The sequence below is a fragment of the Astatotilapia calliptera genome, chromosome 16 (assembly GCF_900246225.1).
Source record: "Astatotilapia calliptera chromosome 16, fAstCal1.2, whole genome shotgun sequence".
NCBI lineage: Eukaryota > Metazoa > Chordata > Actinopteri > Cichliformes > Cichlidae > Astatotilapia > Astatotilapia calliptera.
Window position 1 is genome coordinate 19385516 of NC_039317.1, and position 71254 is coordinate 19456769.

Below are 71254 nucleotides of genomic sequence, written 5' to 3' on the forward strand. Positions count from 1 at the left end.
AACTATGTCTATATAAAGCCTGGAGAAATATTCTTCTTAAAAATTACAAGAAAGCCTGACTCCTTGGAAGTGAAATATAGAAAAATGAATGGTGGCTCAAAACCTTTGTGCAATACCGTACGTGACACTATGATCATTGACATTTTTTATTACACAGCCTTCGCCTGTTTAATCTCAGATCTGTTTGGTCCACACTACCAACTTATTTTATTGCTTTTATATTAATCTTTAATCCGAAGCCCAGATACACCTAACGGTATCATAACTTTGTTACAGCTTGAGGAGTGCTCCTGCTGTGGTATGTTGGCCAAACTGAACTTAATGTGTGACATATTATAACAGCAAAAAGTCAGAGATCCCATTCTACTGGAAAGGTTGTAAGGAAATGCCTTTTTCATTGGGGCCTATCTAAAGAAAAATAATAGTATTGTTGACATGCTCTACATGTTCTGCAACGAGTACTGTTAAAGGTTTCCATTTTATCCGCCCGAAGGTTTAGGTGAGCTCTCTGACTTTTAGGGTGAGCTTCCCACGCCTTTCCCTCCACTCCTCCTCGTGTCTGTGGAGAAATAGAGTGGAGGGTGGAGCGAGGAAAGCGGTGGGTTACAGTCCTGGAATGTGCGCGCGCTCCCGATCACTCCGTCTGTCCCAGCGGCGCGCCCGTGCAGACAGACAGAAGACTCGTGTGCGCGCGCAGCTCCGCGGCAGGTCTGGAAGTGCAAAGAGGAGGCAGGGGGAAAAAGCCGCTGGAGCGGGGGAATGATGGCGGTGAGCAAGGAGAAGGGACAACTTTGGTAGTGTAAAACTGAAACGCTTGACGAGTTTTAGAGGGCTAGCACGATGGAACAACAAAGAGGTGAGAGGCTGAGAAAGTTGTTCACCTTGGTGTGGTGTTTTATGTTGAAATATTGTCAACAACTCGTGCTGGAATTGCCACAATGAGTTGTCGAGAGCGAGATACCAACGTTCGCTCCTATTGAACTGTTGGCCGACTAAGCTGAAGTTGGTCGCGCTTTTTTTTAAAATCAATGTTTGGCGGTGCCGACGTTTTGAGTAATGTTTAACCGGTTTAATTTGTTCAAAAAGAAGTTCGTAGTTCATTAAAGTGGCTTTAGAGCCTCATAATGTTGCTGTACCTTAGCGCTAATACACACAATCGGCTGTTCACGCTAACCTTTCCAAGTTGCTAGCCAAATGAAGTGCAACACAAGTTGCAGGCTTACCTGAAGCTACATTTCAGGCTATTTTGATTTGAAAGTTGAACGACCTGTTTGCGTGCAGTTTCTAAAATAGCTAACGTTGTCGTTGGCTGTGGTGAGACCGCATTGTTTCGTCCATGCACTGATAGACTTTGCTCTGCTTTTCTCTCTGTAGGAGACTTTACTGCTTGTGCTTAGTTGATACAACCGTGCTCCAGAAATTCTCCGCCGGACCCATGACATCAGTTGTGTAAAGTTGTCGAGGGACAATTGCTCACCGTCAAACACTGTAACTCTCTCCAGAGCTGGATTTTAAGAGTTGTGTGCAGCGTAAACAAACAGAATGATCAAAGCGGAGAGCAAAGCAGGCGAGAGGAGCCTGAGGAGCGCGTCCCCTCACAGAAATGCATACAAGTCTGACTTCCACGCCATTAAGTGCTCCTTTGATGGGACAAAGTCCGAAAATGCGTCTAATACCTTTGCAAATGGATCCAGTGACAACCGGGAGGACTCAAGGGGGAGGCCTTTTGGGACCAGAGTGAACAAGATAAAGAATATATTCCTACAGATGGATGGTCAGCAACAGGAGAGCCAAGATGGGAAAGTGAATTTAAAGTCTGATGTAACCCAGGTGTCTCCACCAAAGGTGCAGTTTCCGGTCAGCACTCACAGACTTAACTTGAACAGTGCAGCAAGCCCAGAATCGCACATTTTGGATAAAACGCCCAAGGGAGAAGATGCTGAGATTGACAAAGTGGCCTTGGCAGAGAAGTTTTCTGTGACCAGAAAACTCTTTGAAAGGGGCATTAAAGAGCAGCCTGCCGTGGAAAAACAATCTCCAAACAGAGTAGTAAATCGTTTGTCACTTGGAAGTGCCTCTGATGAAGGGAAAAGCACAAGGAGAGTATCAGGATCAGAGACCACTAACAAATCAGAGCAAACTCCTTCACCTGCAGTTAAAAATCGGCCAGATGAGAAGGCTGATATTGAGAAACTGCCTCGGGTGTCACTAAATGCGGGGCCCTTGTCAAAGAGGTTGGAGAATTATATAGTTGAGAATGACTCAGAAGACAGTAGCACAACATCTGCTAAACAACACAGTACCACTGCACACATAGTGCCTACCTCTCCAACAGGGGACACCTTACATAAACCTACATCTCCTGTTAAAGACGCCGTAGACTCTTTCTCTGATGCCACTAACAAAAAGAGAGACAACAAACCAGCACCTTTAGGGACAAATATTGGGCCAAAACCAACATTTCCAGCTACCAGTTCAGCATCCAAATCAGTTTCTTTTACAACCGATGCCACCCACAAACCTCTCTCACCAGAGCAAACAAGCCCAGTTAGCCATGGTCACAAGTGCTTGACATCATCTGGTGATGGATTTAGTAGGACATCTGTTGACTCAGAGAGGGGCAAACCACAAAGTCCACCCCCAAGGGATGTGAAACAGCCTCTTCCATCAGCTGGTGGCTTACAGAATGACAACGGGGGCAAATACCCTGAAAAAGCCAAGAGTAATGACCGTGTAGCACGCAGTCCTGTTGGGGACAAGATTCCCAGTCAAAACTCCTCTCCAGAATCCAAAGGGGTGGGCATGGTACGTGCTGAACTGGTAGTGGTTCAGCATGAGTCCTCGGAAAGTGAGGAGAATGAAGATGAGAATAATGACGATGTGTTTCAGGCTCAGAAGGTTCAGCAACCCAAAGATCAGCAGTTAGACCTGAAAAGAACCCATGCTCCAGAAAAACTGAACTGTACCCCTGCCCACCAGGTCTTATTAAGAGATGACACAAAAGAGGCACAATGGACTGCAGAGGATGTAGGCGAAGGTACACTCTTAGAGGATAATGGGGAATTTGGGCTGAAAGAGAGAATGGAAGACAATGTAGTTGTGAGTCGGGATAGTGAAGACACACGTGACGTAGATGATGAAGCAGCAGCAGAAGAAGAGGGTGAGCTGGAGGAGCAGGTGGGCCAGGGCATACAGGATAGAGCTTCTCCAGTAGTGTATGGTATAGAAAATGCAGCGTTTGTGGATGACAGGGAAGTGGACCAGGTCCTCAGGGAAGAGGAGGAGGAAGATGAGGAGGATCAGATGTATGGGGAATACGATGACTGTTATGAGGTCCTTGGTTTGTCAGATGAGGAAGAGCCTCCCTTAAAAAGGAAAATCAAGTTCTCTACGGATCCCATTCTGGTAAGTATTTTGTGTTGTTTGCATCTGAAGCATTCTTGCTCATCTGAGACAAAAACAAAAAAACCTAAAACAAATTGCACAGCACCTTCATTATAAACCACCGTCGCACTGACTCAGCAGTGGTGTCTGACTGGGGGTGTTTCCCAGAAGACACAAGACAAATGAGTGTATGCTCAGAATGAATGCTTTTGTTGGACTTGTTGACGTCACAGCTGCTGCACTGTATCATCAGATGAGTTTTGCCACAGCTGAGAAAATCTAAACGATGCTTCATTTAATCATAGGGTCAAGGAAAACAGGTAGTTTGACAACCTTGTCTCCCTAATCCCCATGACTAATAGGGGAGCTGTTTGGGGATAAGGGGGGTAGTGGTTTTGTTTGGTCATATTTTTTATAATAATGTTGACTTTGCTTAAAAGCGTCCAAGAGTAGGTGTTGCTGAACAAGACTGCAAGGAGGTAGACTCATAGAAACTGCACTGTACAAATTTTTTTTTTTTTTTTAACTCATTTAGACAGGTTATCCTTTTGATCATGAATTATTTGTTTCTGTCATAAGGAATTTTTCATGTCTGTCCAACATGGATGTGCGTATTTATCCAGTTTGTCCAACAGTTCTTTTTGGTTGACCCTGGCTAACAGTAACACTTGTTATTTTTTATTTACATTATAGTCCACCTGAGTCTCTAGTTTTGTTGGTGTTGGTGAACATTGAGAGGACAATTGTAATTAACATATTTTTGACTTCTTTCTTATGACTCATCTCATTTTACCCAGAGATGGGGGTTTTCCAGGCTTAGTCACCACCTAAAGCATAGGTGTCAAACTCTGGCCCGCGGGCCAAATTTGGCCCGCAGCCTAATGTCATTTGGCCCGCGAAGCCATACCAAATTACTATTGGAGCAGGCCTACTGGTATTATACAGCTAATATATATATTGTTTAGTATTAAGCTTTGCTTGTTCCATATTCAGTTTTTCAGCAAAACTTGTTTGAGTCCATAAGAAAAGATTCATTCTTATATCTAGAGGAAGATTTTTTTTTTTTTCTCAATAAATATTAATGTTAGCCCGCGACTTTGTTCCAGTTTTGAATTTTGGCCCACTGTGTATTTGAGTTTGACACCCCTGACCTAAAGGAACCTTCTAAACATTAATTCATGGACATTAAAGAGTCTGTGTCACCTTATTAAACTATTCAATTTTCCTGTTATTACCCACCACTGCATAAACACAAATATCAGTTATACTTGAGCAAAGGCATTGTCAATTAACAAGGCCAATTAAAAAATTTAAATGCTAGTTTGTTTCTTTTTTTTGTTTTGTTTTGTATTTGTTTGTTTTGGGTTTTGTTGGGGGGGTAGCAAATTCCTCTGCACAAATTCCTCTGGGATGTTTCTCTTTCAGTCCCTGTTTTAAAAACATAATTCCCCAAATAAGCAGTGGTGAATTTCATCTTCCTAGAGTAGGCACATAAGTGGGAATATACAGACTTCTAGACTAAGGGGATAATGCATCACATTGAATTTAGATGTAGCAAAGACAACCCTGTACTATCATTTGTTTTATATATTGTAGACGTTTGCACTCTTGTTTTTCAGCTGATGTAATCTCTTTTGGTATTGACACAGATCACGAGCGCAAACATCACCACCTAGTTATTAGGGGGTGTGAAGCAGAAGTGATTTATTTATTTTTTTCCTGCTACTGATACTTAACTGTCATCATATCTCATCAACTTTTTGCTAAAACAGGGGAAACGAATCACACCAGCAGATTTCACACAGCATTTGAACAGCCCAGTGTTTATCCAGGCCTTGAAATGTGCTGTTATCTGAGGGTGTGGGGTCCTCCTCCCTATCCCAGTCATCCTGGTAGGGGGTCCTGAGAGAGGGGACCAGAAGCTGACCTGGCCTGAAGGGGACACAAACTGTGTGCCTTAGCCCCCCCAAAATCTAGCTATGACAGGAATAAACACAGCTTTATAGACACATGTCACAGCAAAACACTAAGCTGTCTTCTCTGTAGCAATTCACTGTCTGTAAAAGAGAACTCCTTGATATCAGGTTAAATTAGTTCATATGTAAGTTTGTATCAGTGGGCATCTGCAGGGCTTGTTCCAAATTTTCACATACTAAACTGCTGGCATGACACTTAAGTATGTGAACAATATGAAAATTATAGTCCTTTTAATATACTGTTTTCTTCTTCTTTCGGCTGCTCCCTTTAGGGGTCACCACAGTGGCTCATTTGTGTCAATCCCACCCTAGCATCTTCCTCTATTACACCAATGCTCTGCATGTCCTTTTTCACTGCATCCATGAATCTTTGTGGTCTTCCTTTTTTCTTCCTGCCTGGCAGCTTCATATTCAACATCCGTTGGCCAGTATATCCACTATCCCTCTTAGCCTTGGACATCTCGTTTTCAGAAAACTGATTTATATATAATGAATTATATATAAATCAGTTTTCTCAACTAACGAATGAGTTACTTTGTTCATAACAAAAAAACAAGTGTGTCATAGTTTGCTAGGTCAAAATGTTTGCTTCACTGATGGTGCATCAGGTGGTGCATACATAGTCAATTCTGAAAAAGAACCACAATTTTGATCAATATGTGGCACATCTAACCAGAGCACTGATTGCTGTGTGGACAGTATGTGGATGCACATTATGGATATTGTCATCCATGATGTGGGCAAGTCGGCAGTGTAGTAAGTACACCTAGTTATTAATCTTACTTGGTTGACTCGCAACTTCTCACCCTTTGTCAGTGGCATAGGCTCCAGCCCCTCCTCAGGTAAATAAGTGGTTAGGTTGGATGGATTTTGATCAATGATGTTAAAATGAATTTCCCTGTTGATTTACATGTATGGACTAATGTTAGTTAGTATGAGTGCTGTCCACAATACGAGCTTGTTTTTGCTTCAGATATTTGAGACGTTACTTGACAAGTAACTAAAGATATAAGTTGAAGATGATGCCTGTGATTTTTAGCTACATTTACAAGTATCACTCTGAGAAAAAGACAGAAGAAACCAAGTTTCTTACGTTTTTCCTCAGGCTATGTAAAGACTTTTTTTGGGTGACACCTTTGTGTGTACAGTTTAGCTAGCTCAGACTGAGCAGCATTCTCGTGGTGGAGAAGACTTGAGATTGGCAGCATTACTGTCCATAGATTTTTAGGTTGGTGATTTATTTATTTAGTTTGGGAAAGAGTTGCTAAAAGACTGAGAAAAGTGGTGGAATCTTTCACTGATGTCGCCAAGATGTCGATAATGACGTGACATGACATGATGATCATTGTCTGGAGTGAAAAGTATGTTGAGGCTTCAGGGCTGTGTGGTTAAATAGTTTCCCATTTGAAAACAAAAGATAATGAACGCCCAAATATAGAAACTGAAAACCAGATACCTTATGCAACAGACAAATATGTGATCAGGTGGATATTCTATGTGGCTCTACTTAGACTGTGATTCTTTTTGAAAAGTAGGGCTGATTGATGCACACACTGCATCATAGGGCAGGAGTTTGTTAAAACGATGATATCTGCCCGGATTTGGACCACAACAGCGTGGGCTGGTTGTACTCTCATGATTGTCCCACAGCGAACATTCCTACCTGGAAAACTAAAGCCTTTTGCTAGCACAGCATCATTCTCCACTGTCTATTAGTCAGAGTTGGCACTGGGACTGAGTGCACTTGAGTTGTAGCTGACTAGGAGAGAGGAAGTTCTTTGTACTCTGCCTCAGAACAGTATTAACTCTCTAAGTAACCTGAGTATTATTGACGGAGGAGGTGTGCTGTGTGAAACAAAGGTCCTCTTTATGAAGGAAAGACACTGGACATGTCTTTCCTCTTTATGGAGGAAAGACAGACATGTCCAGTGTCAAAACGAATCACGCTGGATGAAGAGCTCTTCTAAGGCAGTCCAGCAACATGTAAAATACCAAATGATTGACTACCAAATGCATTTCACGAATATGATACTCATGATGTTCTATATAAGATGAATAAAGGTGTTGAAAATAAAGCAGGTAGGATAGTTACACTTTAGTAGGACAAGGAAATGTTGCTGTGCTGTTAGCCTGTGAGGCCTTCTAGCTGAATCAGCAGGATAAAATGTTGCACTACTGCATTACAGGTCCCATATCATTAAAATACATTTCTGCTGAGAATTTTCTAAATGAAAGTACGAGTTGTGAATATGTAAAGTCTCTTATTCCCAGCAGTCTTTCAGCCCCTTTGTAACAAGAACGTTTGCATGCCAGTTTCCCCCTCTTTCTACTTAGAAAATGGGTAACTAATAGGCTGGAATTGAGCTAGAATTTACTGATAACGGAGTATCAAAGCATGCTGCTAACCTGCACTACTGTGCATGGACAGGAGCAAAATGTATTTTAGCAGACTTAAAGATCATTAGGAGTTTAACTGTAGGCTGTATTTAAAGTTGTTTTTTTAGGTAGAAGCTGTTGTCAGACCACTCTTTATAAAAAGGAACTGAAGCTGTTGTCTTGGTTAAAACCATCAGTCTCTGCTGATAACAAAAACAGTAATTTTACCTTGCAGAATGCATAACTAGTTAATGTGTTGGTATGACTAATGTACAAACATCTTAATTCTGACTCGAACAACAGTAACCTGGTGTTCTGAGGTAATAGGAGTTTTTTGCTTTTCCCCCTTGAGTCTGATAGTTTCAGTAAAAGAAACCAAACATTGCCTGGTGCATCTAATGTGGTCAACATAATGATTAGCTTTAATCACTGTACACAGATCAGATCTCCAGGAAAATAAAATGCTGGCCATGAACTGTGGAAACTTGACCAATTTATAACCAATAGAGAAGAGTCGTGTGTTACTTGGACTTAATTTTGCTTTGTCTTTTTCATTGCAGCTAAACACAGCTGGCTTTCTGTTCAGTTTACATCTGTTTTGTTTTCTTCTCTCTTCTCTGCACTCATTTATATCATATTTCGATACAGCTGAATTCACAATCAGTCTCTTCTTACGGGCATATTTTTCTGCTCCTGTTGTTAGACAACAGAATAACAATGAATTGTTGACATTAACGTGGCCCATTTACACAAGGAAAAACTGCCAAAACACTGGAGTCATTTACCAAGGCACTGCACTGTTGAAGTCTAGTTTTTGTTACTGTGACACTGTCTGATGAAGTCTACATGCTCTTATATATCATATCGTACATACTCGGATTTAAAAGCAAAATGGTCACTCAGAGAGCCGACTGTCTGTTTTTAATCGTCACCAAACAAATTCTGAACAAGGACATGCCTATAAACTAGAGCTGGGCGATAGAACGATAACGATATGTATCGCGATATAACTTTTACTCGATAGAGAAATTAAGCTATCGCGATAGACCTCGCCGCTCTTGTCCTCTTAAAAAAAAAAAAAGATCAGCCAATCCAAATTAAGTAGCGCAGAGCCGAACCAATCACAGCCGCAGCGTCACGTCGCATGACTTGTAACGTACAGCACAAGTGCCAAGCCACATGTGTGTTTGTTTGGGAAGCAGCCAGCGGGTAATGGAGGAAATGAGTGTGCCGACTAGAAAAATCAACCGAGCGTGACCGAAGAGAAAACAGATAATGGTTCCAACGCCGGAGAGATTGTCGAACGGAAGAGCCATAGAAGTTCCGTAGTGTGAAGGTATTTCGGCTATTTCAAGTCTGACAAAAAACAGAGTAGCGTGCACTGTAAATTGTGCCGAAAGCAAGTCTGGAAATACAATGAACTGGTGCATGCGTCACACTGTGCGCCACGTTATTGTTTCGGTGAAATGAATTTCTACAATACTGTTAATTCTACTCTCTGCAGTGTTTAAATGCTTACATATACACACAGTTACTGTCCCTCCACACATACGACTCGGTTCTGCTTCTATGCCCCAGCTTTGTTTACTTTTTCCCACCGAGGCTTCTAGACTTCTGATTGGCCAACATTTCTGCACGGTTAGGAATCTAGCGCCACCTGCTGCTTTGGCATGTTCATAGCAGCGTTTTCCTTCATTTCTGCCTTTATGTGTGGACGGGATTATTTTTTAAAACGGAAACGGAAAATCTCCGTTTTCAAAAATACCCGTGTACGTGTGGACGTAGCCTCAGTCTCTGACTGGAAGCGCTAATTCGTCATTCGGCTCTTGTCAGACTAAAGTAACCGTTAAAACTGTTTGAAAAGCTAAGCTTTACAACAAGGAGAGATTGAGAATTTCCTTTTAGTTCTCAGTTTATTTGATATTGACAAAAGTTAGTCAGTTTTGTCTGTTCTTCTGTAACACAAACTAAGATTTATTTTTAGAATTAATATTTTGTTTCTAAGTGGAATTGACAATTTAGTAGTCTGTTTCGTTTGTTCTATTTTGAAACTTAAACGCTTTAGCGGCTGCCTTTTGTGTAGTTTGCAATATTTGCCTTTATTTATCTGAAAAAGTCTCATGTTCCTTAAGTACATCTACCCTGTTGAACTTATTATGGGAAATAAATAATATAATAAATAAATAAAAACAAGCTGCTGATTATTTCACATTTTACTTGTGAGCAACGGCACATTTAAATCTTACAAATATAGTTATTTGGCTTATATCGTGATAGATATCGTTATCGCCTGAAATGAAAAAAACATATCGTGATATGAAAAAATCTCATATCGCCCAGCTCTACTATAAACCATTAAACAAATCTTCGTGTAGCACAGTATGTTTGTATAACCTGGATTTCTCATTCTTCCTGAACACTGTAATAGAGCAAAACATCAAGCATGATCAAATGAACTCTTTAAAATAAACAATCTCTCCTGTAGGTGTGTTAGCTGTTTGGGGTCAAAGTCTGCAAAATCACTGTCGGGCCACATATTTTCTACATCTGTCCAAATTGTCACGGTTTTGTGTGTTGTGTTGCACACAAAGAAATTTGAACATTATACATAAGTGGTTCATAACACACAAAAAAAGGATCTGCACCTGCTGCTTTGCTGCACTTACAGAGTCACAGGAAGTGTTACTAGCAGTTGCTGGTCAAGTGACTGTATTGTCCTTTCTCAAACACACAGGGTGTGGTTTAGGATTGTACAGTTCATAGCACATCTTTCTTTGTTTGCACTGTTGGTGATTACACTGTACACATGGGTTGCCGCCCAAGCACGCACCTTCTTTTATTGGTTGGTGTCCCATATGCCCGCAGTAAAGCTTTTGTTTGGGATCTTTAGACATTTCAACTGTCATGAAGATCACAGTTTAATGACTTTAAAATGAGGTGAAAAACCGGGAGAGCCAGGAGTGTGTCTCCCCCCCCCCCCCCCCCATTTTTGCCAAGCTAAACTTAATTGAAGCAAGGCAGAAGGCTTGTCCTTCTAGTTGTATTTTACATAGAAAGTTTAAAAAAAAAAAAAGGGGGGGGGGGGTTGACATTTGGATGCTACCCTCTGCAGCCAATCCACCCCTTAGCGTTATGCTTTCCATTTCCTAACTAAAATGGGTCTTGTGTTGGGGAATTTGTCTGACTTGGTCCCACCCTGATCCAACAAATGGAGGGGATTCGATTTTGCTTCAGCCACCTGGACTGGTGAGTGACTCTGACGAAACAGGGCAGAATACTAATGCCGTCAGCTCAATGCTGTTCATTAAACAGCTTGGCATGGGATGAGTCTTGATTGTGATGGCCTTAAACGGTTTCATTATCCCTTTACCAGCGAGCACATTTAACAGATGCTGTGTATATTTCACTCAAAGATAACTGTAGTTTTCAGAAGCTCTTGCTGTACAAAAGTGGCTTTTGTGCTATTTATAAACAAACCTGTTCAACCTGTTTATGTTTGCGCTCCTTTTGGAAATTTGACTCTGTTATGGCACTGTGTGCTTCTCAGACTCCACCTCTTCCTGCTGCAGTTCTTTACACTTTGAAGTCTAAAAAAGGCAAACTCAAACTTGACTTACAGTCAGTCATGGTGAACTCTACAAACTCATTTTAGGAGAATGCATGCAGGAAGTAGTAGATGCATATTTTTCTGTTTGCTGGTGCATTTACCCAGGATCACAGCACTGGGTCCCTTTGCTTTTTTTTTTTCCCATTTACTCTCTGATCTGTGCCAGACCACCACCCCTGCCCCATCTAGCTCCCACAGCATGTTTTGATTTGTTGTCTTTTTGTAGGTCTGCTTACATTATGAGCTTTCCAAATCAGTGGTCAGCCCTTGTTTTTTTTGTTTTTTTTGCATTGGCAAAATATTTCTCTGGGTTGACTTTTCCTCACAGCTGCTGACTCATTTCCCACACTGGTATTCTGTTGTGGGGAGGGAAAGATGGAAAGGATTTCAGTTTGGGTGTGGGCATGTATCCATCTGTGCATGTGAGCCCACATGGAGAGAACAGACAACCATTACAGTTGTGGGAGTTGTTAAGATATCATATGTTGCAGACAGCTAGTGTATTGAAAGACATGGAAACGTATAGATGGCATACTTAAAGTACGTCTTATTTTATTAATTTACTAAAGAACCAAAGAACCAGAAATCAAAGAAAGGGGTCAATTAAGGGTAGAAGTAACAAAACACATGATCAGCATTACAGTTTTGTATTTTCTAAAGGTAGTAAATAAGTATTCTTTCAGTTTATGGTCATTTTTATTTCAAGTCCAGTTTTCTATTAAAATAAGAAAGCGTGATAGTTGAGCCTTTAGTTGTGTATAATAACCTTGCATGTGATGCACTACTAAATGATGGCAAAATGTAAGAAAACTACAGTGTGAGGAGAGGCTGATCATTATCTTAAACCCACCCATATTACACAAACAGCTGTGATTGGCCCAGCACGAGCAAGTCTGTGTGGAAATTTGTTTGATCGGGAGGGGAACCAGAGCAAATGAAACACGAGCTCTTGGATTTGTCTGGTTCCCATGCGCACTAAATACCTTGTTCTGTATAAACTTAAAGGAATTTTTTTAGTTCTTCCATTCTTTGGTTTCTCATACTTGTTGGAGTCAGTTGTCTGATCGACATTTGCGTGTTTACATTTCAAGTGGTTACTGTGCTGGGCACGTTCTGCACATAAAATGAAAATGAATTTATCTGTCTGATCTGGAAACAGCAAGCTGTGTTTAAGGGTGTTTTTGTAAAGGGAGACGCTAATAAAGACAGATTTTTCTCTTTCTTGCAAAGAAGACAGCGGTTGAGTGATTAGGTTTCTGGACAGAACAGGACATTGTTTGAAAAAGGCCCAGGAGTCCATGGCAACAGGGAAGTCAGACGTGAGAGATCAGGGAAAGGTATGGGGTAGAAGCCAAGCTGCTCCTCAGCTAATGCCACAGACCAGGATTCAGTGGTGCTTGTTGCATTCCATTAACCTACATTTTCATCCCTCAACTACTAACTATTTAAAGTATAAACCAAACAGTAGATTTTATCCTTAGTGAAGACTTTTGCTGAGTTCTGATAAATCCATGTAAACTGCATAAATTAATAGCTGCCACTTCTATTTATAAAGACAGTCACAGACTTGCAGTATTAGTAACCCTCATGTGTTTGAGTGGCTTGTTGTTAAATAGAAATATGTAAGCTTCACACTATGTATAGACACCTTGCTTTAGTTTGATGTAGATTTAAAAAAAAAAAAAAGACATGTGGGAAGGGAGCACAGGAATATTAATTCTACACCTGGAATAACATTATTTCAGTACCGTAAATGTCGGGCTATAAGCCGCTACTTTTTGCACAAGCTTTGAACCCTGCGGCTTTTAGTCAGGTGCGGCTTTTCTATGGATTGTCCGTGATTTTTGTCATATCGTAAGACGATTTGTTTTGTGTGTTCCGCTGTTGTACGGCACTACGTTGCCTGGCGGAAGGATCGGGGTTCAAGAGTGGTATGTTAGTCACATGTCCGTCCGCCAGGCAACGTAGTGCCGTACGAAGTAGCGCGAAAAACAAACTTCAAAGTAGCGGTACGCGTTCAGCGGAAGTCGTGGATGATGAGCGGCGATAAACTTGCAAGTTATGCCCAACTCCACCGGTGGATTCTGACAGCGTGGAAAAGTGTGAAAACATCCACGATCACCAACGGATTTTGAAGGGCTGGACTGCTGCATGATGGAGAGGAGGACACCGCCACGGCCCTTCTGAGGGTGTTCGACTCTGACACTGACAATGAGGATTTCTTTGGTTTTGAAAGTGACAACGAAGGAGAGAAGAAGAGTGGATGACGAAGCCATCCTGAGCCTGTTTGTATCCGACACTGGAGAAGAGGACTTTGGTGGTTTTAGTGCGCAGGAAGAAGAGAAAGATGGTGGTGAATGACTGACTTTTCTTCTTGTTAAAGCTGTGTCACTGCACCTGAGCCTAAGAGGTAGTCAAAATCTATTTTTCTGGTGTGCTGTAGGCTACTGTTATGTACTACATGTGCAAATATGTACCCATAACTTGTTTTTCAAAATATTAATAAAAGTGATGTCTCCAAACAGCCATCTCTTTCCTGACAATTCCCTTTGTGCATATTCTCTTACATATGATAAGTCAACATTGAAACACCTGCGGCTTTTGGTCAGGTGCGGCTAATGTATGTACAAAACAGGATTTTCTCCTGATTTTAGCTTGTGCGGCTAATATTTAGGTGCGCTTTGTAGTCCGGGAAATACGGTATTTATTTATTTTTTTTTTTAAAGGGGTTTGAAATGCTATACTAGTGTAACTAGTAATAGCGTTTCTTCCTAGACTATAAATCCATCTAGACTCCTCACAGTGGTCTCACACTGCAAAAGCTATTCAGATGTGGGTCTTTTGCATAGCACTGCTTAAATAAATAAATTGCTGGAGATATGTAATATAGCATATAAAAGAACAGGTTCTAGGATCTTGGATATACCCCATGCTTTCCAAAGCAAGATAATTGCATGTGCTATTGCACAGCAGTAGTAACTTCTTGAAATACTAAAAATAAATTATCCCCGTCACTGAGACAGGATTTAACAGGAAATGACTCTGCAGCACTGTCATGGTTATGTCTGAATGAAGCCGTGAGGAACATTAAGGTATAACTGACCTGTGTCTGAATTCCCCTCTGTAAAAGACTGCTAAAGGAAGCAGTGTTATGTATTCCATGTGTCCACTTTGATGATAATCAGTGGGATGTTGTAAAACAGAAATGGTTGCAGTAATTCACTCTGACAGATTTAACATAAAGCTTAGTGAGTTATTCGGGAAACTTGCTATCAGCAGTGTATTTGGGCTTCATCCAAAGGCTACATTGTGAGGAGAAAGAAAGACTGAGGAAGGATGAGATTGTTTGTGGTTGATTCCTCAAGTCTTGACATGCTGCAGGATCTAGACCTCAGTGGAAATGTTTATTTAATTACATCATTTAATCTGAAGGTAAATGTCTCAATCAGTCTAATCCTATAGACTTTGTAGTTTCTGTTTTTTGTTTGTGTCATCTTTTGTTCTAGGATTCTTGTTTTAGTGTTTCCCAGGAATGTACACTAGAGCACAATACATCTGCTTAATAGTTACAAGATTCATGTGAAATTTTCTGTTTAAAAAAAAAAAAAAAAAAATTGTTTCATGAGAATGCTCTGTTAATGAAACAAAAAAACCTACATTTTTTAGAACCCTACATTTATATTTTGAGAAATTAATAATATTGCTTTTAATCTACAACACCAATTCTTTCTTTTCTTTTTGCAACAGTCTATAAATATCTGGGAACAGCAGTGCAGGCAGTACAGCTCAGCATACGTACTTGTCTACTGTAAAGCTGTTGTAATAGCTGCAGTATGTAGTTTAGTATTGTCTTGCTGAAATATCCGAGGCCTTTCCTGAAAAAGATGCCTTCTGGCTTAGAGCGGTTTTCTCTAAAACCTTTACATACCTGCGTGGATGTACTATTAAACACTGACACTGGCATCATTATAACTCCACCCAGATTAAGATTAACAATGAATGCCAAGCAGGGGGGTTATCTTACCAATGCATAATCAGGCATTAGCTTCTGATGGAGTCTGCTAAACTGTAATCTACTTCTTTTTCTTTTCTTCTTTTAAAAACAGTAATGTTATATCTGTAATACCAAATGTAATTTGCTGTCTTCACTTTATGGCATTTTGCTGGAAAAAAATTCTCTTGTTTTAATCAAAGTATTTTTGGTTACATATTTTAATAACTGAGTGACCACAGATGGCGATCAATGTCCATTTTTCCCAGTATTATGCTGCTCACTTTGGCTTGACCCTTGTTGTTTTTCAAAGTGGATTATGAATATAATTTCTGCTAAATGGATAAATGGAACTTGTTGTCTTGCTGTGTGTTTTAAACCATGGGGCTGTTTCCGAGCCCTGGATAATGCCTGCTAACCAAGGCTAATGTTTTTGGGGGTTTTTCTCCTGTGTCTCTTTTTCCTGTGCTGATGGCCGCACTTGTCGTCTTTGAATATTGATCATTGCTACATCCACTGCTTGGTTCCCCCAGCTGCGCCCCGCTTTCCATGCTGCTCTTGTTCTGACATACGGCTTGTGTGTGCTTTATAATTGCACACACATGCTGCCTTTGGGACACATCCAGTACTTTGTGAAGCCTGCTTGCAAAGTTCACAACTTCTTACATAGAGCATGTTTTAAAATGTCTCTTGAGCTTTAGTGTCACTGACATTTTACTTTGATTCAAGACATGAAGATCAATACTATAAATGTAAGCTACTATATATCCTAAGTTAAACCCAATGGTGACAAAAATGGTGAAAGTGTAACAGAACTTGAAAGAGCAAATGTTAGTGAAACTGGTCCAAGTCAATGGGTTCAGCTGTCGCCCAGCACGTTGTTACAGTTAAGTAGTGAGTGAACTGATGACTTATTTTCTCTAGCAAAGATCAGTGCATGAGTGAAATTCCTTCTTCCCCAAACCATATCAAGAATGTGTCCTTGTTAAGCTTGCCGAGATTTATTAAAAAGAAACAAAAAAAAGCCTGTGCCTGTGAGGATCCTGTGGATTTAACTCATAAATTTGTGTGATGCTTATCTGCCAGGTCAGGACGTAGAACGACTCTGTTGATGCTATGGACTATTTTTCTTGCCACAGGTTTTCAGTACCTTCTCTAATGAGGAATACGATCGGCGTAACGATGATGTTGACCCAGTTGCAGCATCTGCAGAGTATGAGCTGGAGAAGAGGGTGGAGAAGATGGACGTGTTTCCCGTGGAGATTGAGAAAGGTGGGTTTTCCATAACTAAATGAATAAATAACACATATTAAAGAATAAGATAAGTTTGTTCTCCAAAGCCAACCGTATGTTCACAGATCTTAACAGTTGACCATTGTAACTTTGGAATAGATTTGCATTAATAGTATTTATGACAGTCAGCAGTTTCTTTAATCAAATGATGGCGTATGGTGTGCATAGACCTAAAAACAATTTTGCAAGGATGTGCTGACATTGAAAATATAAAGAGAGGTGATAGCTTGCCAATCATTAATGTATTAAAATATTATTAAATTTAACTCTACGTGCCAAAGCTTTACATCTTCATCTTCCAAGTATACACATGGCATGAAGCTGCCAAACCCCCCCAAAAGTCAACGACACTCCTAGAGATTGTATTCAACACCAGCAGTTTCACAGGTTGACGATAGCACAGGCTACAGATGAGCTCACCCAGTCGTTTATGTTTTCACATGTGGAGGCTATCTAGAGTTAAAAGGTGGGAATTCAAGTTTGCTGTTATGCAGTTCTTTCTACCCATTCTTTAAAATGTGCTTATTTTCTCTTTATCCAGGAGACAATGGGCTTGGTATCAGCATAATAGGAATGGGAGTGGGAGCTGACCAGGGTCTGGAAAAGCTTGGGATTTTTGTGAAAACCATAACTGAGAGTGGAGCAGCTGAGAAAGATGGACGGTGAGTCACACTGCTCCAACCTTCTTCTGATTAGACTTCGAAGAAAAAAAAAATGCATAAAATGCACCGTGTACTACACCACAGTGTAATGTCACACAGCTACTGACACACCTGAAAAAACATGTTTATTTATAACTTTGCAACGAAGCTAATGGATATACTCAAGAAATTCTCCACTTTAGTAATCGTTCGGTTTCTGTTTGTTGTGATATTTAGATGTTTTATTGTCATCTAAAGAAGGGGTGTGTAATATAACTCCCCATTTGAAGTACTTTGAAATACTCCATTTTGTGATCACCTCATTTTCTGTCTTTAGCATTCAGGTCAATGACCAGATAGTGGAGGTGGATGGTATCAGTCTGGTGGGAGTCACTCAACTGTTTGCTGCCACAGTGCTAAAGAACACCAAAGGCACAGTCAGGTCAGTTCAAACTCCAAAACTTTAATTAAAAACAACTTTAGTTAAAATACCTTACTGGTAACAAGAATGTATCGCTGTTATCTTAAAATATTAAAATAAAGCTAGTAGTTGAGTCTGTGTTTTTTCCCATAAGAGGTCAGAGGTGAGGTGTGTTTGTTTTCTCTTTTGAGGAAAGGTTGCACAAAGTATGCATTATATTACTGATTTATCATAGGAAAATCAAACACCCCTGTGTGACACGGGGAGGCCTGAAATGCAACCCAAAATTTGCATTTCCCCCTAGTAGGCATAACAGATGCTCTGCAGTGTGGTATTTCAAAGCAGCATGTAAAGTATTATGATAAATAGTTTACTAACAAGGTTAACATTAACAGGTTTCTGATTGGTCGGGAGAAGCCAGGAACACAAAGCGAGGTAGCCCGCCTCATAAGTGAGACACTAGAACAGGAGAAGAACCAGCAGCAGCAGCAGGAAGACCTGGATGACCCGTATGAACATTCAACAGAAGAGGTGAGTCAGCTGCTCCTTCACCCCTCTCATATCTTTAAGGGATTAATCATTGGTCATCCTTATGCTATATTGTTGTCACGTGGGATGAAAGATAGAGATGTGAAAATTCCCATAGTGATGACATGACATCATTAAAGTACTGTGAACAGAAATTGTAAAACCATGTTGTACATCAGACCGTCCAAAGAAAAATTAAGCGTCTGCTGCTTGAAAACTGGTAATTATTATAAAGCTCACATGCCACGATAATAGCACTATCTCCTTTTGCCACGCCCTGACCTATCCCACTCAGCTCAACCAGCAAATGAGCAGCTGGCTGTGAGTAAACCATGTGTCACCATTCGGCTGTGTTGGAAAGTGTTCATTTAACTACCGTCTGTCTGCTGGAGTTGTGAAATGTTTGCTTTCTGAAGTTCAAGCTGCCACAGGCCTGAGCTTTTGCAGCAGAGAGAGCGAGAGGATATGCAGTGCAAACAGGAGGTTTTCAGGCACTTTTTTTAAAGTGATCCACATTGTTCTTAATTTTTTTTTTTTGACTCATTCTAAGATGGATTAAATTCATTCACTTAATTTTAAACACTGTACTCTTATCAAGCATAGCAACCCCACCCCCTTTTTTCCCCCCTTTTTTTTTTTTAAAGCTCCATGTTTTAAGGGTTGATTCTGAGAAAAAGGAGCACAAAATTCCAGTATTCATTTAATTATTCATTTAATTCATAGCAGTTGCTCACGCTGTAACAGTTCTAAAACTGAGCAGTACAGCTGTCCAGAATGTCACATCCGCTTCCAGTGATTTCCCATTTGGAGCTGTTAATGGCAGTTTAAGCATGCTTGAATGGTGAATTCACCTCTTTGTTTGTGATCAGTTAATGATCACGTCATTAGGCTTGGCTCAAAAATAAATAAATGCAAGTGACATTTTCTTTCCTTGAGATATTCTTTTTCTTTTGTTTAAATTAATTTCTTTGAAAGAAAAGCCAAGGTATGAACTAAAATTGTCATCATAGTATTTACATTTGTTACTGCAGATAGGTGTAGTCAACCTACAGGTGTTTGAATATGATAAAATAATTACAGTGTTTCTTCCAGACATTGGGATCAATGTTGACACATGCTAACCTTTGTCCTGTGCACAGAGGGTGTGTTGCTATTGGCAATATCAAATGTCATGTGTGATATCACATTTTAGGAGGACCGGTATGAAGACGACGATGGAATGGATGAAAGGATTCTGGGATCCAATTTCTCTCCTGGGCGAAATGTAGAGGTGTTTGAACTCCCTGATTCGGAGTCCCTGTTTATGCCGACCAACATGAACAGCTCTCAGATGGCCTTCAAGTTTAAAGAGGCATTACTATCGACATTTGATTATTTAAAGTTAATACTCAAGTGTTTAATGAACATAATGTAGGTAACAAAATATTCAATTTTCTTTTTCCCCCAGCTCCAGCTCAAACACAACATTGCCACAGCTGAAATAAACCAGTTAAAAGAAAAGGTATGGTGAAGCTCTTGATGTAACATATAACATAATACAGTAGTAATAAAAACTTAAGTTTAAATAATATGTACCATGCTATTTTTATTTTAAAAAAAAAAAGAAACCAAAATAGAAAAAGTTGAGTTTCTTTTATTGCTCACCCATGTCTGCAATAATATGTATTTATTTATTTATGTATTTATTTTTGGCCAGATTTTTAAGTTATCACCTCAGAAGTCTGAGTTAGTAAACCTTACATACCCCAAAGTTTGACTTGTGGAGGAAAAAAAACCACATTCAGAATTTGTGACGTGTGTCTTTTTAGTCAGTATTTAACAAATAAAATAACACTGCTCATCTATTAAGTTATTTTACCAACCCCAACTAAGGCTACGTTCACACTGCAGGCGAAAGCGCATCAAATCCGATTTTTATTTTTTTTTTATTTTTTTGACCCTATGCGACCCATATCCGATAATGCTATGACAGTGTGAACGGCACAAATCCGATATTTTCAAATCCGATCTGGGTCACTTTTGTATGTGGTCCTGAATCCGATACATATCCGATGTTTTAGAAAGCGACTGCTGTTTGAATGGTCAAGTCGCATTAAATCCGTCTTTTACATCACTGACACAAGACAGACGCCAATTATCAGCGCCGGAGAAGACATCGTGAACGCTTCCTGGCCATCCCGTGTAGATGTCAGTGAAACTGTTGGGAAGACAACGTTGGAGAAACGTGAACATTTTATTTGTACTGTATAATCTGCAGATTCTGACAGAAATCTGCAACTATCCTTTGAAGCACCGCTCCTCTAAAACAGCAATAAGGATCATTATTAGGTTATCTACATTATTATGTAAATAACTTAAAGCAAAAATTGGGAAACGTAAAGTCCGAAGTCTTTATATTAACGGCCATCAGTCAAACAATATTGTTTGCTCTGGGTCTAAACAGAGTGCGTTGTGTGTGACGTCTTCTTTTGCGCATGTGGGCCGCGTTTGCTGTCGCATTTTATTTGTAGTGTGAACGAGCAGACAAAAAAAATCGGATTTGATCAAAAAATCGGAATTGAGCATCAAGACCTGCAGTGTGAACGTAGCCTAACATTCACCATCTCTCTGCACAGCTAATGGCAGCAGAGGAGGATAAATTGGTGTGGGAAGCCAGGGAGTCTGAACTGGAGCTTAAGATTGAGGAGAATAATGACAAGATCCTTAAGCTGGAGAATTACTGGCTGGAAGCCCAGGCTCTGTGTAAGACTGTGAATGAACAATTAGCTGAGACTCAGACCCAGTATGAGACCCTGGACAAGAAGTACAACAAAGCCAAGAAACTGCTTAAGGATTACCAGCAAAAGTAAGTTTGTCATAAATTACAAAACACTGTTTAAAAAAAACCATCGCTGTTGAATTCAGATGTTTATAAAAGTTGGTTTAAGTTGGTCAAATCTGATTGAAGCAGTTCATGAGCAAATGTGAGAAGGATGCCTTTCTGTTGTTTCAAACTATAGAATTGTTATTACAGGATATACAGATAATACCAGTTGTGAACTGAACATTTGAAATTGCATACATTGAGCTCCCCAATTGTGATTTGATCACCCACAATGCCTGTTAGCACCAAATATGAACAGAGCTTAACACTGTAACTGGAAGCAAGTACTAGAGGGAGCCAGGGGGATTTCCAGTAACAACACAGTACTTTACAACCAAATGGACATTTATTAACAGCCATACTGTTACGTTATAACGGAGGTATTTCACTATCTTCGTTTTATACAGAGTGCACTATCAAAACACCCAGAAGGCAGTCGTTTGCGGTGCATCTTAAAATATTTTTTGGAAAACTGTTTTGGTCTAAGAGAGTCGTCTGAGAGTGTGTGACAGCAAATAATGTCTCTGTGTTGTGTGGGAGAGTGCTTATTTATTATTTGCATGGATTTACATCACTGACGTCGCTTGAGATCAACCATGTAACTCAGGGATGGTGGGAAGATCTTGGAAAAGAGTATATGTGTAAATTAAGAGTATATGTATTTGTGTCTATGCATTAAAAAACAACAGAAAAAAACAGTTGGGTCTAAACTTAGCCTCTTATTTTGTGATCCTCCGCAGAAAATATCTCTGTGGAATTGCATGGTTTAGTGATAATCACATAAAACTGAACATGTTTATAAGCTTAAATCCTGATGGGAGCCACATTTCCTTGTTTCCTCCCCAGAGAGATTGACTTTGTGAAGAGAGAGGAGGAACTGAAAAAAAGTCTAGATGAAAAAGACAAGTGGTACAAGGAGCAGCTGGAGAGCTTGCAGAACAGAGTAAGACTGCAGCTCAAAAAATAAATGCTTATATATAACCAGACTTGTAAGATACTGAAATGAACCAGAGTGTGATGCTTTGTCCACAGATAGCTGTCCTGGAGTCCAGAGGAGCTCAGTCAGCTTTGGAGAGTCAGATTGTTCAGGAATCTGCTGCAGAGGATAGACTGAGCAGCCAGCACTCGGTCACACACACACACAGTCTGTTGACTCAAATCTAGGTACCAAAACTGAAGTGTACATGTCACACTTTTATTTTGAGATCTGTAAATCATTCATAAGTACAAATAAACTCTGAACTCTTGTAAATTGCTGAAAAGGTGTGCATTCGTTTTTTTCTCTGCTATAGAAAAAGACTGGAGTGAGCTGCTTCCTGAAACGGAGCGCCTGAACACCAGTGCACACAGAGAAAAGGCCCTGTTGGCTCAGAAGTCCAGGCGTCAGCCTCCGTCTCGGAGCAAACTGAAGGAGAGTCTTGCTGTGGCTTCGTCATACTCACAGGTCTGAAAGAAAAAGCTTGTGATCCTGTCAAAGAGCATAATATCGGCATGTGATTGAACTGTAAGCCATGTGAGACCACTTCTGTCCAGAAGATGTTTAAACATACTGACAGGCTAGGGAATGTTGTTCTTTTTCTCTTTTTTTAATAAACAATATAATAGTGCGCCATTATACTGAGACAGACAACAGCCAAACATTACTTGGAGGCAGAGCTTATATAAAGCTATTATATAAATAGCTTTTATCCCCTCTTCCTTGCATTGTCCTTGTAAATTATGGTTTTGGTCCCAACAGGAAAGTGACGGCGAGGACGAGCAGGAGGAGCTACAATCTCCCTGCAGGAGGAGGTCCATCCAGGAGAGTCTGTCCCTCCCAGTGCCGGTCTTCTATCCTGGGAATGGACAGAAAGATGATCCAGGCGAGACTAGAGATGGTTCCAGGAGTAAAGGAGAGCATTCCAATAGCCCATCTCTGTCCCCATCACAGGGAGAGAGTGTTGAAAGCATTGAAAGTTCCTCTTTGTCGCCCCAAAAACACAGCTCATCACCACAGTCTCCTTCTGGTATCACACGAAATGCGAAGAAGAGGGAGTCCAAAGGCAAGATCAAAGATTCCAAAGGTATGCAAGGTCTGTTTTGAGATGTGTGGAATAGCAAGGCTTTTTCTTGCATTGCTCCCAAGACTGAAATTTATTGCTTCATTACAGAGGAGTTTAATGAGCCTTCAAGTGGAGGAAAGCCTAAAAGAAGATTTCCAGACTTTGGGTAAATATCCAAATCAAGCACTATTGTATGTGTAAGCTTTTGGCTTTTTAAACTAACTAAATGAATGTTTCCAATGATCGAAACAGGGGTCTCAGGAAGTCGGGTGGAAAAGGAAGAAAACATGAGAAAGATGCAATGAGGGCATCTTTGGACAGCAGGTATTTTATGGCTACTCACAGTTGAATCTAGTTTATAAAAAAAATGAATATATTTGAAAAAGTCTGATTTGTTTATGGGGACGTTGCTTTTGCCACATTGGAAGGTGAACAAGATTTTAATTTTGCAGTATTTATAGAAATCCTGTTTGGTTTTCTTCATTGTTGATTCCAAATCTTCCAAAGGTTTGCTTGCTCATTACTCAAATAGCTGGTGTTTATTAACAATTATTAATTTTATAGAATGTGGCGCATTTTCAGCATAAACACGTGTAAGTTTGTGTCTCTCTAATTACATTTAAACTTTTCTTTTATGACCAGGGGCTCAGCAGAGTTACTAGAGGAATCTGGAGGGAACCTGTCCCCTGCAGAATCAATGACCTCCATCCCCACCTGTATGCCTTTCTCCTGGTTTGGAGACAAAGACAGGGACCGAGACAGAGAGCCCTCTTCCTCCAGCAACAGCCTGGCATATGCTGCCAATGAAACTGGCAGCGAGCAAAGTCAAGATCGCAAGAATAAGGTATGAAGTTCCTGAAAATGTATGTAAAGAAGTAAATGTGGAATATAGAGAAAATATTTGTATCAAGCACAGCCTTAATAGATTAACACTGTTTTATGGAATTTCACTTGAACTTTAAAGAGAGTGACCAGCTCTCAGTACTGATGGCTTGACTGTAGTCTTATCATTATTATATAAAACAGTGTTAGGCTGACTTCCTGTTGTGGGCTTGTTCTTCAGATACACTGTGCTTTCCAAAGGCTCTAATAAGTAGATCCACGAGTTTGCCATTAGAGAGACACATCAGTGAGGGATTTGGTTCCCTTTTCAGTAACTTTGGAAGTAGTGACACATCAGCTGCCCCCAGTGAAAAGTCTGATTTTCATTTAAGGCTGTGTGGTTGGATTATTCCCAGAATGCTCTTTAATGAGATCATGATCGCACCAAAAGGAGATTACTGGGAAAAAAATTGCTTTTGGTTCTATTGCTGTGTGCTTTATGGCATTTTTTCCCTTTAAACAGACAAATCTCTCCTGGTCCTCTTTATTCAGTCGCTCGTTAGATTTGGTACAGTATGCACATTTTTGTTTCACCTTTGGTTTTAGATGACACAGTAGAGAAATACTAACAATCATAGCTCTGGATGCCTAAGTTCTCACCTCAGCTGCATCCCATGTATAGTGCACAGTTTTATTTTGTTTTTTGTAGTGGGTATGTGGTACTGTTTCAGGAAACTTTTGTCTAATTTTCCTTCGTTATAGCTGAGAGAGCCTTCTGGCTTTTATTAAATGAAACAGAGACGCCAAAACTAGTTTCCAGGGACTGTTGCGCTGGCTAATCAGAAATCTACTCAGAGATTTGTGTGAAAATCCAGCACTCACTGCTACCTTGTAACTAACAGTCTTAAAATTTAACTGCATATGAACTTGCTCTTAGTTGGTGCAACAACCTGGAGGCCTGGATAAAAATTCCCTCTCTCTAAATTTAACCCAGAGTTGAGTCTGCATTATATCTAAGAATGATCCAAGCATCAAATTAATTAAAACATTACCCCATACCTGAATAATTGTGTGTTTGTGTTCTAGTGTCAGCTGTGGTAGTTCAGAAGTTGTCGATGTAGTTTTGGTGGTGGATTGGTGTTAGTCTAGCAGCTTCAGTACTTCTTACATAGTTAATCCTTCCACATGTTGAAGATCACAGTCAATCAATGCCTATAATCAATGACATGGACTGCTGCCATAGTAATAAGATTAAATCTTAATTTCAGTCTTAAGCGAGACAACCTAGCTTTTAACCCTCATACTTAATGCTGTTTGTTTGCCTCTCGTAAAGAACTGCTGAGTGGTGCTGTGTTACTCTAGTAAACAAGTTCCTTGTTTCCACTTGTTCCAGAGTTTTTCAGTCATAGATGATTCTAACCCTGCCAGTCCCAGTTCAGACATCTCTGGGTTAGTTGCTGAACCCAATCTGTCTGGGCGCTCACACACTTTAATCTTCTCTTCCAGCGAGGTGAGTGCTCTCCTTGTTGCACAGTCACAAAAGCCGTGTGGGACGCCTTGATGCTGCTGAAAGGGGACATTCTCAAGCATGCTCTTTGAGCTTCGCCCTCCTTTCATAGTACAGATTAAGTCATGAATGGAGAGGGAATATAAGAGAGCTGCATGTGTGCCTGTTAAATCTTTTTGTTTTGTGTTACAGTGAGTCTTGTGGCTTAGCTTTTTCTGTTAGCTGATGTTAATAGTTTGAACTTGTGCAACCAGTGCTTCGTTTGTTGTTTTTTGTTTTTTTACAAGCTTTGGCAGCGCACAGAACCTTGTTGACTGCTCCGCTGCCTGTTGAGTGATGTTTCACTGTCTGTTTTTTCTGATGTCGTCAATTCTTTTCAGGTGTCTCAGGAAAACATAAAGACATTGACATGCATCAGAGTGTTGTTGGTACTTTGCTGTCTTTGCACGCTTTTGTTTTTCTCTCTGAGCTAGATTAGGAAATGCAAATCAACTCGTAGGATATGTCCTTTTGTTGGCTTTCTTCGGGTGTCTCGACCAGCTCATAATTCCTGGCAAAATTTTCTCACCTACACAAAGTTGCAATTTTAGCTTGCTGACATTTTTAGATTTGTTGCTCAACACCCATCACTATACTTTGCATTACACAAGGCAACACAAGCCCATGGCATTATTTAGTCGATGAACATGAACTATACATCTTTATTCTGTATAATGTATTTTCCCAGCATTTCGAGTCATAATCTTTAAAAAAAACAAAAAAACAAACAAACATGTGGCCCAAAAAAAAGGTGGTATAAGGGTGGTATAAATTCTTTGCTGCTCTAACAGAAGCAACAGTATGAGGATTTTAATATTTGTTAATATGTTTCCTCTGCAGACTTTGGATGACGAACCAGCAGCCACAGGAAAAGAGTACCAGTGGCAGAACCGGCCAGTGTCTGATTGGACCAATCAACAGGTCTGTCACTGGTTGATGGGCATGAATATGGACCAGTACACACCCGAATTCACCGCTAAGGGAGTGGACGGCCAGCAGCTCTTACACTTGGACAGCGACAAATTAAAGGTAAAACACAAAATTCAAATACAGCACTTACAAATGAGTCAGTGTTGTAGATTGATCAAACAAAGTTTGTTATAGAAAAAAATCTTCAGTCAGGTCAGCCTGTGACTGCCACCTTGTGGCCAGATTTAGGTTTCACATTTCTAACGGGTGTGGGGTTAAAGTCATGTCACGAAGCGTATTAGTCAGACTGTGGTGTTTATAAGACTAAATATTTGTCTGATTTCACTGCTACATTTGCATTTCATATAACACAAGTTTGAAACTAAAATATGTTAAAAGTATATTAAAAAAAGTTGTTTCTTTGTAAAAGGGCAGCGTTAGAGCTGATTCAGACTTCTGCAGTGAATCTTTGTGGAGCCTACGATATAACCTGTGTAAGAGGCCAACATCGTGGACAGCATTTATGGGGGTGGGTGTGTGGCATAAATGCCTTGTGGTCGTCACCTGGTGTTTTATATTCAATGGCAGCTCATAGAAAAAAATAAAACTCCAGGACTTGTTTCCCTCCTGGGTCCTCAATCTTTGATGTGGTCAGGTTTTTGTTCCTCAAGCTTTCCCACTTTACATTCCCTCACATGCATCCTGGTGGTTTCAGCAAACCTTCCTTTAAACATTTGCTGGCATATAGTCCTTACATTGAGGTAATGATTGTTATTTACTCAGTGATAAATTCAAAAACTGCTGTGAAAAAGTAGTCCCTAGTAGCACAGGAGAGGTTTGCAGTGACAACACACGGACGGCATCAATTTCTCCATACATCCACAGTTAGCGCTGTCTCTCTACTAAACATGTCAGTTTGAAGATCCCAGGGGTTTTTTTGTGATATTTTCTGACAGTTAACGTAATTAAATTGTGATGAAATAAATGGTTTGAAATGTCCTAATTTTGAAATGTTTCAGTAATGGTATGGAAAATGTGGTGGAATTATATTTACCCCAAGTCTGTGCTTGATTTATTGATTTATTTTTAATTTTCTTTTCTGTCAGGCACTTGGAGTGACGAGTCAGAGTGATCGCTCAACCATCAAGAAAAAGCTGAAGGACATGCGGAAGGCCCAAGAGAAGCTGGAGAAGCAGCGGGAGAAACGAGAGAAGGAGGTTCGACGCAGTGCAAAACTGCCCCTGTCCAGTGACTCCGTCTGCTGAGGCGGCTGCTGAGGCGTCACTTCGGCGATTATGCATTGCATAAAGTTTATCAACATCACAATCCGGAGAGAAATGTTTTGTTTGTTTGTTTTTAAAATAACGTGACATTGTCCATGCCGGCAGCCACAGAACATATCCGTGCCAGGAGCAGCCCTGTGCTGTGATTTATGTTTATACTGTTTGTTTTCTCCAAAATGCATCATCAAAATCAAATTTTAACTCAAAGATGGCAAACGTCAAAACGTTTTCCAAAAAAGAGATCCTAGCCTTTTTACCACTAAAAAGTCAGAAGTGATAATTATTAAAGTCTGTATTGAGACATAATGTAGTTCCTGCAGATCATGCACACATTTACCTATCGAAGTCAAATGTATACTGATTTTTTTTTTCTTTTTTTGTTAAAGCATTTTATATTTTTTCTAAAATGATATGCCCGTTTCAGTGTTGAACGGTTAATGTACAGCTGGATAAAAGCACTATATTTGTCTTTTAAGCTTCAAGGGGCTACAAGGTTTTAAATGTATAAATGAGTTTTATACATGTGCCTATTAACTGCATATCTTTTTTTTTTTTTTTAATTTTTACTTAAATATCATTGTTCATTTTATATTATCAAAAATTTTCTACTAAGTAGAATAGCTAGGCCATCATTTTTGCTGAATGGAAAAGCAAAAAGAAATCAAGCTGGGACAAGGTGAATGCTGCTCTGCTGTCCCCAAGTCTGTGTCGTTAGTGATGCTCCATGTAAATACAAACAGCGTGCAGGTCTGCTACACGTGCACCTCACTGGTCCATTAAACAGCTTGTGACAATGACTTGTGCGATGCGGGATTTGAGGTCTAAACAGTAAAGAGTTCACCGCGAAACCGAAGTGCTTCCTTTCCTCTCGAGCATGACTCCACGTTGCGTATCGATTGAGACATTGGACTGCAACCGCAAAATCAGAGAAATGTTTCTTGGTGTATGCAACGTCAATAAACTAATTTTCACTTTATGTGGCCTGTGTGCTTTTATGTTGCTGCTCTTTCAAAAAGCAAAGCTTGTATGCACAACAGTCTCAGGGTTAGCTTCACAGACCTGAGTCAAAACCCACCCAAGTAACGAGGTGAATATTCGACTGATTGCTTAAGATGTTGCTACAGCTTTTATATACAGCTGCAGACTATTAAAGTCTGCTTTAACCAGATGTCAGTGATGTTGCTCATCTGGCACACAATTCACAGGTGAGTGTAAAGAAAGTGATGTTATTGTCATCGTTGGTTTGCTGTAGCTGAGGCAGCTTGCAAAAGTCGTATCCAGCACTAATTTCATTTGACTAAAAATAGAGGAGTGAGTCTTGAGAAAGTAAAGCCATTTTTCTCTTGGACTCAGTTTGTGTGAAAACTTGTTATGAGATCACTGTGTGCAAGTCCAGTTACATTCTGACCAATACTGTCAGAGCAATAACAAACGCCTCATCGTGGCAGCACATCAGTCAATTTGCCGGATGAGTTAAACATGTGACATAAGCCTCGATCCAGCAGACGTGTGGTCTAAAACTAAAAACAGGCAGTAGTCAGTGTTTGTAACAGTTTATTGAAACTTTTGCCCCACGGCAATGATTTCATATCTGATGCCTTCAACAGTCAAACTGCTGGTGTTACAGTTTTAATTACATACTTGACAGAAATCAGTGATCACAAATAAACAAGTTTGTCTCACCTCGACTCTGCATGCACAAAGCTATTTTAACAAAAGTAATTATCTGGAAAATAACCTACTATACTGAACATGATCCACTCAGACAACTGCAGATAGTGTAACATGGAAAACAAGGACTTCTGTCAGTTTAGCTGAATGAGCCCAAATAATACAACCACAGCACTAAAATACTGTATTAAGTTTCCTTATAGGACACAGAAGAATCATGTGGAAAAGAGTTCAGGGTTGTATCTTCTTTTAAAGCATAACAGAAAACCACAAACACTGACCCAATAAACCACACCAGCTGCAACCCTCCCAATAAATACCCCCAACATTCTCAAGCTAGCATGTAAAACAAGTGCAATACAACAATTTACAGACAGCAAATCAAACCTTTTTTCCATCACGTTACTTTAACCAATACCCTGTTAGAAATGCCCTAATAAATAAACAAAAGAAACACGAGAAGTGCTTAGAAGACAGCAGCTTAACAAAAAGCAAAGCTTTTAATTTCACATCAGCTGTGCTTTTCTTTCAAAGTAACAGACTCCACAAAAACAGGGGAGAGAAACTCTACGCACAGATAAACTGTAACAGGAGAAACTAAAGTTCACCGTAATTAAACCAGACAAAGGAAAAACTTCAAAGCAGCAAAGCAAACTAAACTTTTGCTGATACCTGTAAGGACAACCTCACATAAGAGCTTTAATACATTGTCCTCCGACCCCGATGGCATTGAACCCTGCAGACCGCTTGTTTTGCTGAGACCTCTGCTAATACAAACAATACAACATGGCTTTTAAGTCTTATTCTTAAAGCATCACAAAAATTATACGTGTCCTGATAAACGCATCAGGTGATCATAACAAAGCCATTGTTCCATGTGGATTATATGGCACTAAAACTTTGTTCTATTATTCTTTAAGCTTTGTTTGTAAATAGCTGAAGGGTTTGATGTAATTACTGCCACACGCTCACACATTCGGTTACGTCTCTTGCGCACTTTCATTTACATTTGATCTACAAGCTACGAAATGTCGTCATGTCCTTTGGCTCTTTGCTCGGGACGCACCAGTCGTCTGCCTCGTGGATGGTGTTGTAGTGTTTCCAGGCTGACTTGTTGTACACCGGGAGCCTCTCGATGGACTCTGTGGATAGTGCCTAAAACGTGATTGAAGGGGAAAGAAAAAAAAAAAAAGATACTTTAGGAATGTGCTCTTCTCTCTAAAAGAGGCACTAATGCTGCTTCTGTGAAACTAGGTTACCCGTATGTAGATCACAGCATCGATTCCGTAACCCTCCATAGAATACAACTTGAGGTCTCCTTGAAAGTAGCGAGCGTACAGTCGTGAGATGGGCAGGCCATACCCATAACCAGCCTAAAGAGAAATGAAGCAGAGTTCATCCAGATAAAGTCTGAAACAACAGAGCAGCTCCATGACAAAGACAGCATTCACTGGAACAAAGTGACTGGCTGTGGATTTTCTCTGGAACATAGGGTAAAATTGCAGCAGTGCTTTTTGTTTTGATAGGTGGGACGTGTGAAAGCCCTGCAAAAGCCAAGTATGTGTGTCGAAAAGGAACTCTAGAACTTCAGGGCGTATACGGGATAGCTGGATACCTACCCCAGCTGTGGAGACGCTGGTACAGCTGTTTCCATTTTCAAACACTCACTGATTGATTTCTCTTTGACACTGATTCAGTCACTAGTGATGATAAATTAGGAGTATTCACCAGAGGAGCAGCACGAGATCCGTCGATGCTGGGTCTCGGAGCAGTCGAGTACGTGTAGGTGAACAGCCTGTCGATTTTACGCAGTGGCACACCACCTCCACGGTCGCTCACCTCACAAAGCAAACAGCATGAATAAACACAAGCTCCTCCGAAACGTACACAAAAACCTGAAGGAGTTTTCAATGCCAAGTTTGCTGCTTTAACCTTTACTGTACAGGAGTTTATCTGCACATTTACCTTGACTGTGAGATCTTCAGTTCCCAGAGCAACCTGTGTATGGATAGAAGGGTACTCCATGGCATCTCCGTATAACTCCATGGTGGCCCTCATGGCGTTCTGTGACAAGTGTTTATCCAAATGTTTAACATTGGAAAAGAGATATTTTGAAATATAAAATGCTGACATATATGAAGACAGGCTTTTAAAAAGCACCTTATAAAGTTCAAACACCATGTGATACAGATGAGATGGAACATAGACCATGGTGACAGGTTTCCCCTTCTCTTTGGCTATCAGGACAAACAGATGATTGGAAAACATTTGATTACGTTACAATTCATTCATTAACCAGTTCAAAGAGCGGCATCATTGAAACTGTTTGTGTTGTTTCTTCTAACTACATAAATTACCATTGAATTCCTCCAGGACCAGCTCAGGAGAGTTCATGTAATACCGATCACAAAGGTTTCTTGCATTTTCGTAGGCATCTACAAGGAAGTGGTTTGTTTTTGTTACATGGCGCTTGCAAACTGGAAGAACAGCATAGATTAACACTTTTCTCCGGCATGTTTCTATAAATATAAGAAAGTCTCACCTCTGATAACCTCGCTGACCCGACAGTGTGGATCAATACTGCCAATCTGTTTGGGGTGTGCAGGATTCACCTTCCCTCCAAAGAGCAGAGCTACAGAAAAAACACACAACATGAACATTGTGAAGTCTTAATACTTACTGATATTTGTCTCTGTAAGTTCAGGGTTTCATGTGAGACCTTTTGATTAGAGCTAAAACAAAACTGATGAGCAGTACCATCCTGAGGGGACCTGAGCCGTAACGAGTTCTTCCAGTGTCGCCATATGCAGGAAATTCTAATAAAAACTTTGGTTGAAATTCCATCCACTCATTGTTTATCTGGGTTCAGGTCACAGAGTCCACCCTAAGCAGATATGCCCAGACCTCCCTCTACCCATCCACCTCCTCCAATTTATCCAGGGGGACATTGAGGTGCTCCTAAGCCAGAAGAGAGCCATAAACTCTCCAGCGTGTGCTAGGTCTCTTCCAGGGCCTTCTGCTGGTAGGATATACCTGAAACACCTCATGCATTGATTAGGTATCCTGGTCAGATGCCTGAACCACTTGAACTGGCTCCTTTAGATGTGGAAAAGTGGAAACTCTACTCTGAGCCCCTTCTGAATGACTCACAATATTTAGCGATGTCCAAAATAAGCCATATTTTATTTATTTATCTACAATGTTTTTATAGCGTAGCTTTACGCAAGTGAGCTTGTTTTGGTCTTTGCTGTCTGTAAATAAAACACAAGTCATTTAGTTTTCGTGCAACTGCCAGAAAATGACACTGGGTGGGGTCTGTTGATTCCTGGTTTACTGTAGCAGGAGTTTTAAAACGACACAGACAGCCTGAAACCTCAGATATCTTCTCAGCACAGAAGTCTGGCTCCTGAACCCAAGGGCTTTCATTTCCAAACAAGTACAGCTCAGCAATCACATTACAAAAAATACAACATGTGCTCACTGTGCTGGTTGAGCAGCATCCTGATGGAAATCCTGCTCATGTAGAAGCGATCCAGAAAATACTGAACATTCTGGCTGACGATGGGATCTGTGCCGTACGCCTCCTTGTACTCCACAACGCCCTGAGCCATGGTGGGAATGACATCATTGTGGCGATTTCTGATATTTATCACAGCATCTGTGAAACTAATTGAAGACATAAAAGTTAAGGCAATGCGTGAAAAGAATCTGCAGGAATAGATGAGCTGTTGCAGTGGTTAAAAGAGGAAACCTACTCATATGTGACTTTCTCGTCGTCTGCATTTTTGTCTTTGAACTCGAGAATCTCCTGAAGACTCTGCATGTACCTACATGGGGGAAAAATTATCTTTTTGTATTTCACAGACTGGCAAGAGTTAAATACTGTTAATTCGTTAAAATTAAGTGGAAAAAAAGGAGAACCTGCATACCAGCTCTGGACCAATCGGACTGATGGCGTCCTCAATAAGTTGTCTGGCAGCAAGTTAATTTCCTTCATGATGTTGGCCAGCCTCACAGGTAACTCCTGTCTGAGGAAGTTGAAGGATGTTTTCACACATGCATTTTCTGAACCTGAGAGAGAAACAAAAGGCACATTTTTTAATAATTTTGCTTGAAAAATGGGAAACAGGTGGAGCAAGCTACTGAACATGTGCAAAGATACATATAAATACAAATATACAAGGCAAAAAATGTACTGGGAAACTGGAATACTTGGGACTGTCGGCCATTTGGTTTTGGAACTGAAGAAGCCTCTCCAATGTGAGGTGAAACGTCTTCAAGACACTTATAGAAGTCCAGTCACTTTCTTTCCCAGCTCCTTAAACTACCATGAACAGGATGACTGAGAACCTACAAAGACATCTGCTGCAGATAGTTTTTAGGCCTGGCACTTCTTTTTTGCGCCCTACTTGTCCAGTTTCCAGTTTAAACAAATGCAAGGATTACTATGAACACTAATAAAGTCTGGTCCTTAGAAGCATTACTCAAATAAATCAACACTTTTGCACAATCCTGTAAATGTAACATGATAAAAGTTTTTCCATGTCACCCACTTCTAGTTAGCATCAAGGCTGGATTACATATCAGATGCAAAACTACCCCCAAACCATTCAGGCTCCATAACCTCTTATAACTGTAAACCTTCCATAGTTTCAGCAAACTGGACCATTTTCAGTATGAAATAGAGAAAATCAACCAATCAATCAAGGGCCTAACATTCACTCTTACATTCAAGTCTTCAAGCTTGACTTACACAGACAGGGCATATATCCCATTAGTCATGTGTTAAGAGATACTTTAAAATCCCTTCCTGTTTAATACGAGGAAGTGTAATAAGGGGAGGCTAGATGATTTTAAGAGTATCATTCGTCTTGTGAAATACATCCTTGTGGTATCAACTACCTTTACATCACAGAAGGAAAAGCCTGTGTTAGGACCGTTTGTGTGGCAGTTATCCTCGGTTTAACTTTACATTAGTTTGTTTTTTCTATTTCCATATAGTTTCCTGGATGTGTATGAATCATACACGTTGTATGATGATTCTCCTTATTTTAGGGCAGAGTATCGTTAACGATGTAGTAAAGCATTATGTTAGTAAATATCTACTAGTCTTGCAGCTTCTTACCAAAATCCAGAAACTGCTTCATTGATAGAGGGGATGGTGAGAATTTGGAATAGTAGTCGATGTCCTTCCCTATGGACACGCTGCTCCTCAGAAACCTTAAAATCCTCATGCTGGCACGTTTTGTATTGCTTCACTTCCAGCTGTGACTGCTGCTTAATAAATAAATAAACAAGCGGTACTCTTTTTTTAGGTTTAATTGCAATTAGCATCCACAGCAACAGAGCCTAGCGAGGGCTGCAGCTTGGTTTGCTAATCTGTGTTGACACAAGCTTGTTAGCTAACCTTAACAGCCTGCCAACACACAAGTAATTAATGATTTGTTTTTTCGTAATTTGGTGCAGTTTCAGCCTCCATTCTCAGAGCTTCGGCACTGTTTTCCTAAATCGCCTTTTACTTCAGACGTAGAAAAGACGTCAGAAAATTGTCACCGTGGAAAGGAGAGCGTGCGGCCAGTAAATTCAAAGACGTCACAGCGACATCAAGATAAGCTACCTCTTCAAGCAAACTTTATTGACCAAAATTTGGTGTAACGTTATAGCTAAACGTTACACAGCCAAACTGTTAACGTTGAAAAACAATCGAGGAGTTTTTCAGAAGTTCCCGTGAAGTTTGTGAACTGGCTTCTTGTGGTTTTGAAGCAATTTTTTGAGTTAAACTAACATAGGCGTGTGCAACAAAATAGAACAATATTCGTTTTGCTCTAGAAAACCGTTCTAATAACGCGCCTTCTTGTTACTTAGAATTATTTGTATCTTAACTTTATAGAATAATGTTCATTTTATGTAACTTTCGATTTTGGTGGGAAGCAGCTCGCACTGCGTACAAACGTAAAACCTCTTGTTGTTAATTTGGTCTTTGATAACGTGAGCGTCCTAATCTCCGACGTATGTCTGCTAGGTGACAAGCCAAACCAATCAAAGTTTGAGTTGTCTGAAATTATAATTCTAATTGGTCGTTAGACCTGCCAATATTACTAAGAAAGGCGGGTTGTACTCCGCTAGACAAAATACAGGGCAAATAAACAGCTTGTTTTTCAGGCCAACTGCCGTCATTTCCTTTAGTTGACTACTGAACTGCCTACTTGAAAAAGTGTCGAGGCAGCTGGCCACGTTTTTAAGAAGGATATGTTGCCAGTTTTCTATCGTTGTTACGACTAAAGTGACATTAAGAAGGGTGTAGTCAACTTTATTAGACGCCAACGTCTAGAAAGCCGTCGTAAAAGAGAAGCCGATTCTTCGGTAAGTTCCCCCTGGTCTGTGTGTTTGTGACCCGCCAAAAGCTAAATGATTCAGCGAGGAAGTAACCATTTTGTGCGTTCGTCGATTTTAATAATGTTATTTTTTTTATCTTTAAGGAGAAAATGAGCGGCGCTTTCACCTTTGGGCAGCCCTCTTCGGGCTTTACTTTCGGAACGCAGAAAACCACAGCCCGCCCGGCCCCGGCCCCTACCACCGGCTTTGGACTGACAACGTCCACTCCTGCAGCCACCGGAGGGGGCTTCACTTTCGGCTCATCCATCCAGACCCAGAGCACTACCAACCCCACCGGTGGTTTCAGCTTTGGCACCCCAGCAAAGTCCACAGCAGCCGGCGGGGGTTTCTCTTTTGGGGCACCCACCACAGCCTTTGGAATGAATGCAGCTCCTCCAACCACAACAGCAGCTTCAGGGTTGACTTTGGGCTCCACGGCGACTCAAGCAGCAGGGTCGGGGTTCACTCTGGGTGGAGTTTTGTCTGCGCAGACCACCGCTACTGCACCTGCAGGAGGGGGCTTCACCTTTGGAGCTGCATCTCAGGCTCAAACCCAGCCTGTAGCAACAGCCGCACCAGCAGCCTCCACAGCACCAAGTGGCCTCTCATTTGGAGGGTTCAGCTTCGGAGCTACCAAGGTCCAGGTGACATCAGCGGCAGCCTCCACCACCACAACCAACACCAGCACCACAGGTGGAGGCTTCAGCTTCGGCACCAGTGCTCCCTCCAGCCTTGCCCAGCCAACCTCCACCGCCGCTGCTGCTGCTGCTGCCGCCGCTGCCGCCGCTGCCGCAACAGGACAGGGTGGAGGGTTTACCTTTGGGATTAAACCGTCATCAACCCCAGCTCCTCCTGCATCCACCCAGGCCCCACCATCTTTCGGGCCTTCTCTCTTCGCTCAGCCTGTCACAACAGCTGCTGCCACAGCTGCAGGTCCAGGCTTCGCTTTCAATGCCGTTTCAGCTTCAGCAGCAAGCACATCCACAGCAACAACCACGGCTACTGGTGGAGGTTTGACTTTTATGATCAAACCTCTGGTTCCAGCAACCACCACATCTGCCCCCCCCTCTACCGCTACAGCTGCAGCCTCCACGACAGGTACTATTACAGGCTTCTTGCTGGGAGCCAAAACTTCATCGATCACAAGCACCACGACAGCTGCTTCAGCCACAACCACTGCCAGCACCACCAGCACAGCTCCTCCAGTGATGACCTATGCCCAGCTAGAGGGGCTCATTAACAAGTGGAGTCTTGAGCTGGAGGACCAGGAGAGACATTTCTTACAGCAGGCAACTCAGGTGAATGCCTGGGACCGCATGCTGGTGGAGAACGGAGAGAAGATCACATCCCTCCACAAGGAGATGGAGAAAGTGAAGCTGGATCAGAGGAGGCTGAACCAGGAGCTGGATTTCATCCTGTCCCAACAGAAGGAGCTGGAAGATTTGCTCTGCCCCCTCGAGGAGTCGGTAAAAGAGCAAAGTGGAACCATCTACATGCAGAACGCCGACGAGGAGCGTGAAAGAACATACAAGCTCGCTGAGAACGTGGACGCACAGCTGAAGAGGATGTCGCAGGACCTGAAGGAGATCATCGAGCACCTGAACACGTCCAGCGGCCCGGCTGACACCAGTGATCCGGTAAGATGACGCCTCCGGTTTTTGATAATCGATAAGATTAACAAAGATTTACTCACGTAATTCATGTCTAATTTCCTTTTTTTCATCATCAGCTGCAGCAGATCTGTAAGATCCTCAACGCCCACATGGATTCACTTCAGTGGATCGATCAGAACTCTGTTCTGCTGCAGAGAAAGGTCGAGGAAGTGTCCAAACTTTGCGACACCCAACGAAAGGAGCAGGAGAAAACCTTCCGGTTAACATTCGACTGATCTGCAGTAAATACTTTTACTTGTGTGCTTACATTTTTACTCTGTAATCAGAGGTGTCATCAGGGCTTTAGATGGTGTAGATCCAACCTTCATTACTGTTATTTTGAGTTTTCTTGGTTGCATAAAGATTGATATTTTCAGTGCATTTGCCTTTAGAGTAGTGAAAAGGATCCTCTCTTTCTATGTCAATTGTTATGTTTGTTCTAAAAAGTCTGATTAAATAAACCTTTGGAATGGAAGTCTTTTTTTTGTTTTGTTTTTTAATTATCAAATCAAATCAAATCACTTTTATTGTCACATCACATGTGCAGGTACATTGGTACAGCACATGTGAGTGAAATTCTTGTGTGCGAGCTTCACAAGCAACAGAGTTGTGCAAAATACAATAATGTAAACAAGCAAAATACAAGAATGGCTACATCTGAAACTAATAAATATATGTACAATATATAATAGTATATGCATTTCTGGATGTGTATACTAAATATTTTTCTACGTGTGTGTGTACACATATGTTACAAATTAAATAGAGTAAACAATAAATAAAATATATAAAAAATATACAGAGTTGAGACATGTGCAAAACAGTGGGCATTAAATACAAAATTATTTTCTGTGTCAGAGGGAGTGCTTTGTTCACATATCCGGTGCCCCTGTAATAGCTGAATTACAGCTAAGCATATATATTTTGATAAGAGAGGTGTGGATGGAATTGATTTGTTCTATTTACAGATTTAAGTTTGTGCAGTAAACAAAAAAAGCAAACTGTTGATGGACAAATAAGGCAAACATGAACTTCTACCATGCCACCTTCTGGTGCAAACAAGCCATATCTCTTATTACTAAAGATAACTGTTTTTCAAAGGTTGTCAACATGGCACGTTGAACAGGCCACATAATACTTGGACTGAAATGGATGCAGGATTTGTTGCTTTTTATTTTGTTAGACTGGCAGCTGAAACTTTTTGCATCAGTAATCATTTCCTGCAGGAACCATTTGGTGATACTCAAAGCGCTTCCATCACAAGGATCAGGGTCTAAATTAAGTTTCTGGGACTTCATTAAAGTGCTATTTCCCGATTTTGGCACTTGTTGGTAAGTCGGCTGGCTTAGCCTCTAGCGCAGGGTGTCAAACTCATTTTGGTTCATGGGCCAAATACAGCTTAAACTGGCATGTACAGTGGGGCAAAAAAGTATTTAGTCAGCCACCGATTGTGCAAGTTCCCCCACTTAAAATGATGACAGAGGTCAGTAATTTGCACCAGAGGTACACTTCAACTGTGAGAGACAGAATGTGAAAAAAAAAAATCCATGAATTCACATGGTAGGATTTGTAAAGAATTTATTCGTAAATCAGGGTGGAAAATAAGTATTTGGTCAATAACAAAAATACAACTCAATACTTTGTAACATAACCTTTGTTGGCAATAACAGAGGTCAAACGTTTACTATAGGTCTTTACCAGGTTTGCACACACAGTAGCTGGTATTTTGGCCCATTCCTCCATGCAGATCTTCTTGAGAGCAGTGATGTTTTGGGGCTGTCGCCGAGCAACACGGACTTCCAACTCCCGCCACAGATTTTCTATGGGGTTGAGGTCTGGAGACTGGCTAGGCCACTCCAGGACTTTCAAATGCTTCTTACGGAGCCACTCCTTTGTTGCCCGGGCGGTGTGTTTTGGATCATTGTCATGTTGGAAGACCCAATCCTCTGCTGTATCATCCATGTGCTCTCTGGCAAACTTCAGACGGGCCTGGACATGCACTGGCTTCAGCAGCGGAACACGTCTGGCACTGCGGGATTTGATTCCCTGCCGTTGTAGTGTGTTACTGATGGTGACCTTTGTTACTTTGGTCCCAGCTCTCTGCAGGTCATTCACCAGGTCCCCCCGTGTGGTTCTGGGATCTTTGCTCACCGTTCTCATGATCATTTTGACCCCACGGGATGAGATCTTGCGTGGAGCCCCAGATCGAGGGAGATTATCAGTGGTCTTGTATGTCTTCCATTTTCTGATGATTGCTCCCACAGTTGATTTTTTCACACCAAGCTGCTTGCCTATTGTAGATTCACTCTTCCCAGTCTGGTGCAGGTCTACAATACTTTTCCTGGTGTCCTTCGAAAGCTCTTTGGTCTTGGCCATGGCGGAGTTTGGAGTCTGACTGTTTGAGGCTGTGGACAGGTGTCTTTTATACAGATGATGAGTTCAAACAGGTGCCATTCATACAGGTAGCGAGTGGGGGACAGAAAAGCTTCTTACAGAAGACGTTACAGGTCTGTGAGAGCCAGAGATTTTCCTTGTTTGAGGTGACCAAATACTTATTTTCCACCCTAATTTACGAATAAATTCTTTACAAATCCTACCATGTGGATTCATGGATTTTTTTTTTCACATTCTGTCTCTCACAGTTGAAGTGTACCTCTGGTGCAAATTACTGACCTCTGTCATCATTTTAAGTGGGGGAACTTGCACAATCGGTGGCTGACTAAATACTTTTTTGCCCCACTGTAGGCCAATCCAGTAGCACCACTATATAACTTTAATTTACTTTATACTTTATTTTCCCTGAAGAAGAAACTTGTTCTGGATCCCAAACAAGAAAAAAAGTTTTTTATAACTATAATAAAAACTTTCAAGAAATTATTACTAGCTGAAAAGTAAACAATTACTGTAAATCTTAGTTTTAGCATCGGTTATTACAATATTACAACTGATGAGACTTTGATGATTATCGAGACTCTGAATGCCTTCAAGACTGAAAGTCAACTGCTTTCAAAGATTTCTGTTTTTAAGGTATTACCTGTACTGATTTTCCTAAATCTTGTCTCTGACATATGCAAATTAAAAACACCCAAACTAATAAAAACTAAAGACTTTCAAACAATGACAGCTAAACTGAAGCAAGGAAACCCACCGTGGAATCAAACCAAAATGAAACTGAATTTTAAAAACAAAAAAAACCAATTAAATTTATTTTTAAAAAGCAAGTTAAAAAAAAAAAGCTTTCTATCAATTTCTACTCCTGTGTAGTGAAGCTGGGCTCACCACAATAAGAGCCCCAAAACACATTTCATTGAAAATCTGGAGTAACTAGTGATTTCACTGGACTTTTTACACTTTGCAAAGCCATACATTTCTGATGATGATCATAGCCAAGCTAAGATTTCAGTTTTCATTTGCTGGTTATTTTTTAAAAATGCAGACAAATTGTGCTGGAAGCCTCTTAACTCTTCAGTTTACAGCTTTTATTAAGAGGAAGTGATTCTGCCAGTAGAGTCCAATTTTTAGTGCCATAAATAGTTGTTTGTTATGTTTTATGTAATTACTCATTTACATTCTGCCTGACTGGGCTGGAAGAGTCGGGCAGAATGGGTCTGGAAGTAATAAATAAATAAAAAATGCAAATGAAGAAAATATAATACAAATCAAAACTCATGTATGCAAAATAATATTTAATAAAAAAATTTTTAATGGCTAGAAACTCGATTTTCAAAAATGAGAGTTTTCTAACAACTGCTTCATGGTTCAGACTTTAAAGGGTAAAATTTATATTTATCAGCCATTAAAAATGCTCATACGGATAGATCAGCAGATAACTAATACTGGCTGCTAAATCAGTCGGGCTCTTATCGTCAGCAAAGAGTTTTCAGATCTTGTGCTGAACAATAATTTATAATACCATTATTTATAGAACACTTTTTAAAACATACTAAGTTCTTCATGTTGTGATATCTCCAAACACAGTACATATAAATGCATGTTCTAACATAAAAGCAGTGGCAGTGGTAGTTTTGCAGGTTTTACTACGTTTAGTAGTAAAACCTGCAAAACCTGCAAATGAATTAATCGTTAATTGTTCAGTAACAGGTTTAAAACTTTGCTTTTTGCTAAATCATACAGGTAGGGTTGGATCGGGTGACCCTGAATTCTCTCTTAGTTATCCTCCATTAGGTGTAGGCTCCTGTGGGATTCCCATAATGCATTGAGTATTTCTTTTTCAGACACCTTTCTTACTCACCATGTGTTTATACACCTCCATTGAATCACTACTTATTATTAATCTGCGGTTCTCTTCCACAGCATGTCTTTATCCCGTCTTCCTTCCATCACCCCAACCACCCCTGGCCGCCCCTCCCCAAGCCTGGTTCTGCTGTTAAAGGGGAGTTTTTCCTTCCCACTGTCACCAAAGCGCTTGCTCATATGGCATCATATGATTGTTGGGGTTTTCCCCGTTGTATTAGTGTGGGGTCTACTTTACAGTATAAAGCGCCTTGAGGTGATTGTTGTTGTAATTTGGCAGTGCATAAATAAGATTGAATTGAATCAGATACTTCATGTGTTTGGATTTCTGACTATCTGAAAACTCGCTATTAGAAAGGAGTTTGTTACAGCTGAATGTGAAATAACTTTATAAAGATAACTGACTTCAGTCCTGCTTTCATGTCAGATATGTTCATGACAAGAAAATTCAACAGGAAAAGATTTTCTTTAAGCATTTTTATTTTACTTGGCAAAAACTTTTTTTTAAGGCATTTTGAATTAAAGCGTTTCACTTGATTTTCACCGTCTTCGCTTTGAATTCCCCACAGAGACCAAAAAGTGAGGCTCGTAGTACAGTAGATGGAGTTCATATGTGAGAACCAAGGTGAGCTAATGTGAGCAGAGAGGAAAAATGGAGCTGCTCTCACATTAGACTCGCACAGTTATTTTCAAATATCTATTGTTTGTGACAAGACAATGTACCTAAATGTACCTAAATGTCATTTCAAAGAAGAAAAAACAGAAAATTTACATACTTACCATTCACAGAAAAAAAACCTCATTTACATTCATATTACAGTGACTGGCTGTACCTTCTGTAACAGCAGCTTTACAGGTCTACCTAAAAAATCAGTCAGACAACTACAGCTCATTCAGAACTCTGCTGCTCGAGTCCTCAGTAAGACCAAAAAAGTGGACCACATCAGTCCAGCTCTGAGGTCCTTACACTGGCTGCCTGTCCGTCAGAGGATAGACTTTAAAGTTCTGATGCTGGCCTATAAAGCTCTGAATGGTTTAGGACCAAAATACATCAATGACCTCCTGACCCAGTATGAACCCTCCAGATCCCTCAGGTCATCTGGATCCGGTCTTTTATCAGTTCCCAGAGTCAGAACCAGACACGGAGAAGCTGCATTCAGCTTTTATGCTCCTTATATCTGGAACAAACTCCCAGAAAGCCTCAGATCTGCTGAAACACTCAGTTTATTTAAATCCAGGTTGAAGACTCACCTGTTCTCAGCTGCATTTGAATAAAGCACCAAATCCACACTTTAAGCTTAAATTTCAAAACTTACATTTAACTACTGATTTTATCTACTGTTCTGATTTTATCTGTTTTGATTTTATATACTGTTGTTTGTTTGTTTGTTTGTTTGTTTGTTTGTTAATTAGTTAGTTAGTTTATTTGCTTGTTTTATTCAATTTTAAATCATGCTTTTTATTTGTTCTTGTTTCTAATGTCTCTGTAAAGCACTTTGAATCACCTTGTTGTTGAATTGTGCTATACAAATAAACTTGCCTTGCCTTGCCTTGCCTTCCAGTGAGACAGTACAACTTTAAAAACAGCAGTAAACTTTGCCCATTGTTATTCGGCTTCAGACATGAGTGGATAAAACTTTGGTTGCTTGATTTGATTTCTTTTTAAAAAAAAAAAAAAAGTATAAATATAAAATGCGCAGACATATTCAAATATATACAACGATTAGAAAAAAATAGTTCATAGGCTATACAGTGTAAAAAGCATTATCTGCATTTAGCAATAAAAAAAACTATATCTGAGCAACATGTTAATGAAATTATTAATTAAGATCAGTTTTGTCTTTGTTCAAACATCTGAGCAGAAAAAGGTCATGAGTAACTTTCATTGTCGATCCAAGTCGTCATCCACTGCTTTTTTTCAAAAGGATCGTGTTTCACTTTTCCATCTTTGTGCTCAAGAGTTTCCTTTCTTATCCGCACTGCGTGGTAACGAGGGACGCTGTCGTTTTCTTTGGAGCGTTTGAAGAATCCACACTAGGAAAGAGAAATTTTAAAGAAAACACAATGCATTAATAACTTTAAAAAAAAATGTATCAGCAATATTCCCACAGTCTGTAAAGGAGCTGTGCAGAAATGCTGAGGAAGCATGCTCAGTGGCAACAGAGCATGCTTGCAACCTTGACTTTTGCAGCAGAACAGGTGCAGGGATGTCAGGAAAAGCGCCTGCAGAAGCACTAGGGGAAACTAGTAAGTCTACTGGCGAGAAAATGCATTACTCTTGAAAAATCCACAGAACCATATTGCACAAAGAGCTTATTAATAAAAAAAAATATATACATTTATTTTCTTATGTAGACGAAAAATATCTCTCTTCAGCATGTCTATTTCACTCAATTTAGGAGCAAAGTGACTTTTTCCCCACAAATAACACGTGCAATATGAGTCTGATTTGAATTTTCCTTCAACAAGTCAGCAGAATTTGCTTAAAAGCAAGTTCATTAGTCACTGCAGTAACCACACGCCATGCTGACTTTACCCACGTTCAGAGAGCATATATCAGTCCTCAGCACTGAGTTTGTCTTTTTCAGACGGCTGAATGTTGATCTCTGCCTTCTGATATGCAGCATTGTACTGGTCTTTAGATGGTCTCCTGAAGAAACCACACTGAGGAGGAGCAAGGGTGGTGAAGTGTTACAAACGTGTCCAGCAGGAGCAAACATACATTTTTAAAGCAAATACTTCCTCCGGAGTCCAGTGTTGATGTGCAGATGTTATATGACAAATAACAAACGTGTAGAAAATATTAAACTTCGGGTTATGATTTACACCTTCTTAAAACTGTGTTGTGGCGAGTTTTATTATCAGTTATATGTCCAGGTTTTGGTATGAGCCACCCAGACCCTGAGTGAGTTTACCCAACAGTGTATTTTAGTCACCAAATAACAGATTTATATGGATGGAAACTTTTAATGCAAATCTAACAATAAACTATCATTTAGAGCTGACAAGCTCTCCAGTGCAGAGCTCTTTGCCATAATTAAAGAGTGAATTTTCATTTTTACACTTCACCTTCTGTAAAGTGAAAAAAGGGGGAAAGTTTTTATTAATGGAGCCGGTTGGCAGATTTTATTACAGCTGACCAGAGCTAGGCTGGCAACTAATGTCAAGGCACCGAAATACTTGTTTTGAAAGCCATGTGTCTTGGTCCCATAGGGACTAAGTAAAGCGCCATACAAATACAGGCCATGTTTCCACACAAATGTCTGCAAAGGCAGACTGCATGGCTAGGTGCTTGACTTTATAATCCTGTGGGGATTGGACTGAAAACACTCGAATTCAAAGAATAAGAGGTGGGGCCCAACACTTTTGTCCATATAGTGTATCAATATCTCATATACTCACAATAAAACCAAACCGAGAAAGGCAATCAGAGCATAAAAATCTAGCAAAAAAGGTGAAAATGTTATTTTTAAGTATCTTTAGCTTTATTTTCAGGCTTCATTTACCTTTTCTAATTGGCTAATTTTCACGAGGGGTTCTCTAAATTCATGTTCTTTTCTCATATCCATGTCCATTGTGTAACTGTAGGTGTGACATCCATGTTCTCACCTTCCACAGCAGATAAACCAGTAGAATCAAAATCAAGAGTCCTATGAGAACTGCCACCAGGATGATCCACCAGGGAACTCCTCCCTGATACTTAGCTGCTTCATCGTCAGGAGACACGTTCACATTCACCTGGAAAAAAACATAAAAGGGAGGAAATCCGAGAGACTGAGTTGGGACCGACACAGCAATAAGGTTAATGTCGTTATGCAGCTTGAATTGCTTACATTTGTGTTTTGATTGGTCAGTATGACGTTTTCCCTCTGAGTATCAAATTCAAGTGTGGCTTTTACTGACAAGGTTGAACTAGGGGCATACTCCTGTGTGCAAAAAACAACAATTATTAATGAAGCAAAATCATGAGATTTGATTTATCTCACATGAAGAGACATGTGAAAACAATAAAAATGCTGTTTATTACCTCAATAAAGGTTGAGTTCCACAGACGGGATCTCAATACGACTACTGTACCATCGAGCCCCTGCAGGGGGCACTTGAACACCACACATTTTTCCATCCCATCTTCACAGGACTAGTAGGCAAATACACAGTTAAACATCATATAAACACTTTTATTAAACTGTGCATGTGCATTTATATCACTTACAAAAACTCTCTTCTTGTCCTTCAGCGAAGACGTTTTTCCACCAGTTTTTCTTTCTTCTTTCATAATTTCTCGTTTTGTTCGATGCACAGAGGACTGCTGAAAGAACATCTCGTTAATTCAACACAGAATCAAACAGGGCAGGCGTGTCATAATGGCCCATTCATCAGTGGTCTAATTTCAGCTGTAACACATGAAGCTGAACGCTTAAATATGCTACCTGAGCAATATTCAGAGGGTTGATCTCAGTTTTAGGGGAGCAATGGATTTTCTCTGGTCCTTCAGAAGTGATGCTCATCAGGTACAGAAGCCATTTCCCATTTTTTTGAATTTTGGGCCAAAAAATGTTTAGTGAGGTTTCGAAAGAAGGTTTCAAGTGCTTCCACGAGTTGTTTATCTGGAGGAGAAATTAACAGGAAACAACTCTGCAATTTCACATAAACATTGCAACCACTTTATTAGGTACACGTTGCTAGCACTGGGTTGAATCTCCCTTAACCTGAACTGTCTTAAATCTACATATTATAGCTTGAACAAGGTGCTGGAAATATTCAACACTGAGATTTTGGTCCATATTGACGTGATATCTGATATCTGAATCCCCCGTTTCATCACATCCCAATGATGCTCTATTGGCCTGAGTTCTGGTAACTTTGGAGGCCATTTGAGTACAATCACCTCATTGTCATGTTCAAGAAACCAGTTTGAGAGGGTATGAGCTTTGTGACACTGTGATCATGAAGGTATGGACGTGGTCAGCAACAATACTCGCATGTAAGTACCTAATTATATATTTGCATTAACAAACAGGTATACCCAATAAAGTGACCAGTAAGTTTTATGAAAACAATATTAATATTAAAAAAATAGGTGAAATGTATGAACTTACAGTGAAAGTAAAGTTAATCGAACTTCCAATTTCTTCTTCTGACTTCATTGCACTTTCTCCTCTCACAACACCTCCAAAAAACACCTGGGTAGGATTAGCTTCCCTGGGTAGGATTACATGATGACAACAAGCGAGAAGGTTGGAGGTCCTGTATAGGTATAAAGGTGAAGTCAAACAAGTCAAGGAATCTCTGCGAGAACAAACTTACCCAGAGACAGACAAAGGCCATTCAATGATCACTTTACACTTTACTTTTACATGGATTGCTTCTTGGTAGCTGGTCCTAAACGAAAAGGATAGTAATATTAATAACAATAACACATTCCAGTTTGAAAGTGTGCAGCACATAACAGAAAGCGAATCTCAGCATCTTTACTTACGTATTCAGCTGCAGGTCGATCTCAATCTCAGTGGTGTCTAAAGTCACATGCGCAGCACTCAGGATGACTTTAAAGGTAACCTTGTGAAAAAGTAGTAGCATTTCTTACATATGAATTACAACAGCCAAGTGTCTTAGAAAGCATTAGCGCAGGAGCGTGACATTTCTGTACCTTTGAGTTTCTCTTAAAAGGATTTCCCAGCTCACATTCTGCTTGAGAGCTGTTTACATTTGCATCACAGGTGATCAGGTTTTCCATCTAGAAAAGAACACATCGGAAAACGTGTGTAATATATCCAAGTATTTACTTTATGACGCGGTCATAAGCTGTATATAAAAGATGGATGTAGCCACTAGGCTTTAGAAAAGGTAAAGCCCCTTAAACCTGCAATTTTCCAAAGGGCCAACAGGGGGCGACTCTCTTGTTGATGATGTAGAACTGTACTTGAGCTTAGCTGCTAGCATGCAAACTATTACAAACGCTAAAGAACATGCACAAAGATATGGAAGCCCGTTTCCGCCACTAAATAAAAATAAAAAAGCTAGTATCCATAACTCGAAATTTCGAGCTACTTTTGTCAAAATTTCGAGTTAGCTCTGCCAATCAAAGATATACGTGAATGAGGTCGCTTTCTTGTTACCCGGAAGCATATGGCGCAGAGGAACGCGCACTCAAAAACGGATCCCAACAAATTGGCGCTTTCGCAAGTACGTTTGCTGATAGTAACACCATGTGATTCAGCTAATAACACAGGGATTTCATCATTTGTGAAGCCAGGCTGAAAACACTCAGCAATCTGTGTATTCACGACTGGATGTAATACCGGTAGCTTAGCTGTAGCATTTGTAGCTGAGGGCTTCAGCTTCTGGGTAACAAGGAAATGACGTCATTCACGTAGATTACTGATTGGCAGCGCTAACTCGAAATTTCGAGTTGCTTTTCTCAAAATTTTGAGTTAATAAATCGAAATTTCGAGAAAATAACTCGGAATTTTGAGAAAATAACTCGGAATTTTGAGAAAATAACTCGGAATTTCGAGAAAATAACTCGAAATTTTGAGTTATGGATCCTTTTTTTTTTTAGTGGCGGAAACGGGCTTCCATACAAAGAAGGCCAAGCTTTTAAACCCGTAACAGTCCCATTACGTTGTTTTTTATATGCCAGAAGAGTGGAACAAGCAGTCACTGTCATGGATTCAATCAGTCAGGGATTTGTGTTTAATTATCTGAATACTGGATTTTCCTCTTGCCAGGCCCACCTCTCTCATCATCATCATCCATATACTGTGTATTCATACCTCCTGCATATTAAACAGCGGAAATGCTCCAGGTATTTTAAGCCACAGTGGAAGTCATTTTTTAGTATTTTGATTAATGCTTTTAGGGCTTGAATCAATTGCAGGTAAAGGACTTTAAATTTTGTAACTTTCTTACAATACAACAAAGTAATTTTACAGTCGACTTACTGTTGTTTGATCGGTGCGGACTCCAGAATATGACATGGTATTTGGGAAGGTCCCCACCAGCTTTGCCTCATAAGCATCGTCACCATTCATGTTGCTTACTGTCACCAACACAGCCAAGTCCTTCCTCTGGGATTTCACAATAAACTCTGGGATGCCGTTCTTGCTGCAGACACACAGTCATGACCAGTGATGAAAAAATCAAAAACAAAGAAAACATGCTTCTTCAGTGATAACAATCGTGTAGCAAACTGTGTATGTTGTGCAATCAGCATGTCTGAGCTTAAGTAGGGTTGGTGGCCCAGTGAGACTCAACCATTCACTTTGATGTGTGTCATCCAAAAGGCCAAAGCATGAAAAAGCAGGGTGGGTTTTAAAGTCCAACTGGTCCCATTACAAAACTCAATCAATGCTACTTTATATTACTACAGTCTGAGAATGAGTTTTAACCTCTTATTTAACGGGGGGTACTCCTCTTTGTTGGCTTCTTTGTAGTGTAGACTATAATTCATCTTTAGGTTACTTTTGCAAATATGATCGCTTCCACATCCTTCTTTTAGAAAGTTCACCTGAAACAACAGGAAATGACGACAAATATACAAATGTTACATAACAAACTCGACACAATGAGTTTTAGTGTTTACATTTAGAAGTTGCCTTTACCTCAGAAATGATTTTGCTCGGTTGAGTGGCGTCTAAAATGGGAATCATGCGAGGGAGGCCATTGATTGATTCCTCTTGTTTTGTACTTATATCTGCCGACACCTCAATGGGAATGCTACGCATCTTGTCCTTGATGTTATCCTTCGTGAATCACAAAAAAAGGCTTTTAATGCATTTATTATTATGATTTACTGTTACTGTCTCTGTTTTAATATATACTATTACAGTTTTGATTTATATAATTTCACTATTCATTTATTATAAATGACCTCAAAGTTAGCACTACATATGTTCATGCACGGTCATTTTTCGAATACTGACATCTCCAAGAAATTGTTATTACTATCGTCAACGTCCATGTCTTCATTTTTTTAATAATTTCTCCAGTTTAAAGTTGAGAGAGGCTTCTAGCTTGTTCTCAGTGATGTAGCTGTGTGACACTTGATTTACCTTAAGTCTGGCTATTAGTTTGATACACTTTTGCTGATTTTGCTCTTTGAGTTTTAAGGTGCCGTTGAACTGGTATTCTAGTTCAGAGCTGGAGTCGTTTAAGAACATCGCTCTGGAAGTCAGTCCTCTCCTGTGAGCTCTGTCCACCTCCACAGAATAGCTAACAGCTGCAGTGTTGAAGTAAAATGTTAGAAAAAAATAAATTTGAAAATGGAAAAATAATGTAATAAATTTTTACATACTAAGCTTTGGATTATAAGATGCAGGATTAGCTTTGTAGGAAAAGCATGCCATCACAGTGAAACTATGGACAGAAAACAGATATTGTTAGGAAAAAGAAAGTTTTCACTCTGAAGTCTGTTTGAATATAATAATATAAGAACACCTACCAAACATGGTCCCCACACGTCTTATTTGTAAGACTTATTTCATTTGGAGACACTTTGACAACACTGTTGAGGCTAATGACTGGCCTTGTTCTAAAAGAAAGATGGTTAAATAAAACTGTGATTGAGGTCAGTAGGACTTTAACTAAATTTAAACTAACGGTTAAGGCCACAGTTACCTGTAAATCATAGCTGAATCTGACAGAGAGCCTATAGCCAAGTCTGGATAAGAGTTACCATCCAGGTCCATGTTTCCTGCAAGAGAATAGCCGAAAAATCGAATGTTGTGGTCTTTCCCTGAAAGGATCTGGAAAATAAAGATGGAACTGAAATTAAGCGAGGAAAAGAAACACGGTAAAGACAAAGTTGTCCCAATGAGGTTTTTTAAATTAGCAGCTAAACTAGCTGAAGATTTTACTTTACCTTAGTATGTCTGAGTTTAAGAGCAAGAAGAAATATTAATAATGAGAAAATGCTGTAGCACAGGCTTTCTATCTCTTGATCCCAAGTCTGAAAAAAATTTCAGATGCAAAATCCTGTTTTTCCAAGACTGTTAAGGCTCACTATTAGGGGTAGCCGTGTATTTTTCTTCTTATTATTTTTTTAAAAACTGTACCAAACCGATGTTTCTTAAGTCCAGCAGTTATGGAGAAACACTTTTATTCATTTGGAGCCGTTATTAGGTTCATCAGGAATATGCTGGTGGAAAAAAAAAGTCATTTTGAACTTTGGCAGCTAGCTTTAGAGGTTTATCACTAGCAACATGGTTCTGCAACAGCATAAACCAGACTTCATGAAAGCATTCAGACTGTAACAAAACACTGATGTAATATAATTTTCTAAACAAATATCCACCTGTGCAGGGGTCGTTTTGATCCCCTGTGCAGAGCCGTGATAAATGTAGACTTTTCCTGTCCCAGAATCTTCCTGCGGAGCTCCAATCGCAATGTCTGTATGAGGAAAAAACACAATTTATGTGACTGCAAATGACAAAGACAAGACAAACACAGCGCAAAAAGGTCAGCTTAATCACCTTTATATGAGTCTTGATTGATGTCGCCGATGTTCTCTACTGCCACGCCAAACATCGAGTCTTTGGTCCCTATTAGACGGACAGGAGTGTTTCCTTCCCAAACTCCTGCATTGTTGATGTAAACATAAACAGCTCCCCCAATGTCTTCACCCTTCATGTAGAACTGAGGGGCTCCTATTACTATGTCTTGCCACCTAGTATCACATAGAGTGAAAAAACAAAAAACGCTATTAAAAGTACTTAAAAACGGAAAATATTTTTTTAAATGAAGTGATATTAAAGAAAGTTGTGCAAATCTGAAATTTATGTGTTTTATACTCTTTTGTGAATTGTTAAGTTTGGATCGAGTCTACTCTTCTGAACAATCTAATAAATGTACCCAAAGGCAGTCAGAAATGTTACACACCCATCGTTATTCAGGTCCACTACAGCCACGTCGTATCCAAAGCAGGATCCCAGACCCGGACCATGCAGAATGTACTCCGTTGAGAGGTTTCCTGCTACCATGTCCTGCTTGAACAGGACTACAGCTCCGCTGTGATTGGCCCTGGGCGCTCCAGCCACCACTGTCAGCTTACCCCTAGTGGTGATGTGGTGTCCCGAATCAAGGGAGAATCCTAAAGTGTGTTAAATGAAGTAGGTTTATAGTGCTGTGCAAAAGTGTTGAGCTACCTCTCATTGCTTTATATTTTGCGAGAAAAATGGAAAGTAGGTGCAGCAGTTTATTGACACATACACAAAAATACATGGAAATATAGTATCTAAGGCCGAAACATGTGAGTCTGAACATCTAACAAACTTGAAAGTCAGTGCTTGGTATGACCAGCTTTACTCTTCAAAGCTCTCTGACACAAGCTTTCTTGTAATTTCTCTAATTCGTCTTCAGAAATAGTTCTCCAGGCTTCTTGAAGGACAATCAAAGCTCTTCTTTCGATGTTGGCCTGAGCAGGTTTGAGGGACATGCTTGCTTGGTAAGCCTAATTTTGTACTTTTATACAATGTCTGTGAAGGTTCTCAGTCATCCAGGTCATCGTAGTCAAAGGAGCTTGCAAGAAAAGTGTCTGGACTTCTTGAAGTTGCTTGAAGACGTTTCACCTCTCATCCGAGAAGCTTCTTCAGTTCTAAGGTCAAATGGCGGAGAGTCCCAGATTTAAACCCAGTGGGAGTTTCCCCCCAAAGTGGGACAAAGGACCCCCTGACCCCCTTTATACAATGATATGAAAACCAAAGTTTTTACAGGTCTCTCTGAAGTCCTCTGAAAAACTAAGTACACCCCAGAATTCAGTAGTTTGTAAAATCACGTGTAGCAGCAATAATAACTTGATGAATATCTTCATGTATGCATAATCATCCAGGTAAGGAAATCCCAGAAAGTTACTTCTGTTTATCTGGATATTTCCGTATGACCATATTGGTCTTTACATCTTTTTAAAGGAATTTTGGCTCACTCTTTTTTACATTATTGTTTTAGCTCATTCACGTTTGCTTGAGGAAATTAATGAACTAACATCAAACAAGTGACGGAAAAAAAAATATCTGTGGGTGTTCAACTCACCGAGGTAGCTGTTTGCAGGTACAGGCACAAAATCAGGGTTCCTGACTTTTTCATTCCCAACTTCATATGGGCCGTCATCAAATATTCCCATGTCCAGAAAAGTACTGTTATTCTGCTCCAGTCGCGCTATCCCTAGATTTAAGAGCACAAAGTGATGAGAAAAATTAGGATTAAAAAATGAGATTCATGTACAAAAATTAAATCCTCTAATGAAGATAAACAGCATATAAAGACACAATCACATAGTGACCTCTCCAGTTGTAAGCTCCCACTGCTCCAAAAACCATGTAATGGTAGTCATTGGTGAAAGTAGCTGCCAGTCCTTGCTGGCATGTTCCAAACATTGCGTGGCCTTCAGGTCTGCCATCGCAGAATTTCCATTCACCTCCATCCTCAGAAGACTGAGGGTCAATGGTTAGGTCCTGACTCAGAATATAACAACGTCCGGGGATGTGATGAGTCTCCTCTGGAGTATTCACATTCAAACGCCTCTGATAGCGATGAGCACATGTCTGAAGAAAAAGATACGAGTAAGACCTTTACTGAACCAGGGCACGAGGATCCACAGAACGATGGTTTTAATACTTAGTTTGACTCACCACAATCTTCCCCCCAGGTCCCTGACTCTTCACTGACACCCCCATCCACTGATTCTCTTTATTCTCAAGTCTCAGATCCGCTGAAAATTTGCCAACAGACATAATTGAACATTTTACTTGGAAAGCTTGGTTTCTACAAATTGTCAAAATTACAAAGGCAGTGGATTTTGTTTAGGTAGGTATGCAGGCAGAGTTCTCACCATTATCATCAAATTTGATACGCTCACAATTACTAGACTGGGTGACTTCACATTTATACAGGCCTCCAGTGATATTGGCTTTTTGGTTTTGCAAAGACCGGGCTCTGGGTGCACCAATCAGTACCCTAAAAAACACACAAAAAACAAGACAGAAATATATTTAATCCAAAACTTATTTCATAAAAAGTTTGGGAACTGTTGCTTTAGTTACCTTTGCTGGGATACCATTCAACAAAGCCACAGCTTGTAGAATTTCACACACATATAAAAACATATAAAAACATCAACAGTGATAATGAAGGGAAACAACAAATGAGTGCAATACTGATGGTTAAAGGACAGCTGTCATCATTTTGGCCCTGCTGGGGCTCCTCAAGTGCTAGTATGCCTATCTCTGAGGCTAATTTATGGCTCCACTTCCACAATTCTGAGTAAATTCCCTTCTGCCTCACTCAGTTCTCTGTCATACCTTTCATGATCCCTATTAGTACAATGGGTGACATGATCTAACAACCCCGCTTTAGGTGACTATCAGATATGCAGAATGCCGGTTAACAAAAGCTTGACTATGAGAAATTATTTGTTAAAATAATGTTTTAATGCTCAGATGTGTTTGCTTCATTTTAAAATTCGTAAAATAAAAAGAACTTTCACCAGAAAGCCAGACAAAAATGAAAACAATATCATTACATCATATCCTTCTGGGATCAAGCAGCACCAGACGTCCACTACCAGGAGCAGAAGATCAAAAAGAAATAACAATTGACAATTGAAAAGCATGTTTCTTTAAGCTACAATACTACAATACAATTCTTAAACTGTTTACAATAAAATAAAACATCAAAACATTTTTGTTTTCTTGGCTCTCAGGAGCATCTTTTATTTTTTAGGAACAAAAATTAGAGAAGTTCCAAATATGGCAATAAACTAGTGTTTTCACACCCTGCAGAGGGCAAGGGGGAACTCAACCAGACTATTGCTTTTCAGTATTGTGGTTGTTGCTCTCTTCTAAACACACTTCCCTTTGAAACCCCGCACTGTCGCAGAGACTCACACATCTTTTAACATCTCAGAAAGAGATTCTGTGTTTTATATGTTTTCAGCAGCCGGTACGATGACATACGCAGCACCAACACACAGGTCACTGGGGTTCAACAGACTGTCTTTTTACAGATTGATTTAAGAAACACAGACAAATGCATGAACAAAAACCCAGCCTGTTTCTGCCAAAAATTATGTGCAGACCAGGTTATTTTACAGGACTATGAAATAGTAAGACTGGGTGTGATTATGCTGATTATACACCTACATTTGCACTTAAATATATCTGAATATTTTTATGTTTTTCTTTCGAGCTTTTACTGCACATGAATCATGGTCCCTCCTGTGCAGTGCAGTGTGCAACAGTCACATTTTACGCGTTTTTTAACATGTTTTACAGTTATTTCAGGAAGAAAGTGAAAGGGTCTAAAAACATGAAATTTCTATGAATTAACTGTACAAAATACACTGATATACAGCGCTTCTCATAAAGTACATTTTACTACTTGGCTTGAAAATGTAATTGTTAACACTTTTTAAAAACGTTTTTAGGATTCATTCAGCAGCTTCAAATACAGTTGCAGTGCATCTGCAATTAGATACTGTATCTGGGTATGAAATGCAGTGAGCACCTGCTTTGTGTGACTTTTTACACAGTGTCAGAGTCAAGTAAATGTGCAAGGAAGTGAGGGAGAAAAACCACAAGCAGTCTTGATCAGATAGAGTGGGGTTGAACCACTTCCTGCACTAAAAGTAACACTGAGCACACAACTGAGATGGCCTGTTAAAAATAAAAGGAAATAAAGGTTATTACTTGTGATCAAGTAAAATCACATCATATATAACAGTATGCCATATAAGTTTTAACAAATACTATCATCTCAGCCACAGACTGAAGAAGTTGGTTGGATGAAGCGTTTCTCCCCCTTAAAACGCTACGTCAACTTTCAGGGATTTCCTTAGCTGGATGATTGAGCATGCATCAAGACTCAACCACAACTCTTCCCTCCACTCAGTGTTGTGGTACTTGCACAGGTCAAAGACACAGTGGATGATATTATTGTTATCATTTAGACAAATAGATAAAATCTTAACATAAATCACAGCTCTTAACAGAAAATTGTGACACTTGCCATTTGATACAGACGTCTGATATTCAGGCTTGATTGATTTTAAACTTTAACACACTGTAACTGTGTGCCAGTGAACAGAACACATCAGACTACAGGATGTGAGTCACTGGGGACCAGTTGGCACCAAAACAATAGTTTGACGCATTTTACACTAACAGTCATCTAAACACTTCACATGTTAGCTGACCATCAAGCTTACAATGAAGGAATTTGTTTTAAGGAATGAAAGGAAATCCTCTCTTTCTTCCTCACTGCAGCTGACTCTGACCCACCTATTGATCTGTAGGGTCGGCCCCGCTGCGTTTCATTTGCTCAACACGGACCCTCCTAACCGAGCCGTTAAACATCCTCTCAAACAAAGCCCGGCGACATGCAAATATTAAAAAGGAATCTTTACAGTTTGTTACAGTTTGGGATTATGGGTAAATGATAAAACTAAGAAATATCAAAGTTTTTTTAAATGCAGGTTCATTCAATAAATCTTAAAAGCAGCTGGACGTTGGTGTGTTTGCCACTGTGTTTGTGAGCTCTTTAAGCAACACTCTGCAGCTGCTGTAACATAAGATAAGAGATAACACTTTCTTTTCATTGCACAGTCATACTTGGTTCAATGAAATTGGAAACGGTCACATGTTGGACCTAAGCACAACTAAAACACACAAAACACAACACAGTAGACCATAAAGTGGGTTTTTTTTAAAAGTGCAAAAAAAGGTATGACTTAATAAATAAAAGAATAAATGTAATGTTAAAAGTTTTCCCCTACTTGTTCCTTTGTGGTATGTTTTATTTCCTGCCCTGTTCAGATCTAAACTATATTTAGTATATTAGAAAAACCTGCCTTCTTTTTATCGGCCATCTGATACCTGTGGTTGCAAAGGACCGCCAGCTTCTCTGCCAGTCTGCTCAGTCACTCATTTCTGGCCACGCTGATGAAATCATTAACTCCCTTTTGTAAACAAAGGTCATTTTAAGTGTTAGAAATAAGGAATATGAAGGGAATGCTCGTTGACTGATGACCTGTAGTTGTCAGGATCAACCCCTCACTTTGCTTTGTTTGTTTTTCCATCTGAAATATAATTTCAGTCATAAAGACATTTTTAACAGAATATCAACATATCTAGTGCCTATGGAAGCCCATTTTCAAGATCCATCATTCCTATGTTCCTGTAGCACATCATGTTATTTAATTCAACTGTATCACCTTAAAAAGCTAATTATGTTGGCACAGCTGAAAACTGATGATTAAAGAAGCAACAACGTAGTTAGCTGAGTATCTGTCAGTCTTGGTGCATGTGATGATATTGCCAACAGAACTTTCTTCTGAAGATGTGCATAAAAAGCTCTAACCAGAATAGAAACAGAAGTGGGAGGCCTTTGTGTACAACCAAGAAAGAAAACAAGTACATCGATCTAAACTGAGAAAGCATCCTCAGCTCGCAGCTTTAATGAATGGCTCCTGTAAAATAAAGACCCCCAACAGTGACAGTGAGGAGGTGACGAGAATGTAGGCAGAGCTGCAAAGAAAAAGCCTAATCTGAGAGTGGACAGTAAAAAGACACTAATACCGAACAGATGAGGATAGACTCAGTACAAAAAACATATTGAGCAACATGTGAGAATTTGCACGGTCCAATTTGTAAACTGCCAAAAACACAGCCTAATCAACGAAACAGGGACCACACATGCTGATATTAGCATCATGGATGTGCATGTGTATGTAAGTAACAAGAAATGAAGAAAGAGTGTGAAAGTTTGTTCGTTTTTTCTGGGCTACTGAGGAAAAATGTAACCATGTCAGATGTAAAATGTCCCACTCAGAGTCATCATGTGGGGTGTCTTTCACTGCGGCGTAAATGCATAGTGGCGGGTGTTGGCTTTCACAGTGATCTCACTGGTCTCTGTTAACAGATGTGCTCCAATGCCTTCACAGCTGTGCACTCAAAGCAAGAAGAAACTCACAGCTGTTCCAACTGTTTCAGTTTACACATCGCACACTGATTGTTGCTGACCTGTGATTGGCTGACACACATCACAGAATCGTGTCAACTTTAAGTAAAGATTAAAGTTTTTAGAGGATTTTCGGGGGGTCTGTTTATTGACCACTTATCTGTTATCTTGACACTAGCCAGACATTGGTGTGAAGTTTGACTGGAGTATCTCCACTGATGATTCACTGATGCGTTTAATCTATCGGGTTACATGTGCACAGATGGCCGTGCATGCCCAGTCTGGTTTCATTGAGAGAATGTTAAAACCATCTTTAACATATTACTCATGAAAGAGGCATCAAAATGCCAAATAGCAACTTTTTGCAATACTTTCAGTGACTTATGGAAATGAGAGTCTACTTTGCTTTAATTATCTCTTTAGAAATCAAACAAAAACAAAACACCTTATGACTATACTTAACCAACGCGATGGTTTCCTGATTATTAAATTCACCAGCACTTTAATCATCAGAAGAGTCAAAAAAATGTGTTTTTTTAGCTGAAATTCAGCCTGTGTAGGTTTGGCATGAGAGGAGTTACATCTACCGCTCATCAGGGCAGAGGGCCTAAAAAAGAGCCAGTGAAGTCCAGCATTCCTCTCGTCACATATGATTTATCATAATCAGACTGATGCACAGTAAGTAGTGATAGCCAGCAGAGATTTGCAGCTGCCGGCGATTGTCATGACACGTTTTCGTAAAAAATCGGGCGCGACGGATGTTGGACAGCGTGACGCATCCCTGACTTGCGGTTTCGCCGGCTCAGAGGTCCTCAGAGCTTTAGGTCACGCAGAGCTGTTCTGCTGTTCTGCTGAGCTTCCTCTTGTCTCGTCTGACTGATTATCTCAGGGTCACACAAGGATCTAGAGCTAAGATCATGACTGAGCTGCTGTTTATTACGTCATTACTGTCCTTTTATTATTTCCGTACAGCTACACTTTCTCAGTGTCTCAGTGTCTGAAGTTTCAACCAAGAAGAGCTGAAGAATGTGAGCTCATTGTAACTAGGGCTCCAATTAATGAGTCACTTCAGTGCTTGTACGTTTTGTCAACTAAAACAACAAAGTAATTATTTAAGTCAGTTTTTAAATAAAACCATATAAAACCACATAAAACCATAAACATATCTTTCTTTTATATGATCAGGAGGACTCATTCTTACTCTGTGGAGTTATCTTCTTCTTTTCAGGGGTCTCCCACAGTGGACTGTCTACCTCCATCTCACCTTATTCCTAGCCTCCTCCAGTGTCACACCAACCCATGCATGTCCTCATCTGTCTTCAGCCAACAATAGCACAATTTCCACTAACATCTTGCTGGTCAGCTGCACAAGTGACAGCTGTTGTTACTCAGGCTTTGATTGATCCAACATGGAAATTTTACAGATGATGCGTATCTTTGAGTTTACACAGCATGTCCTTCCTGGCACAACCCTCCCCTTTTATGGGCACTGGTAGTACACTGGTTTGTGGCCCCCTGTGGTTGGGGGTGTGGCTGGTTAAGTAATGCTAAATCAAATATTAATTAGCTCACATGTGGAAAAAAAAAAAAGTGGTTCCTGCAAAGAAGAAGTTGTTTGAGTGGTTCAAGTGGTTATGCTTGCTTTATCTCTGACTTATCAGAGGAGTTCAACATGCCGACTCAAACTTCGGTATGAAAACATGAATTTGGATCATTTTTAGTTTTAAACAAGTTTTTTAAAGATTTCTGAAATATTTGTGTCTTCTAGTTTTTACGAGAGCTGGTCTAATACATTTCTTTAGCAGTGCATATTTTCTTCTGGCATTATTTAAACATGTAAACTGTTTTGAAGGGAGTTCTCTTGAATACACAAAACAGCTCATGAAACCAAGTTACTTGAAGCTCCATAAACCTTGTTGTGAGTACTGTTTTCTTTTTTTCTTTTTTTACTGCAAACTATATCTGACAAGCATATGAAAACGTGCAGCTTGCTGCCCTTACAGCTCAACCAAGCGAGGCGGTTATGTTTACATCCTGTAATAAGCACAGGCCTCTTGTCAGGTAGATGTGCGCTTACTTCTGCACAGCTGTTGAGCTTGGTGATTAGGAAGAAAACATTTCCTATATGAAAATGCTCACATCACTCAGCTTTCCCTATAAGCTTTTATTTTTTGTCTAAACAACAGTCCAAAACCTGAAATATTCAGGTTCCTTTCACATAAAAAAAAGATGCTCTGGTTTTTCCTCCCCTAAATAAGGTTTGCTTCCTCACTGAGCAGGATGTAAAAGAGGCACGCTCCCCAGACTTTTACAGGCTGAAAACAAACTCTCAAGCCAGTGTCACATTTCAAGGCTCTATTTGCCCGACAAATATGACATCAGTTTCATGACTTTTCCCTCCCTTTAGACTTGCCAAGCCAGACAAATGTTAAAGTTCCTCTTTTCAGTTTGAATGCTTCTTTGTGAACAAAGAAATGTTTGTGAAAAAGCGATCTGAAAAATCCAGCTTTAAAAACTTCACTTCAACATGACCTGTCTTGGCACAGTGGTCAAAACAGCAGTTAGATTAAATTACACAATTTAAGAGTAATCTCTGCCGTCTTTGAGGAATCTCTTGGGTTTTTTGTAAACGTGTTATCAGGGCTTCTCATCCCTGATCTCTTTTTCTCAACATGCTGCTGCAGGGTCCCGTGAGTGCCAGCATTTTTATACACCACACCCTCTTCTCAACACTGAGGAGGCAGGATGATCAGGGTCACTACACCGCTGTCGATTCTGCCCCTTCTGCACTGCTCAAACAAAACTCACTGACATGTGAGTGAGGCTGCATTAGTCAGCATGTTCTGATTTCTCTTCTTAATTGTCTCACGAGAGCAAAATTCTAATCTAATCTAAAAACTGCCAGGATCGTGCAGAACGCCAGCAAACAAAGCTGATAACAGGAAACCTAGAAGATTAAAAGACAAGAGAATAATGAAAGCCACATTATTATAGCATCTTGAATGGAAATTTTTTGGCTGTTTGTAATCGGTGAATGAAATGTCAGGAATAATAGCTTCGATCCTTTTTATGTACATTGAAAAATCCACTCGTTTGCAAAGCAATCCTGAGACCCTTTTATTTCCTATTACCTCTCTCCTCGCAGTGCTGCCTCGGTTTGACCCTGCAGGCACATTTGCATGACACTACAAGCATTGTAAATTCACTTGTTATCCTTTGGCTGTTTCCCTACTTCATATTCAAAGTATCAGCGGGGAAACTGCTGATATCACCGAGAATTGAAACAAAACGTGTGAGAAACCCTGTGGGGTTTGGGGGAAACTGGGTAAAAAAAAAAAAAGATAAAGTTAAAGGACATTGTATTAGAAAGTTGCTCTAACGCACGACTGTAACACGTGAGAGGGTTAAAGAGTTATTTTCTCTCATTATTTAAAGTTTAAACAGAAAGTAGGTAGAGTGTAAGCCAGTCAGTCCTCACAGCACTTCCAGTCACATTTGAATTTCTGCGCTGATGCCACCTGACAGAAAAGTCCCTAAACTTGCTTGTTAAATGAACCTGTGCGCTCAGGTGCTCCAAGGAGCTCAGACAGCTCTACAGACGTGAACATCTGGAGACATCACTCACATGACTTTGTCCGGGTTGAGCTGCCGGTGCATGGCCAGAGAAAAGCCGAACAGGCTCCCAGGCTCTCCGTCTTTCCTGAGGACATGATCGGTGTCCAGGTTAAAGCCGAGCACAAAAGTTGCCTCCAGGACATAAACGAAGAATAAAAGTGCAGCGTGAGCAGCAGAGCGTCCTCCCTGCGGCAGCATTGCAGCGTCGTACAGATCTGCCCAACCGTCCCAAAATTAGGCTCCTCTCTGCTCTGTCAATTGATGACTGAAAGCTGCCTCTGTTTGAACCCCACCGGGTTAGGGTGGTACTCCACGGCGCCACCTCTGGCCATGATGGCGGAGTGTGTCACTGAATCACTTATCAGTGTCATAATTACACGTTAGAAACTGAATATCTTTTAGTCTCAGCTGAAATAAGCAGGTTTACAGTTTTTTACAGACGCTAGGACACATTTCTCAATATCTTAGGTCACGTTTGCAAAACTCCTCACACAGTGAGCACAACAGAAGTCTATGTGGGCTAAACTGAGGACCAGTTATCATTGTTTTGGCACAAAATGCATTCAATGACTGCATCTCTCAAATTTCATGAATTATCTTCTCACTCAGACACAACAACTGCCAAAAATCTTTGTACGTACAGGACATTTTGCATGTGCTTACATACTGTTTTCAAAACTGTTAAACTTATGGCCAAAACAATAACACAATGCAAAACTTGAAAAGACAGCAAAATCCAACAGCAATATTTTATTGAAACATATTTCCAATCTAAAAATGCAGTTTAACCAGCCACAGCTGATTCTCATTGTAGATGAACATCTACACAGGTGTTACTCCTTCAATTTTTCAACTCCTTCAATTCTGGCATGCCAGAAGATTCTTTCCTAGGTGTGTTGCCCAAGATGACATGAGATGTGATGTGGATGAGAACCTGTGGCCAAATGGAGAAGACCGAGTAGAATAGCATTACTATTGTATGTGTATCAGTGGATGGTGTGTATACAAATTCTTGTATTTTGGGATTACTTAGTGCAAAAAAATAAAAATACATAAACAAATATTAACGAATTCTGCATGATGTCTGATTCATTCCAGTAACATATATTGAAATTATAAACAGAGATGTGTCCTTGTTTTACACAAGAAAACACTGTGTAATGCTACATGTTGTTAGTGTTTTTTAGGTCATTGTTTTGTGGGTGACAAAGTGTGTTTGTCGGCTGTCAACCTTTGCTAGTGTTCTGGAAGAATGAGTTTATTTGAGACCTGAATAAAGTGTTTTGGTAGTTGTAGTGCATTTTGAATGTGAAATGAACTGCTTTGCCAAGCTGAAGGTCAGTTAGGAGGATTGTGTGAAGTGTTTTGCAAAAGTGACCTAAGTATTGAGAAATGTGTCCTAGCGTCTGTAAAAAACTGTAAAAAGACAGCTTTTAGATTAAACGCACTGATGCAGGTTGTGCTGAATGGACGCACGTAAACAGCAAATGTTTGCATCAGGTGGACAAATAAAGCCTCCAAATTCAGCCAGACAACAGAGACGAGATGCTGCAGGTCACTATATAGCTATACTACCTTAAAATTGCCATTGTTAGCATCTATCACAAAAAATCTTGTATTCAATCGTCTAAGAAAATCATAATTAAATATTTATTTGGGCTGTCATTAGCAGCACCTGCTCTGCCTCGTGTTCATAAATAACTAATTAGTAAAATCAGCAGTCATTCCTGTCCGAAGCTCCTCTTTCTGCTTCTGGTCATGTTTTAACTCTTATTGAAGTATCGCAGAGTACTCTCTCTGGAGACGAGGAAATGATAAAGGAGTCTCACAAACAGCTGAGCAGAAGCTGCTGAGTCCCTGAAAATTGTCATTTGATTCGTTTTGTGTCACATCTTCCAAAATCAGGAGCATTACTGTTTTTTACAGACGCTAGGACACATTTCTCAATACTTAGGTCACTTTTGCAAAACTCTTCACACAATCCTCCTAACTGACCGTCAGCTTGGCAAAGCAGTTCATTTCACATTCAAAATGCACTACAACTACCAAAACACTTCATTCAGGTCTCAAATAAACTCATTCTTCCAGAACACTAGCAAAGGTTGACAGCCGACAAACACACTTTGTCACCCACAAAACAATGACCTAAAAAACACTAACAACATGTAGCATTACACAGTGTTTCCTTGTGTAAAACAAGGACACATCTCTGTTTATAATTTCAATATATGTTACTGGAATGAATCAGACATCATGCAGAATTCGTTAATATTTGTTTATGTATTTTTATTTTTTTGCACTAAGTAATCCCAAAATACAAGAATTTGTATACACACCATCCACTGATACACATACAATAGTAATGCTATTCTACTCCATTTCTGGCTGGGTCCATGTTTACATCACAAAAAAACCTATTCAGCAGTTGTCTCCTTTTGTAATGAAATTGAAGGAGTAACATCTGTGTAGATGTTCATCTACAATGAGAATCAGCTGTGGCTGGTTAAACTGCATTTTTAGATTGGAAATATGTTTCAATAAAATATTGCTGTTGGATTTTGCTGTCTTTTCAAGTTTTGCATTGTGTTATTGTTTTGGCCATAAGTTTAACAGTTTTGAAAACAGTATGTAAGCACATGCAAAATGTCCTGTCCGTACAAAGATTTTTGGCAGTTGTTGTGTCTGAGTGAGAAGATAATTCATGAAATTTGAGAGATGTAGTCATTGAATGCATTTTGTGCCAAAACAATGATAACTGGTCCTCAGTTTAGCCCACATAGACTTCTGTTGTGCTCACTGTGTGAGGAGTTTTGCAAACGTGACCTAAGATATTGAGAAATGTGTCCTAGCGTCTGTAAAAAACCGTAAACAGATCCATTGTTCTGTCTGCTCTCTTCTCCCGCTGCATCAGCTGCTGTTCGCCGGTGCGGGTGTGAAGTTTGAACCGCACTGGGCCACAATTACACAGCAGAAGACGACACAATGTGGGCATTGTTGAAACTAGAAAGCCCAGTGCCCAGTTTGTGTGTGTGTGTGTGTGTGTGTGTGTGTGTGTGAGAGAGAGAGAGAGAGAGAGAGAGAGAGAGAGAGCGTGTGTGTGTGTGTGTGTGTGTGTGTGTGTGTGTGTGTTGTCGGGCGGGGGTTGTGTGAGGGGGTTGGGGTCTGCGTCAGGGTCTTAGCCACATTCCTAATGTGGCAAGAGATTGGGGGGTTCTAGTGTAAGATATGTGAAAGGCATCTCTGTTGGTGGGTTCGGTCACAGATGCGTCAGATCAGATCATGTTCACTGATGTCATCCGCATTTTCTTCACTGAGTGCGGGCATAAAACTTTTTTATAGCAGATCAATTAAAATATAGATAACTATATTTACAGTCAAGATCTGGTATGGCAAATGCTCAATATTAACTTCACAGCAGGGCAGTAGCAAAAAAAAAGGTTATAACTTCTTCCTGTAATTTAAAGCATTTAATGCTGATTAATACACCATTCTTGACTCTGACAACGCATTTAGGATTATTAACATCTGGACTATTCAGCATAAACAGTGTATTTATTTGCAGATATTATTATTTCCAATAATTATTCATAATCATTCATTTTTTTTGTGTTCATTTTATGCTCAGTAAAGAAACTAAGAGGTTTTTTTTGTTGTTAGATTTTGTCTACGTGTCTATGAGAGAGTTAAAAGGTGTGTTGAGTTCACCTGAAAGCAACAGCACTTTCATGTCCACTGTTGCCCTGGGTGGTTGTGTAACACAAGCTGTGGGAGAAGGTGAAGCCGCCCAGCTTTGCATTGTCTCAGGTCAGCGGGAAGAAAGAGGTCAGACAGGTGGACCCCTGCAGGTGCCGAGGGCTTTCTTCACAGATTAGCTGCACCTTTGTATGAGCAAAATGAACACTCACTTGAGAAAGATTTGCGAGGCCCCCAAGGTCGAATCACTGGAAACGATATCAGCTTTCATTAGTCACTGGAGAACCGGAGTCCCCTTTCTCTATGAGTGCACGCTTATTGCACTGACTTAAAAGAAGTGAGCAAATTTAATTCTTAATGTTCACAATAATTTGTTTTTCAGATTTCAGTTTTACTTACATGCAGCAAAAACATATCAGTCCTATAAAGCCTGAACAATGAAATAAAGGCCAGATAAAATACTCAAACTGGAGGGTTTTTAAAGCTTAATTAATTATACATTTGCATATATGGGTTAGGATTTGTATCATTTTTGCAGAATTTGTATTTTGTGCAATTTATTTAGTTTTTTCAGGGGAAATATTACACTGATCATGTAGGGGTCTTAAAAACTTCTCTATCAAATATGATACACTTTGCATTACAGGATTAAATTATAATATTTTTAATCAGTTGCAACTCATCAATGTTACTGATGTGTTACAGATCAGAAAAATAACATAATCTGTGTGTTTGACCTCATATCAACTTCCTGTAAAGCCAATATTTTAAGGTGTTTGGGGGGGAAATACCTCTTAAATAAGTCGTCAAGTATTCAGCAGAATTTGAAATAAAATTAAATGAAATGTAATCATTTCACAAAGCTGTTTACAATAACATCTAAGAATAAAATCTTTATGTCAACATCTTCCTCCTTTCTGAGCATGTCATTTCAAATCTTTATACTATTTCTTGCTGAGTCTAACTTTGCCCTAATTATTGTTAAGAATAATTTCACCATTCATGAAAACTTTTTGCTTCCAGAAGCCCTTTACTTCAGATCCTGGCAAGGCAGAAAGGCAAGGAGCTTAAGTTTCACAGCACCAAAGTCGACATGTCAGAGACTGATGGAGGAAACTAAACCCAAAGTTATTGGAGAGACTGGGAAGCATGTCCAAAAGGCACAGCTGGTGCAGGCAATTTGCTGGCGTGCCAACACACTGATGATTGCAACGAAACGTAAACAGATGGATGTTGCCACTTAATTTGGAGGACATCTGTAATATTTAAATGTAGTTTACATTAACTGAATATTAATTTAGACATGAGCTTCACTTTTTTGTGCAGCATTCAGGACAATTCACTCTCAGAGATGTTGACTGTGGTGTAAGTGTTCATGTTGAATTTGGATTTCACTTATTTGCCACCTTGTAGGCGTGAAGGTGTCAAATCAACTGTTGGAGTTTCAGGAACTCTAATACTAACACTCACGGCGAGGCGGACATGCCAGCTCTATCAGTTTCAAAATTAAGTCAGCATAACAAAACCAAACCCACAAGAAAACATGGCCGGAGCGTACAGCTGGCATAAGCAATTTGCCAGCTGGTGAGCCAAGAAATCAAGTCTTATTGAAGGTGACAGAATGACGGTCAAAGTTATTAAAAGCAGAAAACATCTTTTGGTTACTGAATTTATTTTTTTGTTTCTTTTAGATCTTCATAAAAGTAGGTTAACACTGGACGTATAGCAATAAATGTTTGGCTGAGGAAATTTTATTTTTAATGGCAAAGGGCATCACGGTGATGTGGTGGTTAGCACTGCCACCCCGCAGTGAGGAGGTCCAACCTTTGACTCTAACCTGGGGTCTGTCTGTGTGGAGTTTGCATGTTCTCCCTGTGTCTGTGTGGCTTCCTCCCAGAGACGCTGATGGGGTTAGGTTAGCTGGCGAATCTGAAGTGACCACAGGCATGAATATGCGGCTCTCTGTGCTAAACCAGGGTGTAGCCTGCCTCTCATCCTGTGTCACCTAGAATAGGCTCCAGCTTCCCTTAACCCTGAATTAGATAACCAGAGAGAGAACAGTTGGATGGATCGTTCAACGAGGTGATACACCATGCTTATATTATATGTTAAATATGTTAAGACACAAACAGGAGTACAATAAACTAAAGTAGAGTACCACAGATTCAACAAGAGAGTGAGTGCCCTGATTTTAAAGGACTGAGAGTGGGAACTGACCTCGAATTCGTTTTAGGTACGTTGTGAAATCCAAACAACTTGTGGTGTCCCTAAGAGATATGCCTATAATTTAGCAGCCTGAACAGTGAACATGGTATCTCTCTGTGGGTGCAGACAGGCACCGGAGAGGTGCATGAATGCTGAGTGATAACAGAAGTTGTGTCTGCATCAGTGGCTGTGTAAAGCATGCCCTAAAGTTGGAGCAGCTGATCCCAGTCCTGTTGTGACAGTGGTGTGGCTCTTTGTAAGGAGACCATCCGCAGTAAATTTGCTCCACTCCCCTCGCACAAATGATTGGTTCCATTTATGGCTCCTGGGTTTGGCGGGGGTGGACGGTGCTACTGGGTCAGCAGTGAGGGGAGTGGGACCTCGCAGACCTCTTCAAAATCTTTCTCAACCAGGCTGTGCAGATGAAACAGGGAATTCCTTTGTTAGCCCTGCAAAATGAGAAATAATTTCCGCTTTAGTGCAACGGACTGCCCTCTGGGATGTATTATCATTATGTCATGCTAATCATATCATACGCTAGGCAGTCTTTTTACATGAGCTGGGAAAACCACATCTTTTAATTAATCAGGTTTTCCTGAACAAAGAGGAAACGAGAGCTATATAAAGCTGTCACATCAGGAACGGGGATTTGTTAATTCCTTCGGGTTTAAATGTCATTTTTCACGTCCAAGAGGTTGTGAATATTTTCCTCTATTCCTCCACTGATTTAAGCAAGAATTCAAATCTTATATGTTGTGCTTAACAGAAGCACAACCATAAGGCTTTTAGCACAGATTTCCTCAGTGTGATGCACCAAACATTAACCTTAGCATCTGCTCGGAGCTTAAAGCTTAACACTTCCTTTCAATTGTTATTGGCTGCTGTTGCTCAACATGAAAGCCTTTGTTGTTAAAAATAACTTCTCTTGAGGGGAAAAGTCACCGTGACTAATTCTAAGGAAACACATGCTCAATCATGAAGTCCCCGCTGGAGGTTTCCAACTTAAACTCCACGTATGTCCGGAGCCTCGCAGTACAGGCTCAACCTTTGAAACGGAGAGGTCAAGGAACACATTTCCATGTTTGCGAGAAGCGAGTTGAATGTATGCAGACCCCACAGGTGATTTTATCTCCTGACTCTGTAAGAAGCTGCCCGCTCTTAGTTTGGTTTCAGTGAAAGCATTTTGCAGAGAGAATTTATGTGATTTGAGGAAAAGGATGGGTTGCCAGGGTGATGAATGCTCCAGCTGACACAGCGGGAGATCAGCAACATCCAAATCACTCTACTGCTGTCTAAACCTGCCTGAATTTCGCTCAGCGAGACAATGCAGAAAGAGTTGCTGCTGCTGGCCCCAGTTAGCCCAAAACATCTGGAAAATTATCATAATGTGTCATTTAGTGCCTTTCTCCCATTTAAAATCAGCTGACTGTAACTTTAAATGAAATAAAACCACATAAGTTGACCTTGGTGTCTCTCCAACTGTACTCAGGATATAATTAAATACAATTACGTTTTATAAATTTTTTAAATTAGGCATCATTTTTTGTACATATTTTACCACAAGCACACTTAAAATAACTCTATATTAATACATTAATTCATATTTAAAATTAGGGGAACTTCAAAAATATGCAAATTTCATTACAATCCAAAAACGTTCTTAAATCAAGTCAAGTCATGTGAAGTGGCTTTTGTTGTCATTTCAACCATACATATGACATATAACGGACAAACACAGGACTACGTAAAGTGCAATGTGCAAAAAGAAATGCAAAAATAAACAAGACAAGACAGTGCAATGGAAATGTACAAAATGCTGAGTATTGTGCAAAAATAACTTGGTGTCTGTAGGTGTGTGTGTGTGTGAGAGAGAGAGAGAGAGAGAGAGAGAGAGAGAGAGAGAGATACTGCAGATAAGTGCTTGGTAGTGATGTGTATGCAGGTGTGCGTGTGTGTTTCTTTCAGTCCGTTCACTGAGCATTCAGGAGTCTGACGTCTTGGGGGAAGAAACTGTTCCGTAGTCTGCTAGTGAGGCCCCGGATGCTCCGGTACCTCTTTCCAGAAGGCAGCAGGGGGAAGAGTGCGTGTGAGGGGTGTGTGGGGTTCTTCACAATGCTGGTGGTTTTGTGGATGGAGCGGGTATGTAAGTGTCCCTGATGGAGGGAAGATAAGCTCCAATGATCTTCTCAGCTGCTCTAACTATCCGTTGTAGTGTATTGCGATCCGATACGGTGCAGTTACCATGCCAGGCAGTGATGCAGCTGCTCAGGAGGCTCTGGATAGTCGCTCTGTAGAATGTGGTGAGAATGGGTGGAAGGAGATGGGCTTTTCTCAGCTTCCGCGGGAAGTAGAGACACTGCTGGGCCTTCTTGGTTATGGAGCTGGACCAGGAGGGACCAGGAGAGGTTCTCCGCCAGGTGGACACCAAGGAATTTGGTGCTCTTGATGATCTCCACAGAGGATCCATTAATGTTAAGTAGGCAGTGATCTCTCTGTGCTCTCCTGAAGTCAACAATCATCTCTTTGTTTTGTCCACGTTCAGAGACAGGTTGTTGACTCTACACAAGTCTGTTAGCTGTTGTGAGTTATATTAAAAATAATCTTGCAACAAATAGATTAAATGTAACTTTACATACTGATAACAGTCAAAAATATAAACAGCTCATATAGGTGTACATAAACAATGTATATAAAGTGTAGAAGAGTAGCAGAGTCCTTAGTTTTTGGGTAAGCTTCTTGAAAGCACAGAGCAACTTTTGAGTGGTTCACCTTAATATCTTTCTCACTGATTTAGAAATGTGACAAATCTCCAGCAAAATGTACGCCACGAAACGCCAGATACCTCTATCGTGGGCATTACCTTTGATCATCTGAAATCAAGCAGAGTGATGTGATATCTCAGAACAAGAGTAATAAAAAAGAAGATCTACATGATGAAAACCAAAACCTGCAGAACGATCTTTGCATATTATCTCTGTGGGATTCGAAGCGCTGTGAAGAATAACATCAGTTTCTCGCCAGCTTCTGTCAACATTCCTGCAAAGATCATCAAAACATCATCATCATTGTTCTGCGCATAACGGATCGTGCAGAATACAGTGAAATTAAACTTGCTTTGGGTTTATTTAGGATTTCAGACTTTCCATTATATCCTCGCACCAGTAGCAATTAGTATCTAAATAAACAGGTCAGTCAATAATGAGTCTGACATCCGCTCCAGATGGCAGGAGATTTCCTCCTGTACTGCCCGTATTGTTATTTTTGCACAAGCAGTAAAAACAGAGACTAGACACTGTGCGGCCATGGAGGGGTATGCTGTTTTCTGTTTTGTTTTTTTCACTTTTCTGACTTCTGTATTCCATAACCTAAACTCAGGATGTGCACATGGTATCACATCAGGAAGAACTCAGACTCTGTTTGCCGTTTGAGTATAAAAACAGATAAGTGAGGCTTGAGATCAATACTTCCTAAAAATGTCAGGGTGTTTATCTCTCACAGTGATTTCCTGGCTTGTGTACTTTGATTCCTCAAGACAAACTGTGACAAACTGTCAATATTAAGCACTGTTGGCCTTTTATAAGCACATCTTTCACTCTTTTCAAAGGGTAAAAAACAGGCTGATAGCCTATAGACTGTAATTCAACCATGATTGTCAGAGTTAATCATTTGGACTGTCTATTCTGTATCTAACAAGTTTATGTGACACCTCGATGCCATAGATACACTTTAACTCATTTGTAAACAGGAAGTTATAAAGAGAAATTGTTAAATATTTTTGATAACATATGTGATGTTTCTATGTACAGCAGACTGCTTGAAAAGGAGAACAACAGAGGTTTTGTGGTGCGGCTAGACTGAGAAATTAGTAATTACTATGTATGTCCTCATGGTATTCTTAGTCTTGACATAAAGTCTGAACAAAGTTGTGACAATGCTGAGGTTATATTTGACAAGCAACACACATGTTGTAATTTGAAGCAGCGTAACAGTTTCTCTTTCTATTCAAGAAACAGTAAATTTCTTTTATAATACGAGTGCTAATATATTATTCGAATGAAGTATTTTCTGCCATAGCTGCTTTGAAAGATTTATGTGCTTTCACTCTTGTTATTTGTTATTTTTTAAATTTATTTAATTTTGTAATTTTGTAATTTTT

General features: G+C 40.0%; 4 protein-coding genes across 6 annotated transcripts; 2 read left to right on the top strand and 2 right to left on the bottom strand.

The window, feature by feature from the left end:
* Window positions 1-615: 615 nt before the first annotated feature.
* LOC113007353 (neurabin-1) lies at window positions 616-28658 on the top strand. The gene is given in 21 exon segments (XM_075410352.1): window positions 616-856; window positions 1375-3405; window positions 16474-16606; window positions 17169-17289; window positions 17606-17710; window positions 18085-18220; window positions 19410-19568; window positions 19665-19718; window positions 20833-21062; window positions 21927-22023; window positions 22113-22211; window positions 22214-22244; window positions 22373-22524; window positions 22819-23143; window positions 23231-23288; window positions 23375-23446; window positions 23765-23966; window positions 24468-24512; window positions 25338-25454; window positions 26331-26519; window positions 27506-28658. Coding segments are annotated over 20 exon segments (4347 nt in total). The 5' UTR covers window positions 616-856; window positions 1375-1542; the 3' UTR covers window positions 27665-28658.
* A 561-nt stretch (window positions 28659-29219) lies between these two features.
* Window positions 29220-34990, bottom strand: pdk1 (pyruvate dehydrogenase kinase, isozyme 1). The gene is made up of 11 exons (XM_026143807.1): window positions 34479-34990; window positions 33283-33424; window positions 33109-33180; window positions 32835-33019; window positions 31896-31985; window positions 31711-31788; window positions 31514-31590; window positions 31319-31417; window positions 31082-31192; window positions 30613-30726; window positions 29220-30508 (listed from the first exon to the last, which is right to left on the bottom strand). The coding sequence occupies exons 1-11, from the start codon at window positions 34585-34587 to the stop codon at window positions 30368-30370; spliced, it is 1218 nt and encodes a 405-aa protein (XP_025999592.1). The 5' UTR covers window positions 34588-34990; the 3' UTR covers window positions 29220-30367.
* Window positions 34991-35504: 514 nt separating this feature from the next.
* On the top strand, window positions 35505-37855 carry nup62l (nucleoporin 62 like). Its single transcript, XM_026143805.1, has 3 exons — window positions 35505-35716; window positions 35833-37365; window positions 37458-37855. Exons 2-3 carry the CDS (start codon window positions 35839-35841, stop codon window positions 37614-37616), a joined length of 1686 nt encoding a protein of 561 aa, XP_025999590.1. The 5' UTR covers window positions 35505-35716; window positions 35833-35838; the 3' UTR covers window positions 37617-37855.
* A 5320-nt stretch (window positions 37856-43175) lies between these two features.
* On the bottom strand, window positions 43176-61466 carry itga6a (integrin, alpha 6a). Of its 3 annotated transcripts, XM_026145376.1 has the most exons (26): window positions 61211-61466; window positions 53462-53586; window positions 53262-53341; window positions 52913-53174; window positions 52663-52794; window positions 51514-51724; window positions 51108-51301; window positions 50930-51024; window positions 50254-50381; window positions 50078-50167; window positions 49931-49992; window positions 49689-49855; window positions 49239-49379; window positions 49026-49144; window positions 48579-48741; window positions 47285-47371; window positions 47114-47193; window positions 46942-47016; window positions 46734-46836; window positions 46065-46241; window positions 45848-45943; window positions 45662-45772; window positions 45468-45560; window positions 45244-45372; window positions 44175-44298; window positions 43607-43668 (listed from the first exon to the last, which is right to left on the bottom strand). In XM_026145376.1, the coding sequence occupies exons 1-25, from the start codon at window positions 61396-61398 to the stop codon at window positions 44191-44193; spliced, it is 3216 nt and encodes a 1071-aa protein (XP_026001161.1). In that variant the 5' UTR covers window positions 61399-61466; the 3' UTR covers window positions 43607-43668; window positions 44175-44190. The 3 variants fall into 3 exon arrangements, with proteins under 3 accessions (XP_026001160.1, XP_026001158.1, XP_026001161.1); XM_026145375.1 differs by lacking the exon at window positions 44175-44298 and having other exon boundaries at window positions 43176-43668; window positions 45848-45940; XM_026145373.1 differs by lacking the exon at window positions 44175-44298 and having other exon boundaries at window positions 43176-43668.
* Between the last annotated feature and the right edge of the window lie 9788 nt (window positions 61467-71254).

Coding starts and splice junctions, on each gene's coding strand:
- nup62l (XM_026143805.1), top strand. CDS start 35,839: ATGAGCGGCGCTTTCACCTTTGGGCAGCCCTCTTCGGGCTTTACTTTC. Junction 37,366..37,457: donor CGGCTGACACCAGTGATCCG/GTAAGATGACGC, acceptor TTTCATCATCAG/CTGCAGCAGATCTGTAAGAT.
- pdk1 (XM_026143807.1), bottom strand. CDS start 34,587: ATGAGGATTTTAAGGTTTCTGAGGAGCAGCGTGTCCATAGGGAAGGAC. Junction 33,425..34,478: donor GAAGCAGTTTCTGGATTTTG/GTAAGAAGCTGC, acceptor TTTCTCTCTCAG/GTTCAGAAAATGCATGTGTG. Junction 31,789..31,895: donor GGTCAGCGAGGTTATCAGAG/GTGAGACTTTCT, acceptor ACTTCCTTGTAG/ATGCCTACGAAAATGCAAGA.
- itga6a (XM_026145373.1), bottom strand. CDS start 61,398: ATGCTGCCGCAGGGAGGACGCTCTGCTGCTCACGCTGCACTTTTATTC. Junction 51,025..51,107: donor CAATCAAGACTCATATAAAG/GTGATTAAGCTG, acceptor TTCCTCATACAG/ACATTGCGATTGGAGCTCCG. Junction 49,856..49,930: donor ATCTTATAATCCAAAGCTTA/GTATGTAAAAAT, acceptor TCAACACTGCAG/CTGTTAGCTATTCTGTGGAG.